We start from the raw sequence: 72,089 nt of genomic DNA on the forward strand, positions 1-72,089 counted from the left end.
TTTTCTGGAATTTTGGAGATCTAAAGAACATTTGGGGGAGAAATTCTGGGCAAGTTAGAACGAGTGAATACTTTGGTTCAAGAGTGTAATGGTCGAGTGATTCAATACTGAAAGCTAAGTAGATTAAGTTATTACTGTTAATCAGAACAGGGCTGAACCACTATAAAATTTCTGTGTGTTTACTTAAGATAATCGTACTCTATTGTTTATTCTCTTTATTTTGTTCAAAAGGTATCATATACTATACATACGACTGTTGGCCAATTTCACAGGTCGACATTTTGGTGCTTTCATTGAGAGTACGAAATCAAGAAACACACTTTCATCATTTATACGATGCCTCCAAAATCCAGTCAGACCAAGAAGATGAATTTAAGGGATTACGACACTCAGGATCCCATTGATCCCATGAACGAACCTCAGGTGGAGGTTGGAGATCAACCTGATGCAAAAGATCCACAGGACACTCACCAAGAGGAGATGGCGCAATTTCTGGCGAGGAAGGAGGCCTTTGCTGCAGAAATTGTCCTTCAGAGAGTGACTATGGAATGACAACGACGGGAGATAGATGAGCAGGTCCAGAGAATGATCTAGAGGGAACATGAAGCTGACCAGAGACACCAAGAGGCTGTTATGGCCTTGGAGGTGACTACTCAGTTAGCCCGAGCTAACGCTGAAGCTGCTACTCAGGCGATGAAAGAGGCTCAGTCCAAAGTAGCAGGAATGCGAGACAACAGTAACAGAGAGTCTCAGGGGAGGAGTAGGACCCCAAGGACACTCTCAGAACCACTTTCCCAGAGTCAGGATGACGAGGCACATTCCAAGGCTGCCTCCTCCATGACTAAGAAGAATAACACTTCATCTCAGAGTAGGAGTATTACCAACCTGAAGGTCCCCTCCCAGGGGGACAGACGAAACAATGCAGGAGATGAAGGTCAAACATCTGAGAGGCGTGACAGAAATGGAAAATGGTGGCTCAAAATCTCAAAGTCATGTAGGAGGAGAGGCTCGAGGGCAGGGTCGTACTGACAGGGGAAAGGCCGACCTACCACCCCTACACCCTCAATCTCGTAAGGGAAAGGAATTGATGGTAACACCAATACTATGTTCGATAGGCTAGGGAAAGATGTGCAACCTCAGGATCTGAGGGAAGTCGTCAACAGGAGGACCAGCGCTCCGGAGGGGGTACTAGGGATGTCTACCCTACCTGGAGCAGTGATCCCACCAGCAGTGCATGCTCAAATAGATCCACTCGTCATGGCTGTCCAGGGTCTGACAAAGAAACCTTCCAATATCGAGCTGGCACATAGAAGTGGGAGTCCCTTCAGTGCTAATATCCAAGCTGCTCAACCACCACCAAAATACAAGACCCTGAAACTCCCAACACACACTGGGAAGGAGGACCCAATACGACACATTGGGAAGTTCGAGGATCAGATGGAGTTACTCGGTGTGGAGCATGATTATAGGTGCAGGGTATTCCCTACCACTCTCTCTGACTCAGCTCACGAATGGTATTGGAAATTCAAACCTGGATCCATCACTTCCTGGGAGCATTCTAGTTAGGAATTCTGCAAGGTCTTTAGTGCCGAGCGGATTCAACCAGTTTATGCCAATCAGTTAGCTGACATCAAGCAAGGGAAAGATGAATCCTTGAAATACTACATTCAAAGATTCATGAGAGAGGCGAACCGAGCGTCCACGGTAGGAGATGAAGGGAAGTTCGTTGCCATCTCGACAGGGATAATTTATCGTAGTCCCTTGTGGGATAGTATACACAAGAACCTTATCAACACCTTGCAAGAGTTCCTGGACCGAGCCGACAAATACATAAAGCTAGATGATGCTATCATGAAGGAAGAAAAAGGCATAAACCATTCGACCACTGTCAAGGCAGATAAAAATTGCGCAAACCCTCAGGGCGGCAGTGGGGGCAACGGTAAGAAGAGGAATACCTCAAGGGCCGAGCAAGGTGGAGAAAAGAAAGCTAAGTCAGCACCCGCCGACAAACAAGCTAAGCATCAACCCTACCAGCCCAGGATCACCAATTATACCATCCTAACCATATCAAGGGCTGAGATTTACTTGGCAACATACCAGGAGGTACCATACCAAAAGCCACCACCCTTGTGTTTGGAGTTGGTTATGGTAAGTTTCTCAGAAACATAGTTAATTCACGTGGAATCGAGGCTAACCCCGAGAAGATCAAAGCATTGATCGACATGAAGTCACCTACCACAATCAAAGAAGTGCAAAGCTTAACTGGGAGAGTAGCTGCCCTCAGTAGGTTCATATCAAAGTCTACGGATAAGTGTGTCCCTTTCTTTAACTTACTGAGGGGCAGTATGAAGATCCAATGGACCGAGGAATGTGAGGAAGCTTTCCAAGCCCTGAAGGAGCACCTCGCCCAACCTCCTGTCCTAGTGAAGCCATTATATGGTGAAGTACTATTCATCTATTTGGCAATCACCGAGCATGCAATCAGTGCTGCTTTGGTAAAGGAAGAGAATAGGGTACAACACCCTATATACTATCAATAAAAGGCTTGTAGGTGCGGAGTCTAGGTATCCCCCTCTTGAAAAGCTAGCCTACTGTTGAGTAATCACCTCTCAAAAGTTGTGTCCAGATTTCCAAGCTCACTCGATCCGAATCCTGACCGATCAACCGCTGAGACAGGTTCTCCAAAAACCGGAGGCCTCGGGATGATTACTCAAGTGGGCAGTGGAACTAGGACAGTTTGATATCACTTATCATTCGAGGACAGTGATAAAAGGACAAGCATTGGTAGACTTCATTGTTGAAGGCACCAACCTTGAAGCCCCTTCCTACTAATCAGAAAATGGAGATACCGAGAAGGAAGGAGATACCCCTGTATGGAAGCTATATGTTGATGGAGCATCCAATGAGCACAACTCAGGTGCAGCAATCATACTGATCACTCCAGAGAATCATTTAATCCATTGCGCTCTCAGATTAGGATTCAACGCTTCAAACAAAGAGGCTAAATACGAGGCATTATTAGCAGGATAACGATTGTCTCAGAATGTACATGCACAGTCCCTGGAGATATTCAACGATTCCCAGCTAGAGGTGTACCAGGTACTGGAATAGAATCAAGCCAATGGACTGAGGATGGTGCAGTACCAAAACAAGGGGAAGGACTTGTTGGCACAGTTCAAGAAATACTCAATTATACAAGTCCCAAGAGAGTAGAATACCAATGTTGATGCCTTAGCCAAGCTTTCTAGTGCCAAAGATGCAGACACCCTAAATGTCATTCTCATCGAATACTTGGTGAAAAGAAGCATAATCGAGAAGGAGGCACTACCTGTTGAGTTAGGAGATACATGGTTAACCCCTATTATTAACTATCTCAACCAAGGAGTAGTGCCCAACGATTGGAACAAAGCAAGGAAGTTGGTGAGACAAGTTTCACGTTATATGATAGTCGAAGGGGTAATATACCGATGAGGGTACTCCCTACCACTGCTAAGGTGCGTTACACCTGACTAGTCAAAGCTGCAAATTATCGAGGTACACAAGGAGTTTTGTGGAGATCACGCTAGGGGGCAGAGCCTATCAAAGAAAATCCTAAGACAAGGATACTTCTGGCCGACGATGAATGAAGACTCAATGGAGTATGTCAGAAGATGCCACAAGTGCTAGATGTTCTCCAAGATACCCCGGGCGGCACCTAACGAATTGACGCAAATGCAAAGCCCTTGGCCCTTTGCTATATGGGGGATTGACCTAATTAGAAAGCTACCTATGGGAAGGGGAGGAGTCAAATTTGTTGTTGTAGTCATGGACTACTTCACCAAAAGGATTGAGGCAGAATCGCTCGCCACCATAACCTCGAAGAAAGTCTTAGACTTTGTGGTGAAGAATATCAAATGTCAATTTGGCCTACCAAGGAAGATAGTCTCGGACAATGGGACTCAATTCGACAGTGATATGTTCACCGACTTTTGTACGATGGAATCACAAAGAGCTTTTCATCACTAGCACACCCCCAAGATAATGGCCAAGTAGAAGCAGTGAACAAGACTATCAAAGATACTCTGAAGAAACGCCTTGAACAAGCCAAATGAGCCTAGCTAGAATTACTTTCGGAGGTCTTATGGTCACATCGAACGACGACACGAATGACGACATGGCATACACCATTCTCTTTGGCATTTGGGTATGAAGCCATGTTTCCAATTGAACTCACTCCCCCATCGCATAGACGAGAGACATACGATCAGGGGATGAACCATCAACTAATAGAAGAATCACAAAATTTGATCGAAGAAAGACGAGAAAAGGCAAGTCTCAGAGTAGCAGCACATCAACAAAAAGTGGCCAGATACTTCAACTCTAGAGTGAAAGATCAAAAATTCCAAGTTGGGGACTTAGTACTCAAGAGGTTGTTCCTAAACATTAAGGAAACTACAGCAGGGGTACTAGGACCTAGCTGGGAAGGGCCATACCTTGTGGAGGAGGTGGTCCCACCAGGGACGTGCAAGATAGCTTGACTAATTGGAGAACTAATAAAAAGCTACTGGAATTGTGAACACCTCCGCTTTTACTATCAGTAAAGTTGTTCAGCAGCGACATAAGTTTCACTACACCAAATACCCATTTCCATAACACATGAATATAATACTAATAAAAAAGTATTATATTGGGAACTTAATGAAAAAAGGGTGGTAATTTATTTAGCCATCCCACCACTTAGCTTTTTTTTTCATTTCCTTCAAGATTTCTTCAACAGAGAACAAAGACCCATTTCCTTCAACATTTCGACACAAAGAAGAGCCCCATTTCTTCGACTTGGTACGATCTCCGAAATCCTCACTCTCTCAAATCTCCTCAAAGAGCCAGAGCAAGTGATGAAGCTGAGGGGAGGATCAGTGCTCGGGAAGAAGACGATTCTGAAGAGCGGCCACTTTCCTGGCTGCCAAAACAAACGATTGTCTCCTTAAATCGATGGCGCTCCCAACTACCATCACGCTGAATCTTTACATGTTCATGGCGTTGCAATTCCTACCATGGATGGGATCCGGAATGTTCTCAACCACATTCATGGAAAGGAGGCTCAAGTTCTTTGGATGAACCTTCGCAAGGAGCCGGTAAATTCCTACACAAATCCATTACTTGTTAGGTTCTTCAGTTTCTATAACCAAATTCGATTTCCTAGGCGATTCCATTTTAGCTGTGTTTTCAAGTTCGCCCAACCTAAATTTTGGACTCACGAGCCTTTTGATGCTTTGACCATGCAAAAAATTCGGACCAGATAGTCCACTAGTGCAAGTGGTTGTTCTCAACCAACAAATTTTCTTTCTTTTCTTCAAATAGGTAGTGTACATTAACGGACGCCCTTTTGTATTGCATGATGTGGAAAGGCCTTTCTCAAACCTGGAATATACGGTATGTTGTTATAAAGTCCAGCCTTTTTTTCACTTGCAATTTGAGTTGTATGCTTTACTCTTATGTTTCTAAACTCCAAACATTATTGCCTTTTTATTCATGAACTCCAACATACGTCTTTACGGCTATACCACTTTCTTCTTTCATGTTAGGCTAAACAACCCCATATATTCTAGTAGAATTCTGCAATTACTTCTATTTTTGATAGGAAGATGAATCTTTTATCTTTAGCTCCATATGAATTTCATCCTTAACTCTGTAGTAATGTCGGTATTATGATTTATAGTACTTCCCACCTCAGAAAAGGTTAAATATTTCTGCTCTAAAGTGTAGTTCAGTTTTGACACTTGTTCCAGAGCCAGGGCACATCACATTTGGTTTAGTTAGGAGTTATTTGATGTTTAGTTTTGTTAAAAAATAGATTCATAAATTTTATAGTATACTGCAAGAATTCGCGTAAATGTGTGCTAATAACATCTACTATTTTAAACTTGCTTATGGCCTTTTATATTGAATAAGGGAATCAATAGGGATAGGGTTGAACAAATGGAGGCTCGACTGAAAGAAGACATCCTCATGGAAGCTGCGAGGTATATTTTTCATTGCTGCATTGTGTTACAACGAGCCTCTCCCAAAGATATGGTGGTTGTTTGTACCATGTATTACCTTTTGTTTGAATGATAGATTTGTTTGCACATCTGACATCCCAGGTATGGAAACAAGATCCTTGTCACCGATGAATTGCCAGATGGCCAGATGGTGGACCAATGGGAACCGGTGTCTCGTGATTTTGTGAAGACACCACTAGAGGTATTTCTACTTGATTTTATTCATACGAAAGGGTCAAGAAAAAAAATTAGTTTGTTTTGATAAATCAACTTATTTTCTTTCCTTTAGGTGTACAAGGAATTACAAGTAGAAAGATACCTTGTTGACTATGAGCGTGTTCCTATAACTGATGAAAAATCACCCAAGGAGTTGATTTTTGATATTTTGGTGAGTTGAAATGGGAAGAATTCTCTTTTTAGCTTGCCTAAGTGTTTTGTAGTAGACAATGGTTACCTACAGGTCATGTAAAAAATGTTCACTACTCTTAGTTTGTACTCAAATAAGAAGAAATAGATTCTTGAGTTGAGTGAGACTTTCATGCTCATGGTATTACTGTTACAGCGGAGGGTTTTTCAAAAGAGAAGGAAGGACAAAAGATCAAGAGGTAATAGTTTCCTGTTTCTTTTTTGAGTTTCAAAACCTTCTTGTTTCATTTTTTAATTAGGTCTTGGTTTTTGTGAACCTAAAAGTTCATCATATTCACACACACACACACACATATATATACATTTAGGCACATATGTGTGTATATATATATATTGTAAAGAGCACACATTGATTACTTATTACATTTGAAAATCATTTTTTTTTTATCTAAGTTCTTGATTTGCTAGTTCAATTAAGTAGGTATTTGGTTATTTGATGCTAAAGAGTTTAAAGATATTTTGTTTGCTGATCTAGTCAGGGATTGGAGTTTTCTGATGTAATTTTCTTTAGTGTGATGTATATTTTTAGACATTTTGTATCTTTCTATCTTTGATACAAGTGTTTAAAATCTTAAAAAATATTCAATTAAAAAGGAACATATTTAAACTTTCTTGATTTATGTGGTTACTATGGGCATTTACCTTCATGTCGCTTAAAGTTTTTGTGATGGTCCAGTCTATAATAGGAAGGAAGCCTTACTCTTTGCTCCCATCTCCCTTTTCTAATATTTGTTATGAGGAAATGGTGTAACATAAACTATGGGGTTGTGTAGTTTGGTTTGTTGTTGTTTTTTTCAAGGAATTTTGTCCTTTACTTTACTCACTTGTCCTATGATTATTTGTACAACAATTTTTATTTTCTTTTTTACTATTGCAAGCAGGTTCTGATATGTAGATTGATTGATAGACCTTTGCGCCCAACAATGCTGAAAGGCTTCTACCATGAAATTCAGATACTTTCTTGGGTGCGTTAGCATTTACTTTTAGTAATTGCAACAAATATAGGCACACAACATGTATTATTACAAGTACTTAGTTTAATACAAAGAAAGAAAAAAGGGAACAGATTACACAAACAAACTAGGTATTAAATCTCTAAGAAAAGCCTCATGGCTGGCTACATCCTGTTGTTCTATGCTTTTTATGTGTTGATAAATGAGTAACACTTTTATTTTCTGAACAAGTCAGTACGTTAGAGCTGCCTTTCTACATTTATGCTTCACACTTCCTAGAAATTTCATGATCTTCCTATGCATGCAGGTTATGAGTTATGATGGTTTGCACTCTCAAGATGCTTTGGCAATCACAGCTGCAGGAATAGCAGTGTAATTTTTTTTTCATCTTTTTTTTTAATTTTTAATTTTTTAATTATCATGTACTCCCACTTCGATATCACATTTAGAATTTGATAGACTAGCATATTTTTTTAGCCTGATTATATAAATTCCACAGCGCTTTATCGGAAGTGCCAAATGCAAAGACTATTGTTGGAGTTCGAATTGGCCTTGTAGGAGATAAGTTTATCGTCAATCCAACAACAAAGGAGATGGAAGACTCCAAGTTGGACTTGTTGCTAGCAAGCACAGATGATGCAATATTAATGATCGAGGTAGACTCGTACTGCAGATTAGCTTGTTCTAACTCATTGCATTTCTTTTTTAGCAGGACACTTATCAACTATTTTAATCTCTTCATAAATTGATTATATTGATTTTATATGTTGTGATGGATTATCATCTAGTAGTAGGATTTTTTTCCTACATAGTAGCTTGTTGGGGATTTGGTTTTTAGAATTTTTTTGATTTGTTCATACTGTAAGTTTTACACTCAAGCTTGCAACACCATGATTAGTATGCTGCTTTAAGGTCATGAATATTAACTTACTACTGTTGAGATCAAAAACAAAAATTGAGGTTAATTTGTGATTAGAATATCATTATCTTTCTTTTCCTTTCATATTTTATGTGCATATTTTGTAGACAATAGATCACTTGAGACATATATGATGGTCTTAGATAAGGGATTTGATGCATGTACCTAAACTTGATTGATACTTATTATGAAGAGAGTGGGTATAATAGTATACTATATAATTGCAGAAAACGCTATAGAAAAGTAGAATATTCTTTTCGAGGCGAACTCAAATTCCACTTGCGAACTTCATCAATCTTATTTCCTTCTCCTGTCTTACCAAGATAAGAAAAGAAAATATTGATACTTTTGTTAGTTAAATGCACCCACATTTGAATCATGATTAGTTTTGGTGGCTGTTCATATGTTTCTGGAGATGATTTATCCTTTCTCCTTATCATCATTATCTATTGTGGTTGCAGGGTTATTGTAATTTTCTTCCTGAGGAAAAGTTGCTGGAAGTTGTACAAGTTCGGCAGGTTGTTAACTTCATTTGAGTATGTAGCTGTATGCTGGCATGTTTATATTTATTTACTTTTAGATGCTTTGGCTATGTGATCCCACACTATGCATGAATATGGAAATGTATGTAGAACAATCTGTCTTTTTTTTTCTTTTTTTTTTGGAATGCACAAATTGGTTTGATTGTAGTTAGTAAAAGAAGTAATTTGGTTATGGTTGATATGCAAATTTGTATATTATGAATAAAAATAGGTACTAAAGTATGAGTCAATTCTTGTATTTAGTGATAGTTGTAGCAATGTCACATGCAAATCAGTCCTGAAATTTCATAAAAATTCTATGTAGATCATTTCCTCTGTTCGTATGGTTGCCATACCAATCTTTGATAGAGTTTGATTTCAATATTATGAAACTAGGCTTCTATGAATGTAGTTTGATTTCAATTTTAATTTTCATTCTTTTCTTGTCTTTTTGGGGTCTGTCTTGTTTTTATTATAGAGTTTGATTTCAATTTTATGAAACTAAGCTTCTATGAATGTAGTTAATTTACTACTTTTTTTTTTTTTTTTGCTAGATCCATTTATGATTGATCTTTGTAATTCTGAGACTTTTTTGGCTGGGTAGTCAGTATTTTATTTCTCATGCACTCAAGGTGTTTGAAAAAATTTCCCAATAGAAAGACAAGAAGAGAAAGAAAATTAAAAACCAATTTATATATGCTATTCTATATATATTATATATGGATGTATATATAAGTAAAGCTACAGAAAGTGAAATTGGAATTGCTGATTTGCATTTTAGTTTTGAGTTTTGGGGAATTCTGTAAGTTAAACATTGGTGTTTCACCACTGACATTTTTTTTCATTGATATGGTGAAAAACAAGAGAAGTTATGCCCAGTAGCATTTAGATTTGGATCAGTCTGATATTAACTTTCATAGTTGTTCCACATGTGGTTTTAAGTATTCTCCTGGGGATGAAAGTGATGAGAAGGCTCATAAGGAATTTCATAAGAACTATACCCATGGAATTCATTTTAAGGTATAAGTCTTTGAAATTTATTTTGAAATGCGCTTGTTGTGGTGATTTGATTATTGCTTATATCAATATTATTGATATTTAATTTTGCAGCGTTGGTCTAGTGAAAGGGTTATTCAGATGCCTACCATTGAAGATTGTCGGATTGTTATGGTGTTGGATAGTGATTCTACTGCCCAAAAGAAGAAGGTCTGGATTGAATATCTATTTTTCATTCAGGTCAAATAAATATTTATGTAATTATAGGGAATAGTGAGTTTAAGGGGTATTTAATTCATTTAATAAAAAGTGACATTTTCTGAATGAAACATTATGGCTTGTAGGTTGTGGAAGCTATGAATATGATGGGGATTGAGCTTGGAAGTGGATTTATTTTCCTTAAGTTTTGTAAGGTGATATCCTCCCACTTTTACTGTCTGTTTAGTATAGTCTTTTTACTTTATTTTTATGTCAAATGCACTTGGATTCTTAGAACATATGCAGCGCTAGAACCACTGCAGTTGCAAGGTTTAAGTGGGTCCATAAATAATATTTATATGAAGATTGCCTACCAACGTTTCCTCTGCTGGGCAACCTTGCCAACCCTTTATTTATTGTTATTTTTTTAAAAGCTAATATTTTAAAATAAATTGTCTACTTTTGGCAACCAATGGTGTTGTTACCATTGGAGATGCACTTTTCATTCCTTATCCATAAATCATAAAGATGTCTAGAAGTTATTTCATGAAGTTCATGATAATGCACTTGGATTCTCTCTGATTTTTTTTTAAAGAAATCTTCAATGTCAGTGATATGTGCAATTAGAGTTGTTTTGTTTAAACATGAAATTAGACTTGTTTTACTGTTCTTGCAGGTCTTACTGTTCATTCTATCCAATAGGATAGCTGGATGCCTAATTGCCGAACCAATAGAGAAGGCATTCAAAGTCATCTCAAATTCAGCAGACAATGATGCTATTAACACAAAAGAACAAAGAACCAAACCAACCATCCTCCAATTTGGGGATATTAGTTTTCAGAGGGAGACAGTGAAAAGATCTCATTCTGCTAGTAAGTAATACTAACCTGTTGGATGGAGACCTTGGTAGCGCAGTTGTTTGCGAGGAGGTAGCAGTGCCGGCTGTCTGTGGCATTAGAGCAATTTTGGTGTCTCCAATCAACAGAAGAAAACGAATAGCCACTCAGTTGCTGGATGAAGTGAGGTAATTCTCTTATGTTTAAGATATTCACTTTGGCAAGTGATGACCAATATATGATTTTTTGTAATTTTTATTTGTACGAGTGCCAAATCTTTGTTTGTGAGAGCGATAGAGAGAGAAACTTTACTTTTGATGTTCTTCAACTTGTGTCATTTTGATGTTCTGAAGTTTGTACTTACATTATCTTGTGTATAGTTTTCCTTGTATTGAATTCCATCTGCTAGAGCAACCTAATGAGCAGCAGTTTCTAAATGCTAATACAGTACTTGTCTAAGAGTTTTTAGCTGTTGAAATGCAGCTATCACCCAATACCAGTTGTGTTCTCTCAGGCAAAGGGATCATGTATATGGGATCCTAAAGGAAAACGGTATCTAGACTTTCTCTCTGCTTATTCTGCAGTTAATCAGGTAGAAAATGTTGGGAAATTGTGTTGTCATGTATATATTTGTTACTTGATGAATGAATTTGTTTCTATCTGAGCCACTGCTGCAGCTTTTTATCTATTCATATTTCAATGTTCTTTATTTTTTTCTTTTCAATGATTTTCCATTTTCCAACTTGCTTATTACTGTGACAATTGCCCTTTTTTCTCTATCTCAAGGAAATGCAAATTCATAGAAGATGTAAGGCAGGAAATTTACTGATATTCAATTCAATCGAATTTATATGAATGACCAGTGCCCGTTTGTGTTTTTCATATGAGCTTTTATGGGTTTTGATTTCATAACTTCTTGCTGTAGGGACATTGTCATCCAAAAATCATGAAAGCATTACAAGAACAAGTAGAAAGGCTCCTCCTTAGCTCTCGAGCATTCCATAATGATAAATTTCCAATATTTATGAGTGTCTAACAGAAATGCTCGGATATGACATGGTGCTACCTATGAACACTGGTGCTGAAGGTGTAGAAACAGCTCTGAAGTTGGCCAGGAAATGGGGTTACGAGAAGAAGAAAATTCTGAAAGATAAGGTAAAGTTCAGGGAGATTATATTTAACACATACAAGGTCATCTCTCTATGTCTTAGTTATTTTAATTGTTTCTTAAACTGAAGAGATTTACAAATTGAGGCACTAAGTTCAACTCAAAATATTTTCTGGCCTTTGCAAGCAATGATTGGGTTAAGCTATTGTTTCAATGCCCTTAATAATGTATTTTTCAAGGATAAGAAGAATGCTTTGTAACTGCTGCTCATCTTAGCTGTTGTGTGGAGCATAGTTTTCACTTTGCATTGTTCTTTTCTTAAACTCGTTTAGTTAAACAATCGACATTCAAACTTGAATATGCTAATTGAAGAATATTGAAGAAAAACTATCTGTTGCTGATCTTAAGAACCTTCTAGTTTTTGTTTGGATATTATCTTACAGATCCTTATCATGTTAGCATTCAGATATTGTGTTCTCCTCCTATCTGCATTTATGTAACTGATAAGAATTTTATATGGTTATGCCTAAAACTATCCTTCTAGTTTGCTTACGCAACATTCTGGGGACAAACTAAAATTTTGTTTCTGTTTCATGTTTCATACATCTTTATTTGCTTTGATTTGATTCTTAGACAATCATAAATTGAATAAATGTAGCATTGAAGCAGCTTGTGCCGCACACCCTACTGTTGATGTCTTTATCAACTTTGCTTCATTTAGAAGGTGGGTACTTGTTATGCCCATTAAAAATTGGTATTTTGAACTCCTACACAAGTACTTTTTAATGAACGTGCATTATTTATTTCTCATTTTCAGTGTTGTTGCCTCTTCAATGTATGCACTAAAGCAGCCAACTGTTCGAGTTCAGGCTATCATTGCTAAAGGTGTACCCGAGTCAAATGCTAAGCAATTGATTGTGGCTATCATTGCTAAGCAATATAAGTGAACCTTGCATCATTATTTATGTACACAAATTTAGAGAGCACTAAGAGAAGAAGAAGAGAGAAAGAGAGAGTTCAATGAGTTGTAGAGGTTGGAGTTAAAGAGAGAGCATTATTTATGTACACTGTTGTGTTGAATGTTTTAAACTAATTTGTGGATTGTTAATACAATGTTGAATGTTCTTACTTTTTGTTATTTGAAAATCAAGTTTATTTGATGATGCTAGTATATATTAGACAGCTAATTTTAATTATATAAACAAAATTAAAATATAATAGAATAAATTAGTGTTATATAAATAAAATATATAATGAGAATTTAAACATATCTAAATATAACAATAATATGAAAATTGTGTTATAATATCTATTACAATAACACTTTTTATGCAAAGAATTGTGTTATGCAAACTTCATTATATAACACAAATAATGTGTTATGCTAAAGTGTAGTATAACACAAAAAAATGTGTTATACTAAAGTGTAGTATAACACAAAAAAAAGTGTTATACTAAAGTGTAGTATAACACAAATTTATAAGTATTGAAATGTGTTATATAATCGACTATAAATAACATAATTAAACACTTATCTATATATTAAAATAACACAGAAAGTGTGTTATCGTTGACAGTATAATAACACATCTGTATAACAATGATAAGTGTTATGTAAAGTACCCTGACCTACGATAACATAGTCGATCTTAACACATCAAAAAGTGTTATGGTATGTTTTGATAACACATTTTCGGTGTTATTAAAAGCATTTTTTCTTGTAGTGTTATAATTCACAAATGTAATATTTATCAAATTATCTATGTAATAGCCATTGTGCTTCAATGAATGAATGTAATTTCTTAAGCTTCTCTCAGTTCTTTAAATTTCTTTCAATGAAGGACTTTTCCTTTAGACTTGTTAACCCCATCAGATCATGTTCGATCTTGGTTCTTGAGGAGCCTATCGACCCATAAGATCCAAATGAGAGAGTGGTCCAAGGACCTTGTCGCCAAACTATTTGATCATGTTCGATCCTGGTTCTTGAGGAACCTATCGACCCACACGATCAACAAGAGAGACAGGTCCTAGGACCTTGTCGCCAAACTATTTAATACACCTAACACATGCATATCTAGTCATATTATACTATAACTCACATAATCATATAATGATACACATATATATATCACATAAACGCATATTTCATAATTCAATCACATATATTCAAATAATTCTCCATAATTTTTCATCATGACCCCATAAGCAAGGCCCTAAGCCTTATTAGGTAATTTGGGGCGTTACATGATGTGACTATAACAAGCCTTGGAAACCAAAAAAAAAATATGTCGTCTGCTTTATCAAGAAGTATTATCATTGCTTGGAAATAGTGGTACTTTAATTTTCAATGTATCATAATTTGAAAAGGTACCAGCCTGGTCAAAGCATGTAAGTTTGTCTAGTGCTGGTCGTACTAAGATAAACTTGGAGGGAAAATGTTTAACCCAAAGATAGACATGATGATGTGGCATATGAAAATAACACATGACAGCATTAAGTATTAAGTTTGTCTATACTGGTCATTTGTACTCGACCTGTGTAGAGGAAGCTACACTTATCAGATAAAGAAATTAAAGATTGTTATGCGAATACAATTGTTCGAAGATTGCTGGTTGATAGTATGGACACGAACGAGTACATTCAGATCATATAAGCTGCTCAAGAGAAGACCTGGTCGAAGGGTAGCTCACTCGACCAGGATGACCCAAATCTTATGGGATAATTATGTAATTGTTTTTTATTGTATTTTTTATACTCTTTCATTATGTATTCAGTTGTAACAAGCCCACACTATACGTGTAGGGCTCATTCTATGTTTGTACAACCCACTAAGGGACTCTATAAATAGAGGTCTCTCGCAATCATTATGCCTCCTGCCTACTTTACATACAAAATCTTTGTCGAATTGTATTCTCTCTTAGGCTTAGGAAACTCAGTTGAATCTTGTTATTATGATCTTGAGTCTTAGATCTTTTTATTAATAATGGTGCAAGTGGACGTAAGTCATTACCAACTCTTGGGGCCGAACCACTATAAATTCTTTTGTGTCATTTACTTGAATTCAACTTTTTTATATTCTCAATCGTTGTTCAAATTGACTTAGTGTCATTGACCAAAACGCGGGTCAACACCTTAATTAGATGACTTTAAAACTAAAAATGTTAGAAAACAATAAAAAAAAAGTGTTAAATCAAATAGAAAACAACAATTTTCATTAAACTCACATTTATAATATATATATAGACTAGGTAAAAGCAACGTGCAATACACGTTTGCTTAATTTTATTTAGAAAATGTATTAATTTATTTTTATTATATTTTTTAATTATCATTTAAATTTTAACTAAATAAACAATGTTATATTATAAAAGAATGACATAAACATATTTAAAAAAATTAAGCCAAAACATTGTCTGTAGTTAAAAAAATGATAATTTTTATTTATATTTTTATTTTTATTTAAAAAAACCATCAAACCAAGAACATGTTAGATACATACTTTTTACATATAAAAATATGGTGCATTTTAGTTTTAAAGTAAATTATTTGATGTTGTTTATTAGTTTAATATTTAGTATTCATAATAATTTAAATTTTGGTATTTTTTATATTTTGATTTATATATTATATATGTTGATTCTAGTTTTAAAATTAAATATATTTTTTGCTAATTTTTTTTAGAAAAAATTATTCAATATAATAAAATATTCAAAAATTCTAAATTAAAACTAAGAATTTAAAAAGTTTATTTGATCAAATTTTAATTATTTAATTTAAAAAAATCTAAAGTCAACAAAAAGTTATATATAAAAATGTATATTTAATTAATGCCTGGATCAATTAAAAAAAAATAAACGACAAAAGAAAAAATATGTATATTTATGTCTTATGTCACTATTATATATATATTTGGATAAACAAATAACATTATATGAGAAAATAAATAATTAATAAAAGAAAAAAAATTTAAGTACCTAAATATTTTTCGATTATAGTTTTGAAAACATAATTGATAGAGTAATTTAAATTCTTTAAATGAAATTTTCAATATGTGTTACATTATTAGAAAATAATAAAAAAAATTAAATCTAATGAAAACCAATAATTTTCATTAAACTTACAGTTATAATGTATAAAGATATTTAAGAAATTATATTGTAAATTTGTAAATATGTTACTAATATTCTATTTGAAGCTAAACTAATTTTTCTTTTCTAAAATTAATTTATATGGAATTTTACTATATTTTTTCAATAGTGATATTAAAAAAAGAGTAAATAGCTACTATATTTTCAACAAAACAATATACCATTGTTGACCACGATTTTGGCCAATGACGAGTAGACGTAAAAACTACAATAAACCTTCAAGAGAAAATACGGCACTGATAATTTTATAGTGGTTCAGCCTCGATATATTGGTAATAGCCTAATCCACTTAGAGTTTGATATATAGATCTGCACTCAAGATCAGATGAACCTGTATCAACTGAGTTTCTTAAGTGTAAATGCAAGAAAATACAAGATTTCTCTCAGAATACAAATGCTCTCTCAGAAAAATCAGAATTCGAATCCCTTCAATGATGCCATGAGCTCTTTATTTATAGGCTCAGGATCGTACAAATCGAAATCCCTCATAATTGGGATATTTCAGTTGCTCTCACCAATATTTAATTAATAATAAAATTTAAAATATAACAATATGCGATTTCTTTGGGATAATCTGAGAGATTCCCGCTGTGGGTACGACTAATTCTAACTGAAGTCGTTACTGAAATTTCGCTACATAATGATGATCTGTCTGGTCGGCCAACTTCACTCCTCGAAGTGAAACTGGTAGACCAAAGCACCCTTCCGGTTAGGCAAAACTTTTGACTGACCGGATACACTTGACTCCAAGATGATTGGTCGGCCAAAACAGATGACTGGTCAGCCAAAACGACTGACTGGTCAGTCAAAAATCTTTACCGGTCAGACAGAAATTCTACCAGGTCAATCAGATCACTTCCAAACCAGATAAACAATTTTCATGTCAGTCATATCACAAGATTAATCTCAAACCTTTGACCCAGCCATTTATTGCCACGTCATCTTTTTCAAATTTTGGGGATAACATTTGCCCCCCAAGTTTATTATATGATATACTCACATAATAAACTTTTTTTTCCAACTGCTGACGGCATAAAAAGAGAAAAATGACTTTACACATTCTCCCGCCTTTGCAAACAAACCACGACGTCTTACCAGACCACGATCATTGTAGTTAACTGCTCCCAATCGTGGGGAAGAGAATAGCCAAAAGAATTTCAAGAGTCTAAGGGTAAGTGAAAATTTCCACTCTCTTCCCTTTAAATAGACCCATAGGTGCTCACAATTCATAAGAAAAACAAAACAAAAGGCTCACAAACCTCCCATTTGTCTCTTGGATGAAACCTTCAAGGCTTCTTCTCCTCTTGGCCGAAATCCTCCAAGAACTCCAAGAAGAGCTCCAATCTTCTTCAAGCAAATCCAAGGATTCTTCAAGATATTTGGGTAAGTTCTTCTTCCCCATCTCTATTTGTAAGCTTTTTTTTTAAAAAAAAAAAAAACTCTAAAAATCACACAAAAGCTTTGTTAAACCCTTGTATGTGCCGAAACCCCTTTTAGAATACACTTTTGGATTTGTGAATGAATCTTTGATGAATGATGCAATTTGTGGCTGTTTTGATGTAGTTTAGGCTATGGGTAAATCAATTTTGTCTCCAATTTCTTGAAGATTTGAAGAAAAAATGACTTTTCACCCCAAATTGCATTTTTGGGTTTATGGGTATTTGATGAGCAAATGAAATACCTAGAACCTCATGAACTTTTCAAATCCCACCTTTTGATCTTGTTGTAGTGTCCTATAAATGGAAGAACATGTTTGTGCTTCAAGCCTTTGAGATTTATGGTCTTTTCGAACCCCATTACTCTTTTTGGCCTTTAAATTTTTACATGATTAGTAGTAAAATCTAGCCCCTCGGAACTAGATTATTAGGGATGCATGCGACATGGCCGATCGACCATTCTCTATGAACTGCTCGGATCATCACCCAACCGATCGGGTGCACTCATATCCGCTCAGGCATCTCGCAATCTACTCGGACGCACCACACCCTTCACTCGGACACCACAACAACCACTCGGGGTAGCCTAGCATCCGTTCGGACCATCACCAGCCGATTGGATGCACTTCCACTCGGAGCAGCATGGCAGACTGCTCGGGCACAGATCTAGCTACTCAGATGACACGCTCCAGCCGATCGGCCACCATGCCCATGCTTAGACACACCATGCCATCTGCTTGACACCACGCGGATCACTCGGAGGACACGCCCCAGCCGATCGGTCATTGCTCGCATCTGCTCGGACATGCTACGCCTCCGCTTGGACACCACGCTCAGTCCGATCAGATGCTCCCCCTTCCACTCGGACATCTCGCACCAACGGCTCGGCCACCACGCCATCCGCTCGGCCCATGATTGCTCCCAAGCCTTCGGGCTTGCAAAAAATAACTCATGCATTTTAGGCACCAAAACGAATTTTTTTTATTATGATTGCTGCCCTTCATACATGTTTATTCTGGGGAGTAAAAATATTTTTACTACCCAGCAAAATATTTTCTGAGTAGTAAATAAATATTCTTCCTTTGCATTGATTGTTTTATGTTTGTTTGGTTAACTCACCTCCCCATACTTTTTTTTTTGTAGATGAATCGCTTCAACTACAGGGGAGGTGACAACCATACAAACTCTGACTCTTCAATTCCCAAGTCAAGCGACACTCCTCAAATTAGCGACTCTTCATCCAAATCTCCTAGCAATCGTACTCCCGAAGATCGCCTTAAAAAGATCCTTCCCCAATCGGTCTTATACTTCCTTCACGAAGAACAGTTTCTCAATCAACAGCTTCAACATCCACCAATGAGGGTGAAAAAATCCAATCGACTTCCTCAAGACCAAGATCCTCAAGTGGCTCGTAGAGCGGCACAGAAGGTAGTGGAACGTGGTGAAGCCCAAAATGCAGCTTCTTCAAGACCGCCGTGCCAGATACAAAAAATTAGCAAACCCCGGAGAAAGATTATCCAAAAATTTACAACTGAGATTCAACAATCAGCTGTTCAAAAACCAAGAAAAGATGAAGACGAAACACCCTCTTGGTTCATAGCCAAACCCTCAAAACTTAACTTCAGCATGTTCGATAAACACATTCAAGCTTCGGGCCTGGAAGGGGTAAACAATATATGCCCGCGACCTCATCAGAGAGCCAACAAGCATGGTGGACCTTATGGTGCCTGGTCTAGATACCATGTATTTGCAGGAGCCACTATCCCACTGCACCCTTTTTTTTGGTCAGTAGCGGATTACTTCAATGTCTCCCCTTTCCAGATAGCTCCCAATGTAATTCAGGCATTATCAGCTTTATACATTCTCTACTTCTTTCAAGGTTGGGATCCACCCACTCCTCATGAAGTGCACTACCTCTTCGACTTTAGAACCAATCCAAGCCACAAGAATACAGGTTTTTTCCACCTCTTCCATAGGCATAAAGGGATTAAATACCTCCATGGTATCGCACATAAATCAAATCCTGGAAAATACTATATATAGTATTTTCTTACTTCAGACATTAAGGCCAACAACTTGGCCTTCATCCATGCGGGTCCTTTCCATCAACCTCTGCCAACCAAGGAAATGTACTCCCGAGCAGAAGAACTGGCTAACATGTCTACCGAAGAGAAAAATGTAAAAGGGTTGGTCAACGTGGACAATCTTCAGATGGTGAGGTTGTTACCAAGCAATCAAAACATCATAGGAGACAACACTACTGTAGAAGCGAACGCAACTGACCAGTCAAACGCTGACATTAAAGTAGTGACCGATCAGTTCTCTCCTGAACCATCTCCCTACTCTCATAGACCAGGCAACCTTATTATTAGGGAACCATTTCCAGAGGACCATCATAGACGTGATATTCCTACAAAGCCTGGGAAAGGAAAGACCATTGAACCCCATAGAGATGTCAGCTCATCATCTAAAGAAGAGGATGACTTTCTTGATCAAATTCTAAACTCAGGTTCAGTAACCATAGTTTGATGTTTTGTTATAAGTAACTTCCCTCGAGAATGATTGTATGAAATCTGTAGAGTTGTGTGGTAGTAGTAAAATTTTCATTTATTTACATATTGTCTCCCATTTTTGCTAACAAGTCTTGTGCTTCACTCTTTTTTGCTGATCTAGATATGTTCAAGCAATTCAACACTTCCTCTGCCCAAAAGAGGAAACCTGGGGAGGGTAGTAGCTCAAACCTTCCAAGCAAAGTCGCGAAGACAATACCGACCAGTCAGGGGAGGTTACCTGACCAGCCTATCACCATCCCGCAGCTGACTCCTTCATCGATTCCTCCTTCTGCTAGTTTAACACCTACCCGCTCAGCTGGCTTAAGTGAGCCCCTTCGCATTGCTGGTGATATCAGGAAGGAATTGCTTGAATAGAATCTACACCATGCTTCAACAACTCAAACCTTTGAGTCTTTGCCTCAGCTCAGTGTTGAAGTTGTCCTGCAAAGGGGTCTTGCCCAACTGATGAGTGTAAGTAGTATTTTATCATCAAGACATCCCATTTTGTTATTAATTGTTTTTACTTTAAGTAACTCTCTGTTATCCATTTCATTCACTTATCACTATTAGTCATGCTTAGCACCGAGCAGTAGACTATAAGGAGTTGATTAAAGTCTTAAATGATCAGTTGGTGGAAGCCTAAGAGAGTTGGTTGATGAAAACAGGAAATACATTCAAACCAACAAGATGTTGACTGATCAGCTGGAGAAAATGACTTGCGAGAATGAGGAGCAAAAGCGAGAAAAGGAAGCCGATCTTGCTCGCTATGAAGAGAATTTTTTTCAACTGCTTCTACCAGGTATGGAAGTTGAACAAGCCCCTCAACCTCGACTTTCTCTCAGAGGAGGCCAGGGCAGAAGAACTTGCCAAATGCGAGGCAAAGGCCGCTGAGGAGGCAGCCAATCCTGCTGGTGTTATGCCTTTTTCTCCTGCTTTATCATTCTGACCAGAGGAAGTCACCGATGTTGAGGATGGTGTTGATCAACCTGTTAACAATTTACCAGACCAGTGATCATACTTTAGCCAACCAGAGAGTCCCTTATCCGACTAGTAGGACTTTAGCTGACCAGAGAGTCCCTTATCCGACTAGTAGACACTTATCTCAACTATCTTGTTACTATACTTTGCTTGTACGGTCGAGCTATTGGCATGTATACTTTACTTTTTAGACTTAAATCATTTACAAGTTTTTTATGGAATAGTAGAATCATTTTGATATATGCCTTATATTTTCACATGAGTACTTAGTTTTCTAACTTAGAAATTCTAAACATTTCATAAGTCATTACTAAGTATACTTTCTCACATCTTATTGCTCTAACATTTTATGAGCATAGTGTTTCGTTTACACACGAATAGTAACTCTTAACTTAAAATTTTGAAAAAATTCCAAGTTACTTAAGCTTTGTCAAACAAGTTAGCTTAATGGTCTTTTTTGACTTCAAAAATTTACAAGTCAGCCTAAAAACAAATATCTTTGCTCGTGTTCTTATTGCCTGTGCTGAATTACATACCAGTATACCCTATGTGCTCCCCAAGTGATTGAGGGTTGAAAAATCCTTGGTCAATTGCTACTTGACCGAATATATTCGAGCAGTTATTACTCGTGAAACACATCGAATATAAAGATAATATTTGAGCAGTTAAATGCTAGTAATTTATCTGATGGATACTGACCAGTTGAACACTGCCCTGTATTTCCTTCTTGGAATTTTTTTTTTAAATGCTCTAACAGTTGAACACTGCCAAAGAAAAAATAATCAATATGCAAAATTTGTAGCAAGATTCGACCGCGCTGCGCGTGATCTCTTTTATTACTCGTAAAAAATAAGGACAAAGCGTGTCTAATCACGAGTCTCAAACAAAATAAAATTGTTTCAAAGATAAAATGACTGGTCAGCAAATTACTAGCTCACAAACAAACTTAAATAACAAGTTAAACACTTGAAACTAAGCTACCGCTCAATATTTATTGATAATACTTCCTCAAGTGCTTGCCATTCCAATAATTCCTGATCAGCTCTCCATTTAGTCGAGAAAGTTTGTAAGTGTCGGGTGGCAGGACTTGCTCAATCTAATATGGTCCCTCCAAATTTGGTCTTAGTACTCCAGCTGCTGGGTCTTTGACGAACACTTTTCTAAGGACCAAATCTCCGACCTGAAACTTCCGATCTCTAACTCTGGAATTAAAATAGCGGGCCACCTTTTGTTGATGGGCAGCAACCCTCAAGCTTGCTTTTTCTCGTTTTTCTTCAACAAAGTCCAAAGATTCAGCTAACAACTGGTGATTCTCCTCTTGGTCATACGTGGTTCTCCGATGGGATGGCGGGTCGACCTCGACAAGCAACATGGCTTCATATCCATAGGCCAAGGAAAAAGGAGTATGACTAGTTGTTGTCTAGGCAGTAGTTCTGTACGACCAAAGAACCTCTGGCAATTCTTTTGCCCAAGCTCCCTTTGCTTATTCTAGACGCTTTTTTAGAGTCTTCAAAGTCTTATTCACGGCTTCAACTTGCCCATTGTCTTTTGGATGAGCTACCGAGGAGAAACTTTTTATAACGCCATGTCTAGTGTAAAAATCAGTAAACAAGTCATTATCGAACTGAGTGTCGTTGTTAGAGACTATCTTCTTGGGCAGACCATAGTGACATATTATAATCTTAACCACAAAATCTAACACTTTCTTCGTGGTGATTGTTGCTAGTGGTTCAGCTTCGGTCCACTTAGTGAAATAATCCACAGCACCTACCGCAAACTGCACCCTGTTGGGGTTTTATGCCCTAATTAAAACCCAAATTCTTTGTAATCTCATTTTATTATCAATAAAAGAATAGAAATCATTTTTTGACTTGGTCAATCACTTTGCTCACATGTTTTATTTTCATGATTATTTGTTTAATATAAACTTCTATTAAATCCCGAGCATATAGCTAATCTTATTTATAGTGACGTAATCACAGTGGAATATAAATATGATTATATGTTCAAAAATAAGTTAGCCCTAAGATTAGTCAGTGCACCGGATTTACACTGACTTGCCAATCTACGATATGATCTACTTACACATTACAGTGTTATGTTCTTTCTAGAACATTAGCAAAGTAGATAAGATCGGATGTATTTGTTACATCGGACAGGACCGATATTGACAGTTGATAAGATAAGTAAACATGCCGTTATTATCTATTCTAGTCATATCATATAGTTGACCATAGGTCAATTCAATCTCAATTCTGAGTGGTTAGTATTCTAACTGATTGTATTATTTGAGTTCTTTGACTTGTTCGTTACCAGCTTACCCTACGGACTAGCCCATACTTACATCTTGGGAACTCGGTAGTATAATTGAGTGGGAGTGTTAATCATAGATATGAACATCTATAGCTTCTGATGAAGAAGTGAAATGATGGTTTCCTTTTAGTTTGGTTCAAGGTGTTAAATGATAGAGATCTCATTTCAGTAATTAAATTAGTTTACTGAAATATCATTTACAAGGAACTAAGTGTTTTAAGGATAAAATACAATGAGGGGTAAAACGGTATTTTAGTCCTATCTCATTGTAGACCGTCTATAGAGGATTGAGTAACAATTATGGTTGTAACAATGGATAATTAATAGCGTATCTATATTTGTTATAGAGCGTTCTATGAATTCAAGAGTGCAATTCCAAGTCTATAGTAGAGTCACGAGGAATTAATAAGTTAGTAAATTTATTTGTTAGATTTATGATAACTTATTGAAGCTTGATTTCATAGGCCCATGGTCCCCATTGTACATTGGATAAAATCATCTAGATAGTCTCAATTAATTGATTTAATTATCAATTAGAATTATCAAAGTTGACCAGGTCAATTTTGGATAGTTTCACAGAGTTGTGTAATTTTGAGAAGAAAAGAGAAATTATGGCAGATTTATTAATTAAGATAAATTGGTATCTAAATTAATAAATAAATTTAAATCAAGGTTCAAATTATAAATAATTAATTTGATAAAGGATTTAAATAATTATTTAATTAATTAAATCAATAGAAAATAATACAGGCCTTGATTTTAAGTCCAATGGGCTTATAATCAAATGGGAAATTTCACGGGCCTATAGCCCATGATAATTTCGACCTAGGGCTTCAAAATGGCTGTTATCTTATTGATTTTTTAATTAAATTAAATGGCCTAATTGAGTCTATAAAAGGAGTGCTTAGAGAGAAGATTTTAGAGACGACAGATAAGTCACAAGTCAGATTTTCTGATAGTTTTATATTCTCTCTAAACACAAGTCCTTTTCTAAGCCACTTTGTTATTCTCTCTTCTTCTCTCTATATCTATCTCATGTGTTGAGAATTTCCCACACTAGTCTAGGTGGTTCTAAGGATACATTGGAAGATCGTGAAGAAAATAGAAGATCGGTTCAGTTTCTTGATAATACTCTGTGACAGAGAGGATACAAGAGTTAGAGAAACTGAAGGAAGGACTCTTAATTCCGCTGCGTATACTGTAAGTATTCTATTCTTTGTTTCTCTTGAATTCAATTTTAGAAACATGTTTTAGGCTATCTCGTATTAATTTGTTTAATATTAGATATACATGAAAATAAATAAAGATCCTGTATAAGCTTTTTCCAACAGACCCCTCCTTTTCCTTTGGGTAGTCTTCCGATCAGATCAATTCCCCACACTGCAAAAGGCCATGGGCTCTGCATCTGCTTCAAGACATTCGGAGGCGCCCTGGGTATTTTAGAAAATCTCTGGCATTTATCACACTTCTTCACATACTCCATGGAATCTTCATTCATTGTAGGCCAGAAAAACTCTTGCTGCAAAATCTTTTTGGAGAGACTTTGCCCCCCCCCCCCCCCCCCCCCAGCATGATCTCTGCAGAATCCCTCGTGCACCTTGGTCAATAAGTTTTTTGACTGGTTGGGTGTTATGCATCTAAGCAGTGGCATAGAGTACCCTCTTCTATACAATACCCCATCCATCATAATATACCTAGCAGCTTGCCTCATAATCTTCTTGGCTTCATTGTGATTATAAGGTAGGACTTCTTGCTCAAGGTAAGTAATGATGGGTGTCATCCAAGTGTTAGCTAATGTGATGGGCATGGCTTCCCGCTCCTTAATGCTCGACTCTGCTAAGTATTCTACTGGTACTATGTTCAAAGTTTCAGCATCTTTTGCACTAGCCAATTTTCCTAAAGCGTGTGCATTGGAATTCTGCTCACGCGGTACCAGTTTAATAGTATACTCCTCGAATTGTGCTAGCAGGTCCTTGGTTTTATTCAAGTATGCCACCATGCACAAACCTCTTTCCTGATATTCCCCTAAAACTTGGTTGACCACCAACTGGGAATCGCTGTTTACTTCGACCGATCGGGCACGAACATCTCTAGCCAGGCCCAATCCTACTAGGAGGGCTACATACTCTGCCTCATTATTAGAAGCATTAAATCCGAACCTCAACGCGCAATGAATTCGATGCTGCTCTGGTGTGATCACTATAATTCCTACTCCTGAATGATGTTCATTTGACGACCCATCAACAAAAAGTTGCTAGGTAGGAAGATCATGAATCCCAGGAATTCGATGCTGTTCAGTCGCATTCTCTTGCCGATCGGAAAGATTAGGAATCCCAGTGCATTCAACAATAAAATCTGCCAAAGCCTGTCCTTTAATGTCGGACCTTGGTTGATATTTGATTTCAAATTGGCCCAATTTGACCACCCATTTGAGCAAACGACCAGAGGATTCCGGATTCTGTAAGACTTGGCGTAAGGGCTGATCGGTAAGTACTTTAATGGGATGTGCCTGGAAGTACGGCCGTAATTTGTGAGATGCAAGTAATAAACAATAGGCCAACTTTTCGATCACGGGATACCTTGACTCCGCTCCTATCAACTGCTTGCTAACATAATACCCTAGATGCTGCACCTTATTTTCTTCTCGCACCAGAGCAGCACTGACAGCATGCTCTGTGACTGCCAAATAAATAAAAAGGTCTTCTACATCTACTGGTTTTGAAAGAACAGGAGGTTGAGCCAAATGTTTCTTTATGGCTTGAAAAGCTTGCTCACAATCTTCCGTCCATTCGAATTTTTTGCTTCCTCTAAGTAAGTTAAAAAATGGGACACATTTGTCCGTTGATTTTGAAATGAACCTACTTAGAGCAGCAATCCACCCAATCAAACTTTGCACATCCTTAATCCTAGCTGGAGACTTCATTTTCGCGAGTGCTTTTATCTTCTCAGGATTCGCTTCTATTCTTCTCGATTTAACAATAAACCCAAGGAATTTTCCAGAACTTACCTTGAATGAACATTTAAGGGGATTCAACATCATGCTGTACTTTCTCAGTACCGTAAAGCATTCCTCCAAATCCCGTACATATCCTTCAGCTTCCTTCAACTTTACCAGCATATCGTCTACATATACCTCCATGTTTTTGTCGATTAAGTCACGGAACATGCCATTCACTAGACGCTGGTAGGTGGCTCCTGCGTTCTTCAAGTCGAATGCCATAACCTTATAATAATACAACCCTATGTCTGTTCGGAAGCTATTATGCTCCTCGTCGGGAGGGTGCATACTAATCTGATTATACCCCGAGTAAGCATCCATGAAAGACAAAGTTTCATGACTAGAAGTTGCATCAACCAACTGGTCTATCCTTGGCAAAGGAAAACAGTCTTTAGGACATGATTTATTTAGATCGGTAAAATCCATGCAAGTCCTCCACATCCCATTGAACTTGGGCACTAACAATGGGTTTGAAACCCAGGCGGGGTAATAAGCCTCTCTTATGAACCTGTTTTCATTAAGTCGTTCGACCTCCTCTTTGAGAGCCTTCGCTCTCTCCTTGTCAAGCAATCTTCTCTTCTGCTGCACTATTGGGTAGCTTTCATCCACGTTGAGCACGTGGCTGATCACAGTTGGTGAGATACCCACCATGTCCTTGTGAGACCAGGCGAAGACATCTTGATTCCTTCACAAAAATTCTACCAGCTGTGCTCTCACTTCCAACTTTAATTTTTTCCCAATTTTGACCCCTTTGGTCGGGTCACTTACATCTATTAAGACCTCATCTAATTCTTCCATGGGTCCTACTTCACTATCCAAATCCCCAAAGCGAGGATCAAAGTCCATTCCCTCGCTTTGGGAAACGTCCTATTTGGTGACTTCATCGCCGGATGGGGCTTGTTGCTTACTGAAACCAAGAGTACTTTCTTGGTTGATAACTGCTAACACTTTCTCCTGGTCGACATCCATCTCCTCTACTTCTTCTCTATCTATACACACAATCACATTATTCTCCTTAGCTCCATTCCGTGCTTTAACTACCGAAGCATTATAACACTCTCTAGCTTCTCTTTGGTCTCCTCGGACACAACCTATTCCTGCACTGGTGGGGAATTTCATAGAAAGATGCCATATAGAGACCGCATGCAAGGCCGTGAGTAGTGGTCGACCAATCACCACATTATAAGCTGACGAACAATCGACTATCAAAAACTTCGTCATAACTGTCTCGTGCCTAGGAGCATCTCCTGTTGTGACCGGTAACTTGATTGTTTCGGCCAGTGACAACCCTTTTCCAGTAAATCCGTAAATAACTTGAGAGCATGGCTTTAAGTCATTAATGGATAATTTCATCCTTTCAAAAGATGACTTGTAAATAATATTCACAGAACTTCCCGTGTCGACCAGACATCTCTTCACCTTCATGTTTTCTATTTGGACTGTAATGACGAGGGGGTCACTATGAGGATATCTCACATGCCGAGCATCATCTTCAATAAAAGTTAGAGACTCACTTTCATACCGTGGGTTCTTTGGAGGTCGCTCCTCTACAGCCATGACCTCAGATGTTGATGCTGCATCCAACTCATGTCGAAGTGTTCGAGCATATCTCTCTCTTGCCTTATTGCTATCCCCAGCCATATTTGGACCTCCACATATAGTGTCTAAAGAGAAGTCCACAAGCTCGGGTTGCAAGGGTGGAGACCGCAATCACTTAAACCCAAGATTGTTGTTACTTCCTTCTCCTTGGGTATTTTCTGCTCGATACTTTTTTAACTTTCCCGACTGGAGGAGAAACTCTATCTCGTCTTTGAGATGATTGCATTCATTTGTGTCGTGACCATAATCTCCATGGAAACGACAGAACTTATTCAAGTCTCTCTTACTCATCTCCTTCCTGATGGGTGGGGGTTTCTGGTAGGGAACCTCTTGATGACTCGCAAGGTATATTTCTGCTCGGCTGGCTGAAAGAGTGGTGTAATTGGTGAACCGAGGTTCATACTTAGTTGGCTTGTCGTTTGGTCCCGACTTAGCCTTATTTTCCTCATGGCGGTCAGATCCGTTATTTCCACATTTCTTCCCACCATTTTGTCCATTTCCACCATTCTTAGGAGGATCAATTGATCCACCCGGATTGTTTAGGCCTTTCTCTCATTTCTTAATCGCATCATCCAATTTCATATATTTGTTTGCCCGGCCAAGAAATTGTTGTAGTGTTGAAATTGGATTGCGATGTATACTGTCCCACAAAGGACTCCGATAGATTATACCCGAAGATATGGCAACCATCTTCCCCTCATCTCCAATAGCAGTTGCTCGGTTGGCTTCTCTCATGAACCTCTGTATGTAGTTCTTGAGAGATTCATCTTTCCCTTGTTTGATATCTGCCAAGTGATTGGCATAAAATGGAGTAGTTCGAGTAGCGCTGAACTGTCTACAAAATTCTTTCCTGAAACTCTCCCAAGAGGTAATGAAATTTGGCTTGAATTTCCAATACCACTCTTGGGCAGTATCGGACAACGTAGTGGGGAAAACTCTACAGTGATAGTCATCACTCACCCCGGGTAGCTCCATTTGGTCTTCAAACTTCCCAACATGCCTTATTGGGTCTGCCTTTCCTGTATAAACAAGCAGTACTGGTGCTTTATACTTTCCTGGCGGCTGGGTCGCTCTAATTCGAGCACAAAACAGGCTGCCACTCCTGTGGTCTACAGGATCGATTGCAGAAGGTCACTTCGACAAACCTTGAACTGCGGCCGTTAGCGCATCAAGCTGGGCCTGGATGCTTGGGACGACCATTGGGGGCTCAAGGTCTTGACCGCCTGGTCGGGCATTCCTATCTGACGCACTGTCATCAAGTATTTCTACTTGACTGACAGGTCGGGTTAGATCTCGCCCTTCGACCGAGACGGTTCTTCTCTTGTCAGTGATGACATCTCTCAAATCCTTCTGAGAAGTGCGTCTTCCCAACCGATCAAAAACTATGCTCCGAGCTTTTTCAGAAGGCTTATCGCGCGAGACGTGCTCTCTCCCACTGCGGTGTTGGTCGGGATGTAGTGGTGGCCTTCCTGTTTGTGTCGGACAATCCTTTCCTCCTTGCTAGTCGTTGCCATCTTTTTCCTTCAATCGGTCGGTGTGAAGACTATCAGCCTCATCACGACCATGTCCATCTTTGAACTGTAAAGTTCCTTTGCCTCGAGGAGTCTTGGTTTGATCCTGCCTGGGTGGAGTCTTTTTAATCCCCAATCGGTGACACCCTGATCTAGAAGTTTATGATCGGTGGCTCCTAGAGGGGGTTCTAGAGTTCCCCCTTTGAGTCGAGGTAGTGCCAGATCGGACCCCATCATCTTCCCGACCAGGAGGGTTACTCCTGCTTCTATCTGGTCCTCGAGAATTGGCTCTGTCAGTAGTTTTTCGACCATCATCTGTATTCCTTGCTCCCTGGGTAGCTGCTCCTCATGCTGTAGTTTGGGCATTGGCCTGGGTCAACTGCGTAGCCGCCTCCAGAGCAAGTGCAGCCTCGCGGTGTCGCCTATCAGCCTCCTCTTGCCATCACCTGATCTCCTCGCTCTTGGCATCCATCTCCCGTCTTTGCTGTTCAAACGTAGCTTTCTGTCTAGCCATCTCTTCTGCAAATGACTCTTGTCGGGCGTTGAATTGCGCCATCTCCTCTTGGAAGGCCCCCATGGCTTCCTGGAGTTGTTCAACCTCTGGAGTCATTTCTTCGAGGAAGACCCTGGGTTCAGTCTCATGGTCTTGAGGGCCAGGACCTTCTGATCTAGTAGGCTCTTTGAATGTGCCTGGCTTCTTGGAAGCCACATTGGTATTCTTAGGAGCCATAATAATGCGATGATAGTGTGTTTCTTCTCTTCAGGCTCTCAATGAAAGCACCAAAATGTTGACCATGATTTTGGCCAACGACGAGTAGACGTCAAAACTACAATAAACCTTCAAGAGAAAATACGACACTGATAATTTTATAGTGGTTCAGCCCCAATATGTTGGTAATAGCCTAATCCACTTAGAGTTTGATATATAGATCTGCACTCAAGATCATATGAACCTATGTCAACTGAGTTTCTTAAGTGTAAATGCAAGAAAATACAAGATTTCTCTCAGAATACAAATGCTCTCTCAGAAAAATCAGAATTAGAATCCCTTCAATGATGCCATGAGCTCTTTATTTATAGGCTCAGGATCGTACAAATCGAAATCCCTCATAATCGGGATATTTCAGTTGCTCTCACCAATATTTAATTAATAATAAAATTTAAAATACAACAATATGTGATTTCTTTGGGATAATATGAGAGATTCCCGATGTGGGTACGACTAATTCTAACTGAAGTCGTTACTGAAATTTCGCTGCATAATGATGATCTGTCTGGTCGGCCAACTTCACTCCTCGAAGTGAAACTGGTCGGCCAAAGCACCCTTCCGGTTAGGCAAAACTTTTGACTGACCAGATACACTTGACTCCAAGATGACTGGTCGGCCAAAAGGAATGACTGATCGGCCAAAACAGATGATTGGTCGGCCAAAACGACTTACTGGTCGGCCAAAATAGATGACTGGTTGGCCAAAACGACTGACTAGTCAGTCAAAAATCTTTACCGGTCGGACAGAAATTCTACCAGGTCGGTCAGACCACTTCCAAACCAGATAAACAATTTTCATGTCACTCATATCACAAATTTAATCTCAAACCTTTGACCTAGCCATTTATTGCCACTTGTCACTTTTATTGCCACGTCATCGTTTTCAAATTTTGGGGATAACAACCATTTTAGTATGAAGTTATTTTTCTCATTTTGAAATAAGATGGACTTTGTACATAGTAAATCAATTTATAAGTACATATTTTTTTCACTAGTTTTAGTTTTTTTTTTATAAAAATTATATATTTAAAATTGTTTTATTTTTAGATTTGAAATATTTTTATAAAATTTTAACAAATAAAATATTTGTTAAAATTGAAATAATGTATCTGTTGACCGCGTTTTTGGCCAACGACATGTGAACATCAAAAACGATAAAACCTTCAAGAGAAAATAAACGTCACAGACGATTTTATAGTGGTTCAGCCCCAATGTGATGGTAATAGCCTAATCCACTTAGAGTTGTGATTATAGATCTACACTTAAGTCAGATGAACCTGAGTCAACTGAGTTTCTTCAGTGTAGATTACAAGAATACAAGAATTCTCTCAAATACAAGTACTCTCTCTCTCTCTAGAAAATTCAGATCAAAAGTTCAAAGTTCCAAAAGTCCCCTTTATGATGCCAAAAGCCTTGTATTTATAGGCTTAGGATCGTACAGATGATATCCCCATAATCGGGATATTTGGTTATTCTCATTATATTTAATTTACAATAATATTCAAAATATAACAATACACTAAATTTGTGGGATAAATTGAGAGATTCCTGCGTATGCCAAGACCGATTCTTGTTGAAGCCGTTTCTGGGAATCTTGACGTAGTCCTGCTCTATCTAGTCGATCCATATCACATTCAGTCTGGTCGACCACACCTTCACTGGGCAGACACGCACTCGACTGGGCAGACAAGCACTTGGCTGGGCAGACATGCACTTGACTGGGCAGACATGCACTTGACTGGGTAGACAGGTCATGACTGGTCGGACATGGTCATGACTGGGCAGACAAGGTCATGCCTGGGCAGACAATCATATGACTGGTCGGACAAGGCCATGCCTGGTCGGTCATGACACTTGACTGGCTAGTCAAAACTCTTCATTGGTCTGCCGGGTCACTCCTAAGCCAGATCACTTCACCACAACTCTCAGGAGCCAATATATTTATTGACTATTAACGTGTCGTTTACAGATCATGCACTACCACTTGTCACCTCTATTGCCACGTCATCGATCTCCAATTTTTGGGGATAGCAGTATCAAAATGATATTAAATAAATGAATTTTATTCATTTGGTACTATGTCTTTTAGCAAAGTATTGTTTTAGTAAACTATTTTTTTAATAATGCTCATATGATATCTTCTATTTTAAAATCATACATAGATTGAGATTTGAAAAATAAAATTTTATCAGTATAAATAAACTGTCATAAGTTATATATAATTAAATAATTATATTTGAATTTAGAATTCATGTAGTAGAGAGTTATTTGATTAAATTGATAAAATTTTATTAATTAAATTTGAATTTATGGTATTAAATATATATGATTTCAAAATATCCAATATTAAATATATGTAACTATATGTAACAAATAAGTATGATTGTAAATACCTTGCATAAAAAAATACTTTACAAAAATAACTAGTAAAAAAATGATTACCTACCCTACCCTTGTTTATTTAGAGAACAAATAATTTGTATAAAAATCGTATAATTATAAAAAAAGAAAAAAGAAAAAAAAAGAGATTGTTCAATTGTGTAAGCGAAATTCCTAACCTACCCTTGAATATCCCCTCCTTGCACTTCACCCCCGAAAAGTTCCCAGACAGCGCAAAACGAAACCTCCACCACACACAGACTAAGCTCAAATACTGCTTGGCGTGGCCATTAGTGAGGTTCGATTCGAACAAGGCCCAAATGTTCATTCTTCAAAGAATGGTGAGCACTCACTCCCTATTCGCTGTCTCAGCTTTCGTCTCAGCCCCCATCTTAAACAAGTCTTCTTTACACTCCAATCTAAATCGCTTTGCATGGCCGAAGTTCGAGTTCAGTGCTTTGGCTCTTTACAAGAGTAGAAATAAACTCTCCACCTCTACGGCCGTCGCCACCGATTCTGCGTCCCAGACCTTGGTTTCTGGCCAGAACGAGTCACTGGAAAATGGCTCTGCTGACAAACTTGTCGTTCTTCCCACCAACGAGTCGTCTGAGAAGCTTCTCATGATTCGCCACACGGTCTGAAAATTTATCACTTTTAGCTTTCTTTCGTCTAACTCAGATGAGTTTTTGTTGGGAGCATTTGGTCTAAGTGTGATTTTTATATTGGGTGTAATTGAAAATTATGTACTTATGCAGTGTGCTCATGTAATGGCCATGGCGGTCCAGAAGCTTTTCCCAGATGCAAAAGTTACGATTGGGCCATGGATAGATAATGGGTTTTATTATGATTTTGATATGGAGCCATTAACTGACAAAGACTTGAAAAAGATTAAGAAGGAGATGGTTAGACGAGTTCACCTGTATTTAATCTTCTTTTGCTTTAACGTTCTTAGTCTATGTTTTCTGTATATAGAGTTAATTTATTGACAATTATCTGTAGGATCGCATTATTGCTAGAAATTTGCCACTTGTCAGAGAAGAAGTTTCAAGGGATGAGGCACATAGCAGAATAAAGGCTCTCAATGAACCATATAAATTGGAAATTTTAGACAGTATTAAAGAAGAACCAATTACGATCTACCACATTGGTAAGGACTATTAATCATGCTACTCGCTATTCAAAGTTCTTCTTTACTACTATTTATCAGTGCTACAATCTGCAACCAAGGACAGTTTTTCAATCTATTTATTTGGGTATATTATGTTCTAATACTTTACTATCAAATTAAGGATAGAGCTTGATAGTAATGTTGATAAAAAAAATGACTTGTGATGAAGTTATGCCTTCCCTGGTTCTTCCATGGTAATTTCATGGGTTTTTTGTATGTGTTCCTGGCATCACTTTCCTATTTTATTATTTCCTTTCTGTATAATTTCACTTGCTTGTGTGAGATTTCAACATGTCTAACGCCATCTTCTTTCCTGTACTAAATATTTTTAGGTGGTGAGTGGTGGGACCTTTGTGCTGGACCTCACGTCCCATCAACTGGGATAATTAACAGAAGAGCTGTTGAACTTGAATCGGTTGCTGGTGCTTACTGGCGAGGAGATGAAAATAAACCGATGCTTCAAAGGATCTATGGCACGGCATGGGAAAATGAAGAGCAATTGAAGGCTTATCTTCACTTCAAAGAGGAGGCTAAACGTAGGGATCACAGACGTCTTGGTCAAGAACTTGATCTCTTCTCTATACAGGTATTCTATTTGAGGTCTGTTAGATTTCTTCTGTATGATCAAATCAAGTGCATTGTATTTTCAGCATTTCTGTCAAAATAGAATTTTGTGTTGAATTTTTTTAGCTTATAGGCTGAACTTTGCAGAATGACGCAGGAGGGGGCTTAGTGTTTTGGCATCCCAAAGGTGCTATTGTAAGGAACACTATTGAAGATTTGTGGAGAAAAATACACATAGAACGTGGTTATGATCTACTCTATACTCCACATGTAGCAAAAGCAGATCTTTGGCAGATTAGTGGCCATATAGACTTTTATAGAGAGAATATGTATGATCAGATGAACATCGAAGATGAACTTTATCAACTTCGACCAATGAACTGCCCTTACCATATCTTGATATACAAAAGAAAGCAACACTCTTATCAGGATTTTCCTATTCGAGTTGCAGAGTTGGGAACAGTATACAGATATGAATTATCTGGTAGTTTGCATGGCCTTTTTCGTGTAAGAGGGTTCACTCAGGTATATATATACATATATATACCTATGATATTTTTGGAACTTCCTATGATATTTTTATTCCGGTGACTAAAGTCAATTAACGAGGTAGGGGCAATTTGAACTGGATATTACTAAAATATTTTGCTGGTTTTGGTTTTATCATATTATTACCGTGATTTAATGGTTAACTGAATGCATAGAAAAACCTAACAGCTTGTTAGTTTAACCCCGAGATTAATATTTCAGGATGATGCACATATATTCTGTTTAAGTGACCAAATCAAAGATGAGATCAGGGGTGTCCTGGATCTTACGGAGGAAATGCTACTGCAATTTGGATTTAGTAAGTATGAGGTGAATCTTTCCACAAGGCCAGAGAAGTCCGTAGGAGATGATAATATATGGGATAAGGCAACTTCTGCCCTAAAAGATGCTTTAGATGACAAGGGTTGGAGCTATGAAATCGATGAAGGTGGTGGTGCCTTTTATGGACCTAAGATTGATCTTAAGATTGAGGATGCTCTGGGAAGGAGGTGGCAGTGCTCAACCATTCAGGTAATTCTTCAACTTACTATTCTAATCAATTTTTTGTTCTGGTGGGATAATAGAGAAATTTAATCAGCATAACTAGAAGCTAAGCTCCATAGTTTTTATATCATCTTGGTTTTGTTCCTTTATGCCTATAATGTCCTTTCGATTAATAGATGCATAATTGTTCTTTTGGGGAAAAATGGTGGATAATTCTTGTGTTCAATCGACTGAATTTTATTTTCTTCAATTTTCCAGGTTGATTTTAACCTACCACAACGATTTGACATCACATATGTTGACTCCAACTCAGAAAAGAAGCGGCCTATCATGATCCACAGAGCTGTGCTCGGTTCCTTGGAACGATTTTTCGGAGTCCTCATAGAGCATTATGCTGGGGATTTTCCACTGTGGCTTTCTCCAATCCAGGCTCGAATTTTGCCAGTTACTGATAAACAGGCAAGTACTTGAGAGTAATTGGCAAGAGTTCGTAATATGTACACTATATGGTTTTTCTGAAAGTTTTCACGTTAAAATGTTTTGCTTTTAACGTGAAAAAAAATCTGATCCATAATAAGTAGTGATTATCTGTACAATAATGCTATTCTTAAAGGTATATTGTGAATTTGGCACAACATCTGGGAGTCGTTTGATTATTCCATTTAATTAACTAGCAGACTTTAGATTAGTTTTTATCTTATGGAGAGTTTTGTCTATAACTTCCTATAATGAATGCCTTTTTGCAGCTTGAATACTGCAACGAAGTAGTCAAGAAACTGAAAGCAAACGGAATTCGAGCTGAAGTTTGCCACGGTGAGCGGCTGGCTAAGCTCATAAGAAATGCTGAAACTCAGAAGATTCCCCTAATGGCAGTTGTGGGAGCCAAGGAACTTGATACAGGTACCCTTACAATAAGAACAAGGTTTGTCGGAGATATTGGCACCGTGACAGTTGAAGATTTTATCAGCAAAACGAAGTCTGCCATCGAAAACAGAACAACCTTTTGAGGTTCTTGCTCAACCTGAATGTATTGGAAAAAGTAAAGAGCAATTTTATTGCATTGATTTTATAGTTGAGCTAGAAAATTACTTTTTAATTTATACAGGTTCACTCGTCCTTAGAAAGAATTGTCACATAAAGGATATTGTTTTATGTACAGTTGAAAAAGAGAAAACATGTATATTCGGAATTGGATTAGCAGCTTTATTTTTATTCATTATAAAATATTGTAATAGCTGATTAAAAATGAAACTGAGATTTGTTCCATTAAAAAAAGCGTATTTATAGTTTGTCAAAATGGATTAGAGTCTTGTAAGTTAAAGGTTGACCAGTTATGAATTTATTTATTTATCGATTTTTTAAATGGACTGCGAGATTTTTTTTATATTACGTTTACGGGTAGTTTAATAGCTAATGCAAACTTTATTATAATTTTTACATTTAACAGGGATTATTTATAGTTTTATTTTGACGGTGACGATTAATGACACTAAGACTTTGTTTGGACCATGAATTTCAGTGAGTTGTTTTTTAATATTTTTTTTATTGTATGTATTTATAATTGTTGTAAATTTTAAAAATTTATACTATATTTATGTTTTAATTTTTCTAGAATTTTTTTTTTAATTTATTGACTCAATCCAAATCCGAAAAAATAAAATTATTTATTTCCCTCTTAAAATCCAATATCCAAACAATGCATAAATAATTCTTATTAATAAAAACACCATATTAAACACTGATTTGTCTTTATACTTTTTTGGACTGCTTGATTTGAAAAATATTTTTTTTCAATTTCGTATTTTGTAAATTTGATTAAAATAATTTTTAAATTTGATTTCAGTCAAAATATATGATGGTTATCTTGATTTTAACCATTAGAATATTATTCAAGGGTTATGATTAATTTGACAGTTAACCAAAAACTAAAAAAATTTAGTAAGCATAAAATTAGTGATAGGTGACCTTGGTAAAATATAATTTATTTAATATATTTATTTCTTTTAAAAAGATTCTTAATCAAGATTGGATCTTGTTTAAAAAAAATATTTTTTTTATTTCAAAATTTAATTTTCATAATAATTATTATGTAGTTTCTAAAAAAATGAAGTTAGAAATATTCTTAGTTATTTTATTTTTTATATTTAAGTTTTTAATCATAAAAACTAGTATTTATATAATTATTTCTAACAAAAATAACTATCTTCATCGATTAATCTTTATTTATTATTTTTAAATCATGTAACTTTGTTTAACACCCAAACGTGACTTCGACTAGTGGTGGTTGCAGTATAGATCGTGTGGTTGATTCCACAAGGAGGCAAAAAAATAAAGTTAACAATAAATATAGTTAAGAGATAAATATATTATTAAAAAAAAGATAAATAATATGAGAAAATTAGAACAAGTGATATTTTTATTGTTTTTTAGATTTAAAGATTACAAATAAAGATAATACAAATATGTGATGTAACAAAATGTAACAAGTAGGAAGAACAAGACTCACATGTATGTAATACTTATTTATTTGGATTTTTGATTCACAAAAATTACACAAAATGAAAAGTTCACATCCCAACTTTTCATTTGGAATATTTAACATTGAAGAACAAATATATTTCACAAAAATGTATTTAAGTGATTAATATTCTCTACCATGGAAGGAGGATACAAGTCTTATGAGAAATCAAAAAATGACACTATACCATTGTGGATGCCAAAAATTCATTGTGTGCTCGAGATGACCTCCAAAAAGTGAGACTCTCGCCTCCTTCAACTCTGGGTACTTTTTCACGAAGTCCCAGACGCAGAGAGGTGCCTCGCGAGACCTGCGCCTCGAGCCAAAGTAGGCGCCTCGCGGGACAACTACTGCGCACCAAGTAGGTGCCTTGTGCCCAGGAGGGGATTGCGCCTCGCGAGACCTGCATCTCCCGCCTGGGGTGATGCCTTGCACCCAAATGGAGCCTTATGCCAAGAGCGCGCCTCATGCCCAGGAAGGCACCTCACTCCAGTAGGGAATCTTGCGCCCAGGTGATGCCTGGCTCCAAGGGGGCACCTCGCGCCCAGATGGCGCCTTGCACCGGAAGCACACCTCGCGCCTAGAGTAGCGTGACGTGAGGAGCAGGCGCCTTGGACCTAGGTAGTTGCAACCCAACCACACCAAGTTCCATGCACCTTGTACCTTGCACCCCCAAACTAACTTGCAAGGTGCCACAAGCAAGGTGCGCTACAAGCATTGTAATACTTAGCAAAACATAAAGAGGCTTGAGGCGCATGCACATCGTTGAAAAGTGAAAACATCCACTAGGTACGTGGTACACGTATAGGCACAGAATGTATGTATCAACCAAAAGTAGACAAATCACGGATATAGTGTCCATGCCAGACAAGTAGTGGTAGTACAAAGCAGTACATGGTGTAGCCTCCACTATCACGCACCTGACATTCGTACCAGACAAGTAGTGATGGTACAAAATAGTACAAAGCTTGGATCATTCTTGCAGGTCTCCGATATGTACCAGAACCGACCACCACTTCTTCAACACCACTACTACTCGCACCACGATCACCTGCAGTCTGTGGATGTAAGATTTTGTCCCTCTGGGACCACTGTGTTGTAAGAACCAGTAGTGCTCGCCTATAAAAGGATCCTCCCTTCTCCAAGGAGGGGGGTTGGAAAATTCTTGTTGCACCAGACTTTTCTAAGAGAAATATACAAGCTTTCTCCATTTTTTCTCTGCAATTCTACATCAAGTTTTCTTTCTAAGTTTATTTTCTAATCAATCTTTGAGTTTTTTGATGTAACTTTGTTGATGAGTTCTCACCGTCAACAGTTTGGTGCCGTATGTGGGAAGAACAAATGCCAATTAGTTCTTCTTCCTTCTGTTCCATCAAAGAGTTATGCCAAGGCATCCAAAACACCTCTAAGATGTAGAGGTTTGTCTTGACGGAACCTGACTGAAAGCATCTATGAGAAATCCTCCGCCACTAGAAAATGGAGGTGCATCAGAAGTGCAACTATTTCATGGTGAGGAAGAAGAAGTATCTTCTCTCGTAGTAACCATCCTCTGTGGCTCCTCTGGCACCACCAACTGCTCCTGGAAGGAACTTAGAGACATTCTCTCTGCCTAGGTCGTATACGGTTTCCCGCTTGGGCTGATGTGGTCTTGACCCCTCAACTTGCTGATCATAGAGAAACACAAACCATGTGTACTCAACGAGCTCAAGATCTAGAACTCGAACCTATGAAAGAGAGATAGATGAGCTACGCATAAAGAACCAAAAGTTAGAAGAAACGGTTGAAAAATGCTGGAGGTAATCAGATGCATAACACAAGCGAAGTCTGATGAACCTTCCACCATGTGTGCAGGGGAGGAGCAGAGAAGGAAGGAAACCACCTTTCATGTTGATGGTGGGAGGACCCAACTTTCAAGGAGCAATCCTCCACATTCAGAGTGTTGGGAATACATTTTACAGGATCATAAATTTTTTCATGGATGTTTCATATATTAAACAAATTAACATATAAAACAACCTAGAACACATGCTTATAATGAATTTCATAAAGTAAATCAAATAACAGAGTTTAAGAATCTTACTTTTACGCCGGATATTGAGACTCCTTCCTTCACTCTCTTTAACCCTTGTTCCTTTTTATCGCAGAGTAATAACGAGAGAGTGAACTGGATCTTCAAACTACACAACTTCCACAATTACCTTTGATCACCTAGATTAGGGTGGGCAACCACAATAGGTCTTTTGAGTCTAGGTTTTTTCTTTTTCAAAACATAAGATCTCAAAACCCTAGACTTAAGTACATATTTATAGCATCATTTTAGGGTTAATTTAATTTAATTAAATAATAAAATAATAGCTTAAAAATACCCTATATAGCTAAATACTATAGTATTTGCCAAGGCTTGAGATTTTTCCATTTTTAAATTCAAAGCATAAAGCCTACAGATTCAAATACTATTATTTTTTGTAATTATATAATAAAACAAAACCCTTATTAATTAATTAAATAAATATAATATAATATATATATTATAAACAGATTTCGTTATAAACAAAATGTTATAAAGTTTTATTAAAACTTAAATACATATATAATTATAATTGTATTAAACAATTAAATAATTTATTCAAATGAACTTATTATAATTTGAACCTTGATCTAATACTATTTATCAATTTGACACAAATTTGTCATAATTAATAAATTTTTCAAAATTTCTCTTTTCTTCTCTAAATTTCATTTTTTTTTTGTAAAATTGTCCAAAATTGATTCAAAACAATTATTTGACAATCCTAATTGATAATTAAATCAATTAATATAGACTATTTAGATAATTTAATCAAAGACATTGTGGGGACCATGGACCCATGAATTCAAGCTCCAATAAGTTATTGTATAATTATTATTGAATAATTTCACTACCTTACTAATTCCCCGTGACTCCACTAAAGACTCGGAATTGCACTATTGAACTCATAGAATACTTTACACTTAAAGTAAATATGTTATATATTGTTACAGCCATAATTTGTCATTCAGTCCTCTATAGATGATCTACAACTGAGTCGGGTACAAATTACCGTTTTACTCCACATTGTATTTTTTCCTTAAATACCACTAAGTTCCTTGTAAATGATATTTCCGTGATTCTTATTCACAGAAATGAGTACTCAATCATTTAACGCGTTGAACCAAGGTATAAGGTGATCATCATTTCACTTCTTGCTAGAAGTTATAGATGTTCATATCTATGATTAACACCCACTCAATTATGCTACTAAGTCCTAAGTATGGGCTAGTCTGTAGGGTAAGCTGGTAACGAACAAATCAAAAGACTTAAATAATACAATCAGTTAGAATACTAACCACTCAGAATTGAGATTGAATTGATCTATGGTCAACTTTATGATATGACAATATTAGATAATAACGGTACATTTACAGATCTATCTAAAGTCAATATCGGTCCAGTCCGATGTAGTAAATACATCTGATCTTATCTACTTTGCAAATATTTTGGAAAGAACATAACACTATAATGTATAAGTAGATCATATTGTAGATTGGCAAGTTAGTGTAAATCTTTTGCGCTGACTAATCTTAGGTCTAACTTATTTTTGAACATATAATCATATTTATATTCCACTGTGATTACGTCACTATATATATGATTAGCTATATGCTTGAGATTTAATAGAAGTTTATATTAGACAAATAATCATGAAAATAAAACATGTGAGCAAAGTGATTGATTGAGTCAAAAATGATTTATATTAATTTATTGATAATAAAATGAGATTACAAATAAATTGAGTTTTAATTAGGGCATAAAACCTCAACAAACTCTCACTTGCACTAATTGAAACTAATGCCTTAATTATACTAATCCCATTTCCTTGATATGATTATCAAATTTAGCTTCTAGAAGTGTCTTTGTAAACGGATCCGCAAGATTGTCTTTAGATGAAATCTTCATAACTTTGACATCTCCCATACCCACATATTCTTGAATTATATGATACTTCCTTTCTATTTTCTTACTCCTCTTGTGACTTCGAGGTTCTTTTGAGTCGGATATCGCTCCTATGTTGTCACAAACAACACGAGCAATTTATCCATATCTGAAAAAACACCAAGGTCTGAATATAACTTCTTTAGCCAGAATATTACCTTAGCTACTTCAGATGCAGCTATGTACTAAACCTCTATGGTAGAATTTGAGATTGTAGACTGCTTTACGCTTCTCCATATCATAGCTCCACCCCAAAGAGTAAACACCATTCCAGAAGTAAACTTCCTGTCATCGACATCAGTCTAGAAATATGAATCAGTGTAGCCTACAAGGTTCAAAACACCACCCTTGTAGACTTACATATAATCCCTAGTCCGTCTTAAATACTTAAGGATATGCTTAACTACTATGCAATGTTCTGGTCTTGGGTTTGACAGATACATGCTCACTACTCCCACTGCATAACATATATTTTGTCTAGTACACAACGTACCATACATCACACTTCAAACTGCAGATGTGTAAGAAAATTTTCTCATTGCATCTTCATCTTCAGGAGTCTAGGGAGACTGCTTCTTTGAAAGATGAGTTCTATGGCGGGATGGTAGACGACCTTTCTTGGAATTTTTCATTGAGAAACGTTCAAGCACTTTATCAATGTAAGCTACTTGAGATAGAGCTAAGAGTTTGTTCTTTCTTTCCCTAATGATTTGGATACCTAGAACATAACTCGCTTCACCCAAATCCTTCATCTGAAATTGAGTGCTCAGCCAATTCTTCACATATGATAATCTTTTAACAGTGTTTCCAATGAGTAAGATATCATCTACATAAAGAACCAGGAATACCATTATTTGATTTCACCCTTATTTGGTAAACACAAGGCTCATCAATATTTTGTTCAAAGCCATAGGTTTTGATTATCTCATCAAACATAAGATTCCAGGAACGAGAAACTTGCTTGAGTCCATAAATGGACCTATTCAACTTGTAAACTTTTCCTTCTTGTCCAACTACTTTAAATCCTCTGGTTGATCCATATAAATGACTTCGTCAAGCTTCCCGTTAAGAAAAGCTATCTTAACACCCATTTTCCAGATCTCATAGTCGAGAGTGGCTGCTATGGATAGGAGGATGCGAATGGACTTGAGCATGGCTACCAAACTAAAAGTTTCCTCATAGTCCACGACTTATCTTTTGGTATAACCCTTTGCCACTAATTGAGCTTTATAAGTTTCGATCTTTCCATCAACACCTCGTTTCTTCTTGTAGATCCACTTGCACCCAATGGCCCTAAAGTCACTAGGTGCTTCCCCAAGATCCCAGATGAAATTTGAGCACATGGACTCCATTTCCTGTTTCATGGCTTAGAGCCATAGTTCCTTTTTAGGGCTAGCCATTGCCTATTTGAAAGACAATGGATCATCGTCACTAGTGTCACCAACAACTATATTGGTTTCTCCATCCAAACCATAGTGAATTGGGTTCCTAGAAACCCTCCCACTACGACGAGGCTCCGTGACGGTTTGCTCAGAAACAATGGTACTTTCTTCATTTAAATCGACTTTCATGATGACGATGGAACATTGGTTGGTGTCAATTCTTCAACCATCTCCTCTAAAACTACTTTGCTGCGCGGTTTGAAGTTTTGGACATAGTCATTTTCGAGAAAAATAACATTCATGGAAGTAAACACTTTCTTTTCTGAATGACTATAGAAAATTCCACCCCGAGTTTCATTAGGATAGCCAACAAACATGCAAAATTCAATTCATAGTTCAAACTTTTCTTCCTTTTTCCTCAGGATGTGGGTGGGACACCCCCAGATTCTATAATGGCGTAAACTAGGTTCACGACCATTCCAGCATTCTAAAGGTGTTTTAGGGATTGATTTGGATGACACAACATTTAGAATGTTGTTCGTAGTTTCAATTGCATGCCCTCTGAATGAAGTTGGCAGAGTTGAGTAACTAAGCATGCATCTAACTATTTCCAATAAAGTTCAGTTCCGGAGTTTTGCTATACCATTTTGTTGCAGAGTGCACAGAGCAGTAAGTTGAGATAAAATACTAAGTTCAGTTAAATGATCTTGAAACTGCATATCCAAAGATTCTCCACCCCTACCACATCGGAAGATCTTTAGCGTCTTACCTATTCTGAGCCATCGCTAGGAATTCCTGAAACTTTGAAAATGTTTCTGATTTCCTATGCATTAGGTAAAGACATGAGTATCTACAGTAGTCGTCAATGAAAATGACAAAATATTCAAAACCACCCCTGGCTTTCACATTTAGAGGTCCACAAACATCTGAATGTACTATTCCAAGTGGTTCTTTGGCCCTATCACCCTTTGCAGAGAATGGTCGCTTGGTCAATTTGCTTTCAAGACATGATTCACAGACATGTAATTCACCTAAGGTGAGTTCCCTCAAAGACCCGTCCTTTGTAAGTCTTTGAATCCTGTCATAGCTAATGTGACCTAGTCTCAAATGCCATAAATACGTCATGTTATCATTATCGGCCTATTGATGTTTATCGGTCCTAGGTTTAACTACTTTGAATAGTTCATTATTAAACACGAGGGATTCATCAGGTCGCAGAATACAAAGCCTGTTTTCCAACCATGCAATACACAATTGTGATCCATTGAAAGAAATAAATATATTCGTACTTGTAAAAGTCATAACAAATTGTTTTGATTGCTATATGGAAATTGAAATTAAATTTCTACTAAAATCCAGAATAAAAAATACATCATTTCAAATAAAATATTTAATTCTGAACTTCAGGCGAGCTCTTCCTCTAGCTTGGAGCGCAAAAAATGCTATGTTCCTAACTCTAAGCTTTAAGGTCCCTTCCTCCACCTCCTCCGACAATTCAAGAAGCTGTAAAGAATTGCAAACATGGTTAGGAAATCCATAATTGATAATCCAATAGATTTATCATTCTCTAAAACACATGTGTTATAAGATAATTGAACTATAATCGTTACCTTTGTTTTTCGCTGCTAGAAACTTGGGGCAATCTTGTTTCCAATGCCCATTCTCATTGTAGTGAAAGCATTTACCTTTACCTTTCTTATTATTCTTTTTCTTCCCCTTAGGCGTCTGTGCATCTGGTTGTGCACTCGTCTTTGCAACCTTCAGGCTTGGGGTTGGTGTTATGTCCATCCTTATTCTTATTTCCAACTTTCAAAGATGAAGCTAGGTTAGCTTTAGCCTTAGCTGGATTAGAAGCAGCACACGTAGTCTTCTTTTCTCCTCCCTTACTCAGTTCACCCATGATAGACTCGAAAGTTTGAAGCTCGTTCATGAGATGCGTTAGACCATAATCAAGTTTATTCAACACATAGTTGGCTGTGAATGGTAGGAACGTTGGAGAGAGATTATTGAGGGTTAAGCTGACTTGAGTCTCCTCATCTATTGTAGCTTCATGAAAGTAGTTCGTCATATTGATCAGGCGATCACAAATGTGTTGAGACGGTGCCATTCGAGCATTGACATACTTCTTGGTGGTCTCAAAATGAGTCTGAATAGATTTTGCCCCGAACATGTCTTGGAGCTGATCCATGATTTCGTAGGCCGTCTTGACATTCTCCATCTTTGTCTTGAGAGTGTCGACCATACTAGTCAACATGTAATACCGTGCCTTGTTGTTAGCCGCCTGCCAACACTCGTATTTTTCTCTAACATACTTGGTAGCTCCTTTCGCTGGAACTTTCAGGGATTCCTCAGTCATGACAAACTTGGAGTTGTCACCAATCAACACAATGTTGATATTTTGCTTCCACTTAAGGAAGTTTTCTCTAGTGAGTTTCTCCATCGATAATTGAGAAAGGATGGGAGTAGACACAACCACAATTAAAACTACAAATTATCAATAAAATATAAATCAATCACTATTGCTCAATAAAACTTCTATTCACACAAAATTTAGAAATAGCACAACATATACAAAATATATGTAAGATATGAGCAAAAAAATACAAAAAACAACCATATCTCTATTTCTTTAGGTTTTTAACCAATATATGATATCCTTGTCCTGGTTGGCGAGAGTCAAAATATACCACTAGTTAAATAGAGTTGTAAAATCATTTAAAATGGACACCATTATTAACAACCTACTATTTGATCAAATAAGAATTTTTTTTTTTCTTATTTTATGAGCTAGACCTAGGGTTTTGATAATCATAGATTTAGTTCTAGCAATCACCGTTGGGATGAGTCTATTAGAATTTGACCTATAATTATCTATCTTTCAAAATCTAACATTGTCAAAATAACTAATGAACACCTTCCGTAGGAGGATGAATCAAAACGTTGCAAGACCCCATTAAGCTATCGACCTTGTTAAACTAACGGTGGAGATCAAATATAATACTTAAAACAAGTTCAATATATAATTAATTTAAGTATTTTTATTATCATTTTTTCAAAAATTAAGGACTAAGGTTCTTCAAAAAATAATTTGTAAAATAAATTTTAAAACCAAAGTGCTATAATTTTCTATTAATTCTAAAGTGTCACATTGACACAAATTCAATTAAATTAGAATTAATTTGTTGCTAATCAAATGTTAGGTTCAACTATTAGAAAAAAATAAACTTAAGAAAATTAAGTCCAACTCAAGTAAATGAGCCTTAACAATTGAGTTTCCATGGAGGAGGGCTGAGTTCAGTAGTCGTACCCACTACTAAGGCCCCCCTAATTTCCACACAAGGCCCAAAAGATAGGAATTTAAATCTTCATTTTATTAATTGCTATTAATTGATTATGCCTATTATAATTATACAAAGCAAATCAGCCTTCACAAGTGGACTCATCCACAAGAGAACAATTTAAACTTTACATTTTTTAATGGGTCCAAATAAAACCTATTACATTATGAATATTTTATTTGGCAACCAAAACACTACAACAATATAAGGGTTTTATGACTTTTATTGGGAGACATTAAAAGTCTACAATGTCTCCTACGAGGGGAGAAATCGTAGGTTGAGATATTGTAAGTGCACATCTCACGTCTCTTAATGGGAGAGGTGAGAGACATCTCACATCTCCAAATGGGAGAGGTTAAAAAGTGTCCAAAAATGTGGACTTTCAACCTCTCCCACTGGGAGATGTGGGATCACAACAAGAAAAAAGGGCTTTTACTTCGGTTTTTAAGCTGGATTTACTTCGGTTTTCGCTAAAATTCGCAACCGCAGTAGTTCGGAGCGAAGTAAAAAGTAGTTAAAAACCGAAGTGAAAAATAGGCTTTCTACTTCGGTTATTATGTAAAAACCGAAGTAGAAAGTGGGGATTCTACTTCGGTTTTTACATAATAACCGAAGTAGAAAGTGGGGTATGCTTCCTTGTTGGGCACTTTCTACTTCGGTTATTATGTAAAAAGCGAAGTAGAAAGTGGGGTTTCTACTTCGGTTTTTACATAATAACCGAAGTAGAAACCCCCCCACCCCATTTTTTTTAATAATTATTTCTAATTATTTTTAAATGACCCAATTCTATTTTTTTTCTTTTTTTTTTGCCCTAATTATTTTAAATAGTCTAATTATATGAATTTATAGTTATATATATTTTTACAATTGGAATTGGTTTATTTTCATTTAATTTATAACAGAAATAAAAATCACAAAATTTATACACTTAGAATTAAAATTCTTATAAAATTAAATATTTATACATTCACATAATTTTTAAGTAGAATAACCTAATCATTCATATATACATTCACATAATTGTAATTAATTAAAATAATATAAACATTTATATATACATTCACATAAAACTAAAGGTATGTATAAACAAAATAGTCTTACTAATAAATTTAAGTCATCAATCGGCTTAACTATTCTTGTTGGATTGGCAAGATGTCCTCCCGATCCTTGGCGACAATATGACTACTAGTAACTTTGTCATTTAGTTCATTCTACGAAACAAACCAATGATAGATTAAATTAGTAACTTGTAAAAACACTTAAAAAAATTTCTTACTTTGCTTTAAAACACTTACATCTCTTTCTTCAATTTTTTTGTCTAAATTATCTTCGACAAGAGTCTTCTTCGTTTCTCGCGCTCTTGTCCAAATTTCATATCCATCTACATCTTCCACTCCTAGTTCTTTTTTCTAGAACATCAAACATAATTGTAGTTTAATTATTAAATTTTCCTAAGTCTAACAAAATTTCGGCAGCATAACAACTTCATTTTAACATCTCCAAATTTTTTAAAATCTGTAAATAACACACAAAATATATCGACATAGTGTGCAAATTGAAAAAGAAAAACAATTAATAAAATCTATAAAAAATTGGCAGAGTTTCCTTTGTTTTTGTAGCATATCCCAATTTTATAATTATATATAAATTCAACACAAACAAACACAAAATCAACATACATAATTCCATCCTTATATCACCACCAACAACAAATTTCCCAGAACCTACTTCACTAAAGTAAAGCATGCAAGATTTAACTCTAATTTTATAAATAAATATTGCAATAGTAATAAATAAAATTTAAAGATTACTCACCTCCAATATTACTCTTGAAGTCACCCAAAATCAATACCGAATTGGCAACTAAATCAACAACCCTACTAAAAAGCTTAATAAAAAATAAATAAAAATCAATTACATAATTAATTAAACTAGCTACATAATCATCAAACAACATATCAAGCTAGCTAGTTATAGAAAACAAAAAACAAATGTCACTAATAATCCAAACATTTCAAGTTCTAACATTGGCAACAACATTACTTATTGAAGCTATGTTTAGAAATTTAAATAGCAAGTCACAACAATTTTTAAATTTTACTAATATATATATATTTATATAATTAATAACATTATATAAAATAACAAAATAAAAAAATATATAACACAAATATACTAAAAAACAAGTATTAAATTCGGAATAATATAAAAAAATTAACACAAACAAAGTTTTAAGGTAACAAACCTTCTTTGATGCTCAAAATAACCTCTAAATCAATATTAGCAACTCTAAAACCTATATATAATAAACACATTATATCTATAAGAAAAAAATCTGAAAATATTATAGAAAATTAAAAAAAAATCATACAAACAAAGATTTAGTGATTCATACCTTTTTTGAAGCTCAAGAACTTATTTTAATGTAAGAAAACCAGCCAAAGTCCAATAACAATACCCATTTTCGAACCCTAAAAATACCCACACTCAAAGTCTTTATTTTCTTCCTCAAAAATAAAAATGGAACTAATATTTCTGTTCTTAAGTAAGAAAAATGGTTTCAAATGGTAAAAAAAACATAAAAAATGGTATATTTTGTGAAACCCTCGTGGGAGTACGACAACAATGGAGGTTTTCTGGGTTTGGCGTTTGGGATTTTTGCTTCAGAGAGACGAATGAGTCGTGGGAGCTATATATTAAGGGTATTAAAACTCTTTTACTTCGGTTCTTATACAAAAACCGAAGTAGAAAGGGTACTTTCTACTTCGGTTTTTGTATAAGAACCGAAGTAGAAAGTACCCTTTCTACTTCGGTTCTTATATAAGAACCGAAGTAAAAGCCTTCAGGGCCGCGTTTGGTTGCTCCACTTTTCACTTCGGTTTTTTCATAAAAACCGAAGTAAAAAGCCCCGATTTAGTGTGCAAACCAAACATGACCCTTGTCTATTTTCTATTTTAACTTCGTTTTTTTAAGAAACCGAAGTAATAGCCTTTTTTTTATGTTCTACCATTCCCAAAAGCGAAGTAAAAACCCATTGAAAGGCTTTTACTTCAGTTTTTTTATATTCTTTGTGTAAAAAACGAAGTAAAAGCCTATATTTCTAGTAGTGGATGTCTCTGACCTCTCCCAGTGGGAGACATTGAAAGTCCATGGAAGACTTTCAATATCTCCCACTAGGAGACGTGAGAGACATCCCACGGCTCCCAGTGGGAGACATTGAAAAGTCTCATTTTAAAAAAAAAAATTTATAATTAATATTATTTTAATTTGATTTAATAATTAATTAAAATAAAATTTATTTTATAATTAATATAAATTTAAATTGATTGAATATTTAATTAAAATGAAATTGATATAATTAATAAATTTAAATTGATATAGTTAATAAAATGAAATTGCAAATCTTCATTAATGAAAATTTATAGATTGTTTTACAAGATAAGAAATATTTGTTAGACATATGCAAAATTAGCAAATATTGCACTGTATATGAAGAAATTGGTAAAAAGTAAGAAAACCTAACAACGAGGTTGATAACTTTGGATTATCGGTAACACATATGTTGCCCATTCTTGTTGCAACTCATCAATTTGTGCCTCTGTATATGAGATACTTGTTAGCTGCAAAAAATATAAAGTAAAATATATTATTTAATTATTTGATTACATTTATATATATGGTTTCAAAAATAATTTATAAATTTTTATTAATAATATCGTTCTCAAGTAATGTCCTGGACTCGCATGTTCAATCAAATCCTTCAACATCCTCATTATGTAGTATTCACATGCCACATTGTCCGGTAGGTGTGGACACTAATTAATTAAAAGTATAAGTAATTCATTATTAAATTGACACTTGGTAAAAAAATAAATACATATTATTCTACTTAATAATTATAAAAGTTCAAAAATTTAAGTTGCAATTACTTACCTGAGCTTGCTGAATGCGTATAGTATCAGATATATTTCACAAATAAAGAATTTCCTAATCATCTATAATGAAAACCACACACACACACACACACACACACATATATATATATATATGTATATATCCAAACATATGAGCCATTATATGCATCTAAGCCCAATTGTAAAAAATTCACACATAGTTCACAAATATGTCACATAATTGAATATTCTAACCATGTTACTAAATGAAAAATATCTATGTTTTATGCAAAAATATCACAATTTATCAAATTTGCAAAAATACCATAATTAATTAATCTAGAATTTATCTACACAAAATTCATAATTAATTACAATTTCGCAAAAAATAATTAAGTCAATTTAAATAAAATCCATCAACAATTAATGAAGTTAATTTGGATTTTATTTATCAACAATTAACTTAATTATGTTGTTTTAAGAAATATATTAAATTAATAAAATTAAATTTAATATCTATGAGATTTTGATTTTATAGAATAATTGCACAAAAAATCTAATAGATATTAATAAAACTAATTTATATTTTTATGCAAAAATAATTAATTTTATTATTATGATAACAAAAATATCATAAAAATATTTATTTTCAAATTCAACCAAAATATCTAGATATTATCATAACTTTAAAAATCAATATCTAATTTTAGAATGAAAATAATCAATTTTATCAACATGGTTATAAAAGAAGATATTTTGACAATTTGAATTAATTTAACAAAATAAATGAATAAAAAGATAATAATTAAAATTAAGATATTTTTGGAAAGTTTTTTTGGGTGAAAAAAGCCCGCCACAGGTCCCACACAGGGCCACCGTATGACCCCGGGGTCCTCGACGACTTCTTACTGTGTATCCGGCATAGAAACTGCCCAATCAGTCCCAATTTTTTTTTTAAAATTCTGTGGAGTTTTTCAATCCTAAAACCAACAAAAAAATTGCAACAAATACACATAAACACAATATGTTTCATACCAAAACAAAATCTAATCAATTATGCTAAACATATCTCAAAATTCATTAACCATATTCATGCATGAAAATATTGATTACCAAGGCTCTGAGGCCAATTGTTAGGAATATATTTTGCAGGATCATAAATATTTTCATGTACGTTTCATATATTAAACAAATTAACATATAAAACAACCTAGAAACATGTTTCTAATGAATTTCATAAAGTAAATCAAATAACAAAGTTTAATAATCTTTCTTTTACGTAGTGGATATTGAGACTCCTTCGTTCACTCTCTCTAACTCACGTTCCTTTCTATCGATGAGTAATAACGAGAGAGTGAACTGGATCTTCAAACTACACAGTCTTTCACAATTTCCTATGATCACCTGGATTAGGGTGGGCAATTCTCAACGCATGAGATGGGAAAATTATGGAGAAGAAGAGAGTAGTGATGGACGACCACAATGGTCTCTTTTGAGTCTAGGTTTTTTCTTTTGCATACTTCCTCGACAACCCTAGACTTAAGTCCCTATTTATGGCAATATTTTATGGTTAATTTAATTAAATAATTAAAATAATAGCTTAAAAATCCTCATATGGCTAAATATTAGATATTTTGCCAAGCATTGTGATTTTCCACTTTTAAATTCAAAGTATAAAATCCTTTTAAATTCCAATACTATTATTTTCTATAATTATATAATAAAACAAAATTCTTATTAATTAATTAAATAGATATAATATATTATATATATATATTATAAACAGTTTTCGTTATATACAAAATCCGTTTTATTAAAATTGTATATATATAATTATAATTATATTTAAACAATAAATAATTAATTAACTAAATCATTTATTCAAATTAACTAATTATAATTTTAACTTTGATTTAATACAATTTATCAATTTGACACTATTTTTTCATAATTAATAAATTTTCCCAAATTTCTCTTTTCTTCTCTAAATTTCACTAGTAAAATTGTCCAAAATTGACACAAAACAATTTTTGACAATCCTAATTGATAATTAAATCAATTAATCGAGATTATCTAGATGATTTAGTCAAAGACATTGTGGGGACTATGGACCCATGAATTCAAGCTCCAATAAGTTACCATAAAATTATCATCGAATAATTTCACTACCTTATTAATTTCTCGTGACTCCACTAAAGACTCAGAATCACACTCTTGAACTCATAGAACGCTTTACACTTAAAGTAAATACGTCATCCATTGTTACAACCATAATTTTTCATTCAATCCTCTATAGATTAATAAAAGACATTGTGGGGACTATGGACCCATGAATTCAAGCTCCAATAAGTTACCATAAAATTATCATCGAATAATTTCACTACCTTATTAATTCCTTGCGACTCCACTATAGACTCGGAATCGTACGCTTGAACTCATAGAACGCTTTACACCTAAAGTAAATACGTCATCCATTGTTACAACCATAATTTTTCATTCAATCCTCTATAGATGATCTATAACTGAATCAGGTATAAATTACCGTTTTACCCCTCATTGTATTTTATCCTTAAATAACACTAAGTTCCTTGTAAATAATATTTCTGTGAATCTTATTCACAAAAATGAGTACTCAATCATTTAACGCATTGAACCAAGCTACAAGGTGATCACCATTTCATATCTATGATTAACTCCCCCCCCCCAATTATACTACTAAGTCCTAAGTATGGGCTAGTCCGTAGGGTAAGCTGGTAATGAACAAATCTAAGGAATTGAATAATACAATCAGTTAGAATACTAACCACTCAAAATTGACATTAAATTGACCTATGGTCAGCTTTATGATATGACTATATTAGATAATAACGATACATTTATTGATCTATCTAAAGTAAATATCGGTCCACTCTGATATAACTAATACATCCGATCTTATCTACTTTGCTAATGTTTTGGAAAGAACATAACATTATAATGTATAAGTAGATCATATCGTAGATTGGCAAGTTGGTGTAAATCCTGTGCACTGACTAATCTTAGGAATAACTTATTTTTGAACATATAATCATATTTATATTCCATTGTGATTACGTCATTATAAATATGATTATCTATGCTCGGGATTTAATATAAGTTTATATTAAACAAATAATCTTGAAAACAAAATATGTGAACAAAGTGATTGATCGAGTAAAAAATGATTTATATTCTTTTATTGATAATAAAATGAGAATACAAAGAAATTGAGTTTCATTTAGGGCATAAAACCCCAACACGGAGCTCCATGGAGGTTTCATGCCAACGGTGCGGTCAAGAAGATTGGAGCAACCACATGGTGCAAACACCTTCGCCTCGAAGAAGACATCGATGGACGAGAGAGTCACATCCCAACAAAGAGAAGGTGGAGTAAAGGGAGAGAAGGTTCCTAAAACTTCTTTCATGAAGAAGAATAAAACACAAGCTCCTCCCTCCAATGACCTTCTGAACTCATTAAACAGTAGGAGGAAGGAGCTAGACACGAAAAATGAAGGATCTTAGATGCAAAATAGTAGTCGCACCAGGGGGAAAACTAGGTGATGATGAATTTAATGAGAAATCTCTATTTTCAAGCTCATGACACCTTACGAAGGACTAACAGACCCAAAATGTCACTTGGATGCCTTTAATGACTTGATGAAATTGAAAGGAGTCTCCGCGAAGGATAGATGCCAATGTTTTGCAATCACATTAAGAGGAGCCGCCTACAGGTGGTTCAAAGAGCTAGGTCCACAGATAATTTCCTCATGGAGACAACTCGTAGCATAATTCCTTCGACAAAATCGTGCCTTCCAGGTTTAAACGGCACCCACCACGAGCCTCGCCCATGTAAAGCAGGGTGAAAATGAAAGTCTGAGAAAGTACATTCAACGCTTCAATGCAGAAGTAGTTAAAGTGGGAAAGTTTCCTAAGGATGAGCTAAAGATGGCCATCACAGTAGGGGTACATCCGAAGAGCAGACTGTGGAATAGCATGACCAAGAGAGAAATAGAGGACCTAGGCGTCTTATATGAAAGAGCTATAAAGTACATCCGAGTGGAAGATGGCCATGACCATTTGAGGATTGGAAGACCGGAGCTTCACTTTAACCCACCTTTCATAAACACCCGCGAACACTCTAGGAATCTAAAGAACGCCACAACACCCCTCTGCGAAGATGCACCAAGCTCTGAAAGCTCATGATATCAATGGTTGTGAAGGGGAAGATACCTATGATGTAACCCAAGTAATTCCCACCAACATACACACCTGGATTGGAATATCTAGGAAGGTTTTATATTTGATATAATGAATCAAAGAGGTTACCCTAGTTATCCTCTTGATGTAGTAGTAAAGCATCCCTTTCTAGCTTAGTATGTGCTAAGCCAAAGAGTTCATCTTAGTTGAACTCATGATGAAATAGGTGCATGGTCTCCGTACATGTCCATGCACTTTACTCATCATAAATGTAATATTAAGCATCTATCTTATTAGTTATGTCCTATGTATTCAAATCATTTAATTCACTCATACGTAGTCATTGTCGATTAAAATTGTCAAAATGCACATGAGAGCAGAATAATGGAAGTGTTTGACGAGATGAATTCCACCAACCTTCTTGGGGGCATAACGCCAGTAAAAAAGAGAGCCCATGGAGTCTATAAGGAGTAGTTACCCTCATAGGCGTCATAAGGGTATAAAAAAAGGGGAAGCTTCAAAAGTGGCACATCCGTACAAGGGTAGTCACCCTAAAGGATGACCACCCTACACGATGCCCCAGCCTCATGACCCTTGGCTCCATGAGACACGCGACGACCTTATAGCTCTTAGCTCCGTGAGATATGCCTCGGTCCCATAGGCCTCATAGAACTTGGCTCTTAAAAAAAAGGGGAACCCCAAGAAGGGTCCTTAATATAAGTCTAGATTGACTTGAGTCGACTAGCCAAACAAGGTCTAAAGAAAGACGCTTGCAAATATAGTACTATGCCCAACAATGAGGACGCTTCTCGAAAAAGAATGAAACACGCGAACAAAAATTATAAAAGGATGCCAAAGACACAAAGGGTTAACATGTCCTTATAAAAATAGTTAGAGTGCACCAATAAGACTATAGGCACTATGTACAAGGGACTTCCAGAAGTTCCTCACAAAAAAAGGGCTTCTCAAAGTCCCATACCAAAGAAACAAGGCTTCTCAAAGTCCTAGACCAAAGAAAACAGGGCTTCTGAAGGTCCCATACTAAAGGAAAAAGGTGGGATTCTCAAAGTCCCATACTAAAGAAAAAAAGTAGGCTTTTCAAAGTCTCATACCAATGAGAGAAAGGGAAAGAGTTTTAATTTCCCTTATACTTGGTTTACAAGAAAGCCCATCACAATAAGTCTTCAAGAACACTTAAAAGTCTCTTTCTAGACTGGGGGGACAAGCAAGTAACACACACATAAAAAAAAGAATCTCACAAAGAATAACTACACTCCTCGCGCGAGGGTCACCTCCTCCATGCAAGATCGCACCTCAGGAAAAAGAATCCCTCTATGCAACACCATTTTTTGCAGCACCCTTGTACAAGGCCATGTCTCGCAACACTTCTTGAGTCTACCATCCAAGGCTCCTACACGAGATCCTATTTCGATTGGTCTTGACTGGTGATCACATCACAAGACTCACATGCTTCGAGACCCATGTCGCAAGAGATACCCTATGTAAGAGGTACATTGGAAGAAACATCTATGTGAGAGATACACTATACAAAACCTCTATATGAGGGGCTTATGTTAAGGGTCTACATGAGAACATACAAGGCCTCTTCTCTAGAAGTGGTAGCTCGGTGTTACCTTGGTAAGCTTCTAAAGGTCATTGTGCGAGGCCATACCTTGAGAGCACACCTTGCGAGAGAGTTAGGCGAGAAAAACTTCAAGAAGCTACCTAGGAAGAGCATGATAAGAGAGTCCACATCGAAATGATTCTTATACAGGTGTTGTCTCAAGGACGTCTCATCACCCCAACACGCGAGACCCTTATGTGAGGAACCCATGCCTAACTTTCACACACATATACACATAATTGTTCAGCAGATAAGACCACAATGTCCAGTATATACAAAGCTTACTCTTCATAAGAAGAAAGTCCACTACTTCACCACACTCCGAGTCCCATGTTGGAAAGCTTGCTGTCAAATATATGTTCTGGAGAAAAAGGGTAGCATCTAGTAATGAGGTACATTAACATGCCTCTCACATAACTAGAAGGGTGTGACCCTGTGTTAGTTCATCCTGAGGTCCAGAGATAAATTCCTCCATTTATTCCACAGTGGAAGGAACACCTCAAAGAAGTATTGCTTCCAGCCATGCCAAAGAAATGGGAAGAGTTGTAACTCCAGTTGACCATATCCAAACATGCCTTACGTGCAACACTTGTGAAAGGGTAAAAGAAGCACCAATAACCAGATTATTAAGTCAGTAAGCTCCTCATAGACGCTGGGACCCGCTACCGCAAAAATGGAGAAGTTATCCATTACACCTATAACAACTTCTCAAAAATTGAGACCATTCTTTCACGCCACTCATTTGATGAACTCACCAGTTACCCCTATGACAAGTCCTCCGTGGGCCCTAAACTATAGGAAGATTGTTAAAATTTCCCATGGATTTGAGACGATTCGAAATCAATTATACTTCAAGGGTATCAATCAATGAGAAAATACTGGTAGACTTCACGGTCGAGTCGATCTGTTGCTCTGAAAGTAAAAAAAATGCGAACAAGAAAGCATTATTAAAACACTCTTCACTCTGAAATTTAATAAACGCTGGATGCATGCAAGTCACACAAGGCAACATCTTAGGAGCACCACACAAGGGATCACCTAGGCTAGAGGCTATTTCTTGGGCCCCTCTAGGTAGTGTGCCTCAAGCTTCTTTGTGCGACCCATGTTGTGTACACCAATGATACTCGCGGGATCTGTACCAAGGAATGATTGACTTTAATTAAACTTTAAAGGAGTCCTGAGGATCACCACTTATGGAGAATGCTTTTCCTTATCTCAAAACAAAGAAGCACACTTGTACCGTACATGTCATAAAGATGTCACAAGAAGAGTCTACAAGAACGCCTAAAGGACTCCTTATAGACTGGGGGGCAAGTGTGGTTGCCAAAAATTTGACATGTGTTCAAGACGACCTCCTTGTCACAGATACCCCACAAGGTCAAAAAGTGAGACTCTCGCCTCCTTCAACTTTGGGTACTTTGTCATGAAGTCTGATAAGTAAATTTTAGATTCACTTATTAGTGTCATTTTATATCTAATTTGTAGGTGTTTAGGGTGTTTTTGTTTGGTTTTATGCTTTTGTTGTGTTTGTGTAGGGTCCAAGGAAAAGTGGCGAGAAATTTGTACAAAACGGAAGTGAAACGAAGAAAAATGAAAAATTCGTGAATTAGGGCTACAGCCCCATATTCAGGGGCTGCATCGCTATTTCTGGGCTGAATTAGGGCTGCAGCGCCATCCTTAAGGGCTGCAGAGCCTGACTGAAACAGAGACTCGTTTTTGGCACATTTGTGGCGCAGCAGCGCCTGTTTAAGGGGCTGCAGCGCCGGGAGCCGTACGGAAATCGTAAATTGAGATTTTTGAAGGGCAAAAGAGGGATATTTGCAAGGGATATATAAGGAAAAGTTTAATTAGGGTCTAAGGACGTTTTTAGAGGAGATTAGATCAGAGATTAGAGGCTTGGAGAAGAAGAAGAGGCTAAACATCATCAAGATCATCACCATTATATCTAGTTTATTTCTTCTTCGTTTCATTTTTAGTTTTTTAATTATGAACAAATACATTGCTATTATGTTTATGTTTGTAATGGAGAATTGAACTCTTTTTGTGCTAGAGTATTAGATGAATCTATTTTGATTATTGAATTGTGGTTTTTATTATTATTTCTATGAAGTTCTTCTCGTTTGTTCATATCTTCTTGATTTAATTTTTTCATATTAATGTTTGGCCATCATTATTGTGAATTGAAATCTAGGGTTTATGCTTGAGAAAGATAAACGTAGATTGGACATAAGAAGATTTGACATAGAGTGATTGTGAGATTGAGAGATTCCTTGAACTCTATGAATTTGGCTTAGAATAATTATTGCTTAATGACGTCTTGATTAATTAATAGCGAATAGAGATATCATATTGATTAATTGAGATTAATTGCATATATGCTTGAGAGAGATAAATGCATTATATTATAATTCTAGAAGTTACAAATGAGGAGAATTAATTAGAATAATAAAGAAACCATGTTCATAATTGAATAGTGAAATCATTACTCTAGTACATTGATCTTCTATTTAATCACTTTTCAAGAGCATAAGATTTGGTTATCTTGTTATTTCATATTCTTTATTTTATTATTTGATTTATTTATTGACTTTTCTAATTAAAATTATAGACTTAACAGTAATAGTAATTAGTGAATTTAATATTTAATCCTTGTGGGTTCGACATCTTTTAATTTAAAACTATATTGCAATACACCATACACTTGCGGTAGAAAAATTCTGTATCAAGTTTTTGGCGCCGTTGCCGGGGATTAAAATTAATTTTACTAATATTGAAACTTTAAGTCTTGATTTTAAATTAGATTTTTATTTATTTTGTTACTAACGTTATAGATTGATCTTGTGTTCTCAGTATATGCGAAGGACTAGGAGTTCTACACCTGTTGAGCCTCTGAATCCTGAAATTGAGCACACACTCCGTCAGTTGAGATCTAAGAAAAGGACTGAAGAGCTTAATATGGACAACAACGGAGTGAACAACAATGGTGGCAATGGCAATAATAACAATCAACCAGCAGCCGCTGGGGTTCCTCTTAATCCAGCGCAGTGGGAAGTGCGTGATTTTTGCATGCCTGTTGTGAATGAGAATCTCACTGGAATAGCAAATCCAGCCATTGCTACCAACAACTTCGAACTGAAACCTGCACTAATTAACATGGTGCAGCAAAATCAGTTTGGGGGTCTAGCTACTGAAGAACCTAACATTCACTTGGTCATATTTCTGGAGATATGTGCCACAATGAAGATGAATGGCGTTACTGATGATGCCATCAGATTGCGTCTCTTCCCTTTCTCCTTGAGGGAAAGAGCCAGGAGTTGGTTGCAATCTTTTCAGCCTGGAATAATTACAACATGGGATGAGATGGCAAGAAAGTTCCTGATTAAGTTTTTCCCTCCTTCAAAGTCAGCCCAATTACGCAGCGATATTGGACAATTTCAACAGTTAGATCAAGAGCCATTCTATGAGGCTTGGGAGAGGTTTAAGGAATTATTACGATGTTGCCCACAACATGGTTATCAAAATTGGATGCAAGTTCAGATTTTTTATCAAGGGTTGAATGCTCCAACACGAACAATAGTTGATGCTACTGCAGGGGGTGCTCTATTAGCCAAGACAGCTGATGAAGCCTTCACTTTGATGGAGGAAATGGCCACCAATAGTTATCAGTGGCCTAATGAAAGGTCAGGCCCAAGGAAAGTTGCTGGGTTGTATGAAGTTGATCAGATGACAGCCCTGAATGCCCAAATGGCTGCTCTACAAACCCAAATGGCTGCTTTATCAGCGCAAAATAATCCAACGGTTATGGAGAGTGTAGCAGCGGCTGCTGCAATGCAGTGGCAAGAATTGAGTCCAGAACAAGCCCAGTTTATGGCAAATCGTTCCTTCCCCAATAATTATAGAAGCAACAACATGCCTAATTATTATCATCCAGGATTGCGCAACCATGAAAATTTCTCTTATGCTAATAATAAAAATGTGTTGCAACCACCTCTGGGATTCAATTCTCAACAGCAACAAGAGAAAAAGAAATCGTTGGAAGACATTTTGGGCACTTTTATTATGGAGTCTAACAAGAGGTTTGGAAAAAATGAAGCAAGACTCGACAATATAGAAACCCATATGACTAACATGGGTGCTTCAATGAAGAAGATTGAGACTCAAGTGGGCCAATTAGCTAATGCGGTGAATTCTAATCAGAAGGGAAGTTTTCCTAGTGACACTGTGGTAAATCCAAAGGAATCATGCCAAGCAGTTTCTTTGAGAAGTGGTAAGATGCTTGATGAGGGTAATGTTCAAGCTAGTTCAAAGGAGAAAGTTGAGCCAGTGGTACGTGAGGTAGACAAAGAAGAGAAAGCCAAGAAGCAGAGTGGAAGTGACAAGAATGACATGGAGAAAGATAGCCTTCCAATGTATCAACCTCCCATTCCATACCCTCAAAGATTTCAGAAGAAGAAATTAGATGAACAGTTTGCAAAGTTTCTAGAAATCTTCAAACGAATTCACATAAACATTCCATTTGCAGATGCTCTTGAGCAAATGCCTATTTATGTGAAATTCATGAAAGAAGTTATGTCAAAGAAAATAAGATTAGAAGACTTTGAAACTGTGAAGTTAACAGAAGAATGCAGCGCCATCTTACAGAAGAAGTTGCCTCAAAAAGTGAAAGATCCGGGTAGCTTTACTATACCATGCACTATTGGAGTGTCGTCCTTTGATAAGGCTTTGTGTGATCTTGGAGCGAGTATAAATCTGATGCCACTTTCAGTTTTCAAGAAATTGGGGGTAGGAGAGGTGAAGCCCACAACCATTACTCTTCAATTGGCAGATCGGTCACTTACTTATCCTAGGGGAGTGATTGAAGACATGTTGGTTAAGGTGGACAAATTTATTTTTCCTGCTGATTTTGTGGTTTTGGATATGGAGGAGGACCATGAAATCCCCATTATTCTTGGTCGTCCATTCTTGGCTACTGGAAGAGCTCTTATTGATGTACAAGGAGGTCATTTGACACTGAGGGTTAACAATGAAGAGGTTAAATTCAACATATATCAAGCACTCCAGCAGCATGACAACACGAGCACATGTCACCGTGTGGATTCTATTGAGGTAGTAGTAGAAGAGACGATGAGAAAAGAATTATGTGCTGATCCTTTACAACATTGCCTTAATTCTAGTATTACTCAGGCTGATTTGAAAAAGGTGAATGGTGAGTTTGTGGGTGACGAAGTGGCTGAATGTGTGATGGCTATCAGTGCTATTCCTTGTGCTAGTAGTATTAAAATGGAAGAAACTCTTTGTCAAGCCAAGGAAGGAGAAGTCGAGAAGGAAGTGGTGGAAAAGCAAGATTTGAAACAACTCCCAGAGCATTTGCGTTATGAGTATCTAGGAGAGAATTTCACTTGCCCAGTGATCATTTCATCAAAACTATCAGAATGTGAAACTGAAAAATTGCTAAGAGTTTTGAGGAAATATAAATCTGCCATAGGATGGGAAATTTCAGATCTGAAGGGAATAAGCCCAAATGTTTGTATGCACAAGATTCTTTTTGAAGAAAATTATAAGCCTTCTATTGAGCATCAAAGGCGATTGAACCCAGCCATGAAAGAAATAGTGAGGGCAGAAGTATTGAAGCTATTGAATGCTGGGATCATTTATGCTATTTCGGATAGTAGTTGGGTTAGTCCTGTGCAAGTTGTACCAAAGAAAGGGGGAATGACAATGATCAAGAATGAAGCCAATGAATTGATTCCGACAAGAACAGTGACGGGGTGGAGAGTTTGTATTGATTACCAGAAGTTGAACAAGGCGACTAGAAAGGATCATTTTCCACTTCCATTTATCAATCAGATACTCGATTGTTTGGCTGGCTATACACATTACTGCTTCTTAGACGGCTATTCAGGCTATAATCAAATAGCAATCGCTCCTGAAGATCAGGAAAAGACAACTTTCACATGTCCTTACGACACTTTTGCTTACAGGAGGATGCCTTTCGGACTTTGTAATGCACCTGCCACTTTTCAGCGGTGTATGATGGCCATCTTCTCAGATATGGTAGAAGAGATCATGGACGACTTTTCTATTTTTGGGTCGTCATTCGACCAGTGCTTGCACAACTTGGCATTGGTCCTTTGTAGATGTGAAGAGAAGAACCTTGTGCTGAATTGGGAGAAATGTCACTTCATGGTTCAAGAGGGGATTGTCTTGGGGCATCGAGTTTCTAAGGAAGGTCTTGAAGTAGATCGAGCCAAGATAGCCATCATTGAGAAGCTTCCTCCACCGGTGAATGTCAAGGGGATAAGAAGTTTTTTGGGGCATGCAGGTTTTTACAGGAGGTTTATCAAAGACTTCTCGAAAATCAGCAAGCCACTATGCAATCTCCTAGAAAAAGATACTAATTTTGTGTTTGATGAAGAGTGTAGGAAGGCATTTGAGTTGATAAAAGAGAAGTTGGTGTCAGCCCCTATTATGAGTGTCCCAAATTGGAGTCAAGCATTCGAGATTATGTGCGATGCTAGTTATTATGCGGTAGGGGCTGTCTTGGGCCAGCGAAGAGAGAAGATTTTTCGAGCAATTTACTATGCGAGCAAGACTCTTGATGATGCTCAACGAAATTACTCAACCATTGAAAAAGAACTATTAGCGGTGGTGTTTGCATGCGATAAATTCAGACCATATCTCTTGTGTTCCAAAGTTATTATATACACAGACCATGCATCACTGCGTTATTTGTTTGCAAAGAAGGAGGCCAAGCCAAGATTGATACGTTGGGTATTGTTACTTCAAGAGTTCGACATTGAGATTGTGGATAAGAAGGGGAAAGAGAACTTTGTGGCAGATCATTTATCACGATTGGAGAATAAAGATGCTGAATGTAAAGATTCGATCAAAGAATTATTTCCGGATGAGTTACTGCTGGCTGTATCAACAGAACTTCCATGGTATGCCGACATCGTGAATTATCTGGTTAGTGGCAAGCTACCTCCTGATTTTAATGCACATCAAAAGAGGAAATTGATTCATGATTCTAAATACTACTTCTTTGATGATCCATACCTGTTCAAAATGAGTACGGATCGAATAATTCGTCGTTGTGTACCAATGGAAGAGACTCAATCAATAGTAGAGCAGTGCCATTCAGCGCCTTACGGTGGGCATTTCGGGCCATCGCGTACATCAGCAAAAGTTTTGCAATCGGGTTTTTATTGGCCTTCAATTTTTAAAGATTGTTACACTTTTGTCAAGACTTGTGATAGATGTCAACGAGTTGGAAATATCTCGAAAAGAAATGAGATGCCTATGAATGTGATTTTAGAGGTGGAATTGTTCGATGTGTGGGGCATTGACTTCATGGGGCCCTTTCCACCATCTTTCGGGAACTTGTTTATCTTACTCGCTGTTGATTACGTTTCAAAGTGGGTTGAAGCCATAGCCACTACTACAAATGATTCCAAGGTGGTTTCTTCTTTTCTGCAGAAGTTTATATTTAATCGTTTTGGAACTCCAAGAGCGATAATAAGCGATGAAGGAACACATTTCTGCAACAAAGTTATTAAACCACTCTTGATGAAATATGGAGTTCGACATAAGGTGGCTTTGGCTTATCACCCCCAGTCTAATGGTCAAGCTGAGGTATCAAACCGAGAGATCAAGTATATCTTGGAGAAAACAGTGAATTTAAATAGAAAAGATTGGTCTCAAAAGCTTGATGACTCTTAATGGGCCTACAGGACAGCGTACAAGACTCCTCTCGGTATGTCTCCTTATCGACTAGTATTTGGCAAAGCTTGTCACTTACCAGTAGAATTGGAGCACAAGGCTTATTGGGCGATCAAGAAGCTTAATTTTGATTACCAAGCAGCGGGTGAGAAGAGATTATTGCAGTTGAATGAAATGGAGGAGTTTCGGAATGATGCATATGAATGTAATGACCCACTAATCTAGACTAATTGGACCATTATCGAAACTATACATAAAAACTTACATTTTACGAAACTACCATAATTTATTGAGTAACTTGAAAATAAGAGTTATTTACAAAGAAACAGAATACTAAGAAGGATTTTGGGATCCCATTGTCTTTAAAACAAAATAAGATTTAAAATAAAAGACATTACATAATAATGCGGAAAATACATGTAAAACCATAAAAAAAAACATAAAAGGAGACTACATCCTCGAATCGATAACGCTCGGCCCCTTGACTCCATTCATCATCGATACACATCCTCCCAAGCATCACGAATCTTACCGCCTCTAAGCTTATTTTCCTGCACATAAACAGAAAGGAGTGAGCCTAATGCCCAGCAAGGAAAAACCTAACACATAGTCATATACACAATTTCATAAGAAAACATAAAGACTTAACATAATACATATAACATACACTTATTATAATGGCCATTATTACTTGGGGTCCCATAGACTAAACAAGCATATGCCCATGGGGTTAATGGGGTCCTACTAGCTAAGTAGGTCATATGCCCATAACCCATTTGGGGTCTTGTTAGTCATATGGGTCATATGCCCAAGCCTACATACACATATACATATCATAACACTTTTAATAACATAAACATATAGATAACATAAGCACATAACATATTAATTCTAGCCTATTTTCCTTACCAAAGTTACCGGGATAAAATGGACTGAGTTAGGACTTTTGGAACACTCCTAAAACCACAATGAACAAGGGTGAGTCTAAAGAAAGGAGATGAAATGAAAGAGAATAGGAAGACTAAACCATTAAACGAAAATATGCTTACCACCACTTAAGTGCTTAAGAACTTGGATTCCCTAACCAAAAATAAGAATAAGGTTAGGGGACTGAGTAGAAGGTTTTGAGAAAAGAAATAACATAGAATACAGAAAGGACTAGAGTTTTGGGTTTACCTCAAAGATTGCAAGATCAATCTAACATCCACCGAAATACTATAGCACTCACTTACTTCCCAAGTGTTTGATAAGCTTATGATGTTTAAGCTTATAGTTTTTCCCCAAACCAAGTGTTTACACTCTCTCACTCACTTAACACTAGCAGCCTCTGAACTTAGAGCAAATGGTGAATAATGGCTGGGTACTAGGTCCTATTTATAGAGTTTGGGAATGAAAATATCTTGATTTTACTTGAATAAAAATAATGGCTTTTTAGGTGAAAATCATTTGAATAATCGTTCAGCAGAGGCTGAAGACTCGTTCAGAAGATGCTGGACTGTTGAAGGAGTTTGAATGGCTGAAGGGAAAAGAATTCAAATGTATTTGAATTCATGCTGGTGGAGGCGATATATCGCCCCCTATAGGCGATATATCGCCTGGACCTTTGTTCCCGAGGCGACCGTGCATCGATTCGTGTTTTCCGTATCTACGTGCTGCGACATATCGCCCCCTATAGCTGCGATATATCGGCATACGCTGAATATTTAAACATGAATTTACACATTTTTAGCTGAGTTTGAATGGAGTAAACAGCCTTGACTAAGCCCTCAACGTGCTCAAAGCTGCTGACTGACCCTATACATTCAAACTTTTACCCTTATTTAATTTAATCCTCAAAAATACTAAATCCTTAATTACCATTCAAAACATGTGCTTAAAATCCTATTGGTTGATGTCTAAACCTTATAATATAATAATATATTCCTTAATATCAGACACATTAATCAAACCTTAGGTTATACTTAATATTCTTAAACTATAGGTTAAACTTAGAAAATCTATAAGTACTACTATGAGTGTCCAAATAACTCCCGGTCTGAACCAAAAATCCAAAGTAACAATGATAACACTAAACATACTATAATACTACTAAACAATTAGCTAAGTAAAGTTCTTGGACTCTACAATTCTCCCCTACTAAAAAGAATTTCGTCCTCGAAATTTACTTACCAAATAACTCCGGATACCGGCTCTGCATGTCCTCTTCCAACTCCCACGTTGCCTCGCGTTCAGAACTATTGCTCCATAGGACTTTAACTATAGGAAAGCTCTTGGACCGTAACTGCTTCATCCCCCTATCTAGGATGCTAACCGGTCGTTCCTCGTAACTTAAGTCTTTCTGGAGTGCTATGGTATCGTACTTGAGGACGTGAGATGGGTCTGACACATACTTGCGTAACATCGAGATGTGGAAGACGTTGTGACTATCGGCTAGTGCTGGCGGTAGGGCTAGTCTATACGCAACTGGTCCCACTTTGTCCAATATCTCAAAAGGACCTAAGAATCGGGGACTGAGCTTGCCTTTCTTCCCGAACCGCTTGACACCCTTCATAGGAGATATCTTCAGGAAGACTTGATCTCCAACTTGGAACTCCACATCACGTCTCTTGGTATCTGCATAGCTTTTCTGTCGGCTTTGAGCAGCAAGCATACGCTGTCTAATAAGCGTTACTGCTTCTTGAGCTTGCCTAACAGCTTCGGGCCCTAGAAGCTGCCTTTCTCCTACCTCGTCCCAGTGCAACGGTGATCGGCACCTTCTTCCATATAGCAACTCATAAGGTGCCATCTCGATCGTCGACTGGTAGCTATTGTTGTACGAGAACTCGATCAGCGGTAAGTACTTGTTCCACGATCCTCCGAAGTCAAGTACACATGCGCGTAGCATATCCTCTAAAATCTGAATCGTACGCTCTGACTGCCCGTCTGTCTGAGGATGGAAAGCTGTACTAAGACTTAACTTAGTACCCATGGCTTGCTGTAAGCTTCTCCAAAATCTTGACGTAAACACTGATCCTCTATCTGATACTATCGTCTTGGGGATTCCATGCAATCGTACAATCTCTTGGATGTAGATGTCTGCATATTGGTCTGCCGTATAAGAAGTCTTAACAGGCAGAAAATGAGCCGACTTGGTTAGTCTATCTATGATTATCCAAGCAGAATCATGCTGCTTATTTGTCTTTGGCAGACCCGTCACGAAGTCCATGGCTATATCGTCCCACTTCCACTCCGGTATGCTAAGCGGTTGCAATAATCCTGCAGGCCGCTGATGCTCCGCCTTCACTTGCTGGCATACCAGACACTTAGATACATATTCCGCTATGTCCTTCTTCATCCCTGGCCACCAATAGACTGCCTTGATGTCATGAGTCATCTTGGTAGACCCTGGATGAACCGAGTATGGGGTGTTGTGCGCTTCTTCTAGGATCGTCTTCTTAATACTTTGATCGTCTGGCACGCATACCCGATCCTTATATCTCAATAAACCTTGACTGGATATTGAGAAATCTGTAGTCTTGCCTTCTCTGACTGCATCCATGTGCGTTGCTAGTGAATCATCATGTCTCTGACCATTCCGTATGTCTTCTAGCATATTCGATTGGATAGACAAGTTAGCCAACTTGCCTACAACCACTTCTATTCCGGCACTGATAAGCTCCTGCTGTAGTGGCTTTTCTATTCCGGATAAGGCTGCTAAGTTCCCATAACTTTTTCGGCTAAGTGCATCGGCAACTACGTTTGCCTTCCCCGGGTGGTATAGGATTTCGCAGTCGTAATCCTTTACTAATTCCAACCACCGGCGCTGCCTCATGTTAAGCTCCTTCTGAGTAAAGAAGTATTTTAAACTTTTGTGGTCCGTATAAATCTCGCACCGTTCTCCGTACAGATAATGGCGCCAGATTTTTAACGCAAAGACCACCGCTGCCAACTCCATATCGTGAGTTGGATAGCGTTGTTCATACTCCTTTAACTGACGTGACGCGTAGGCTATCACCTTGTCATTTTGCATCAGTACGCATCCCAATCCTAACTTTGACGCATCACAGTAGACAACGAACTTGTCGTTGGGTGTTGGGACACTAAGTACTGGTGTTGAGCAAAGCTTATCCTTAAGCAACTGGAAGCTTTCCTCACACTTATCATTCCAGTTAAACTTTTGTTGCTTCCGGGTCAGGTTGGTGAGTGGAGTGGCTATTTTAGAAAAGCCCTCTACAAACTTTCTATAGTAACTTGCTAGCCCTAAGAAGCTTCTTACTTCCGACGCGTTCTTTGGTCTAGGCCAATCTTTCACGGCCTCTACCTTCGATGGATCTACTGCAACTCCGTCTTTCGATATGATGTGCCCGAGGAACGCCACTTGTGAGAGCCAAAACTCGCATTTCTTGAACTTCGCGTAGAGTTGGTGCTCCTTCAATCGCGTCAAAATTATCCTCAAGTGTTCCTCGTGCTCCACTTCATCCTTGGAGTAAATTAAAATGTCGTCGATGAACACAACGACGGATTTATCCAAGTAGTCCTTGAAGACCCTATTCATTAAGTCCATAAACGCGGCTGGCGCGTTAGTAAGACCAAAAGACATAACCAAGAACTCGTAATGTCCATAACGAGTCCTAAAGGCTGTCTTAGGAATATCTTCCCCCTTTACCTTGAGCTGATGATACCCGGACCGTAAATCGATCTTAGAGAATACAGTCGCGCCTCGGAGTTGATCAAACAAATCATCAATCCGAGGTAGCGGGTATTTGTTCTTAATTGTTACTTTATTCAGCTCACGGTAGTCTATGCACATGCGCATACTTCCGTCCTTCTTCTTCACGAATAGTACCGGAGCTCCCCATGGTGAATGGCTTGGCCTAATGAAACCCAAGTCTAGGAGTTCTTGTAGCTGCGTCTTTAACTCCTTGAGTTCCGTAGGTGCCATCCGGTATGGTGCCTTAGAGATAGGCTCGGTGCCCGGTACTAATTCTATCGTGAAGTCTATTTCTCTAGTTGGTGGCAATCCTGGCAAGTCATCGGGAAATACTTCTGGAAATTCTTGTATGACTCGAACATCTCCAACTTTGAGTGATGTCTCCTTCTCCACATTCGTGATGTTGGCTAAGAATGCTTGACATCCTTTCTCCATCATTCTCTGAGCTTTGAGAGATGATACTAACGGTGTGCGTAGTCCTGAAGCTTGTCCCATGAAGCACAGTTTCTGGCCGTCAGGAGTATCGAATGTCACCTTCTTGCGTCTGCAGTCGATCGTTGCGCCATGCCGTGCTAGCCAATCCATGCCTAGTATGACGTCGAAGTCTTTGATCACCAGCTCTATCAGGTCTCCTTCTAGTTCCTTGTCCTCAATCTTGATTGGTACGCCTCGTACAATTCGTGATGATAGAACTACTTTGCCCGAAGGCAACTCGGTTGCAAACCTAGTTCTAAATCTTTCACTAGGTTTGTCTAGTTTATCTATCATTCCTAACGAAATATACGAATGGGTGGCTCCCGAATCAAATAATACATGACATAATTTATTGAGGATGGAAACCTGACCTGTGACCACCTTGTTGCTAGCATCCGCCTCTCCTTGGGTTAAGGAAAAAACCCGAGCAGGAACCATCTTTTCGTCCTTCTTTCCTTCTGGCTTTTGCTGAGGACAGTCTCTTTTACGATGCCCTTCTTGACCACAGTTGAAACACTCCTTGGTGTTGGCACGGCATTCTCCGGGGTGCTTCTTCTGACATTTGGCACATGGCGGGTATTCCACATAGCCCGACCTATTTCCCCCATTATTTGGTCGTGCCCTTTTATTGTTGTCGGCTTGCTTGTTGTCAGGATGCCTTCTCTTCTGTCCGTTACCGTTGTTGTTGGACTGACTGTTGCTGGACTGATTGTTGTTCCGACTGGCCTGAGGTTGGCTCTGCTGCCTAGGTTCCGGCTTGCTGGCTTCTTCTTTGCTCACGTTGGCTTGCAACCTTTCTACTTCAATTGCCGTCTCAAGAACGTCGGCATATGAAGTGTTTCCCGGGTTTGCTAGTTTAACCCCCATCTCGATCTTCGGGCGAAGTCCTCTAACAAACTTGTTCACCCTTAGATAGTCGGTTGGAACCAACTCTGCTGCGAACTTCGCTAAGCGATCGAACTGACGAGCATATTCCGCCACTGTTAAATTCCCTTGCTTCAGATTGGTGAACTCCTCAACTCTCGTAGCAAGCACTGCTGAATTGTAGTACTTCTTGTGGAAGAGCTCCACAAATCGGGTCCACGTCATGGTGGCAGCATCGTGGGATTGCTGGACCAAGTCCCACCATATCCTGGCATCTTTCTTGAGCAAAGATGAGACGCAGGATATGCGGTCTGCATTACTAAGGTTCATGTGGGCTAGGATCGGCTCCACATTCCTTAGCCATTCTTCTGCTTCAAAGGGGTCCGTAGTCCCTTCGAAGTTCGGAGTGTGCTGCTTGCGGAACCTCTCGTACACTGGCTCCATGTGCTGAACAGGATAAGGAGCGTAGTTTGTCATAGGCCATCCCCCATACGGACCAACTTGTTGGGGTGCTGGGGCCATTGGCTGTGGCTGCGGCTGCGGCTGTGGCGGAGGCTGAGGCTGAGATTGAGCCTGTTGGCGTTGTTGCTGCAGAAGTTCCTCGACTTGCTGTCGTAGTCTGGCAATCTCTGCAGTGTTGTCAGCTGGCTGTGCCGGTGCGTTGCGGCGAGCAGTAACACGTACTCTCCTTCGGCGAACGGTAGGGACCGCATTGGTCGCTGGAACATCGTTGGAAGCGTTCCCGTTGGTGCGAGCAGATCTTCGGAGAGACATCGTAGCAGAGTTCTAACAGTTAAAAGAAACATGTTAGAACTTTTTCCTAATAGGCTCTAAGGCAAAAACTTATTCTAAAACAAACATATCTCGGACCTATTTATTATGACTTTTTATGAAAAATTATATAGGTCTTTATTTATTATTAGAGTGGGTTTCTATACTTAGAAAAACAAGTCATATTTATTTTCTAAGTGTGTTTCTAATCATCCTATATGACTTAATTCTCAGGCTCGAAACTTATCTTTGTTCCAAAGTTAACCATATTGAGGGAGGGCTGGGATCAGTAAAATCGTTCCCACTACTAAGGCCCCCTAACTCTCAACAAGGAAACCAGGTTCATTGATTCGTATCCACCCTCACCGAACTCAGTCATTATTCATTTTATTTAGTATTTATTATGATTGTGAAAAAAAAATTTCAAACTCACACATGATATTCAAATAGCATGTTTATTCATTTGGAAAACAATTTCACTTATTACAATCATAACATAAAAGTAAATAAAACAAATAAAAACTACTAATCTAAAAATCGGGATCTTCTACATCCGATCCGTCATCTAACATATCATCATCTATAGCCTCATAGTCATCATTATCATGAGCATCAAAATGCCCTCTAGGAAGGTTTGTGAGAATCCTATTCTTTTGCTCCTTGGTGAATTGAAATTCAAATTTTGCGGTGAACCTAACTAAGAGGAAATAGTATCTCATTGCTAATGGTGATTCATCCTCATCATTCATTTCTTCCCATATTTCTTCTAAGGCTGCTATTACAGGATGGAAATCTTTAAACAACCTAATCACTAATACATATTGTTCTGTTGATCTTAGCATTATTTGTTTAGCCTCTTGAAGGCCACCTATTGCTTGGTGAAACAAAAGCAACCTTCGTGTAATCCTTTCTAAGGCTCCTACGGTGTTTCTTGGCTCCCTTATTCTTTTTAAGGCCTTAATGGCTCGGATATCTTGGTAGGTTAAAGCTCCATTCATTTTTAACTGAAACATAAACACTAAAGTTGTTAGCTATACACATAGACAAAGTAACTTGTAACTTGTAACTTAAACACTTACTTGGCGGTCCGATTCGGAGCTTTGAGCATGTGTATCGAGGAGAACTTCATGCGAAGGAACCGTTTTCTCTGATACCAACTGTAATGA

General features: G+C 37.1%; 1 protein-coding gene, 1 non-coding gene and 1 pseudogene across 2 annotated transcripts; 2 read left to right on the forward strand and 1 right to left on the reverse strand.

Moving 5' to 3' along the window:
- Positions 1 to 5,033: 5,033 nt before the first annotated feature.
- Positions 5,034 to 11,136, forward strand: LOC133814634 (uncharacterized; annotated as a pseudogene).
- Positions 11,137 to 32,886: 21,750 nt separating this feature from the next.
- LOC133818398 (threonine--tRNA ligase, chloroplastic/mitochondrial 2) lies at positions 32,887 to 36,612 on the forward strand. Its single transcript, XM_062251259.1, has 8 exons — positions 32,887 to 33,294; positions 33,415 to 33,561; positions 33,659 to 33,806; positions 34,160 to 34,413; positions 34,539 to 34,916; positions 35,142 to 35,450; positions 35,682 to 35,882; positions 36,170 to 36,612. Exons 1-8 carry the CDS (start codon positions 32,980 to 32,982, stop codon positions 36,428 to 36,430), a joined length of 2,013 nt encoding a protein of 670 aa, XP_062107243.1. The 5' UTR covers positions 32,887 to 32,979; the 3' UTR covers positions 36,431 to 36,612.
- Positions 36,613 to 59,816: 23,204 nt separating this feature from the next.
- Positions 59,817 to 59,920, reverse strand: LOC133820320 (small nucleolar RNA R71). Its single transcript, XR_009886738.1, has one exon. It is a non-coding gene; the product is annotated as a small nucleolar RNA R71 (small nucleolar RNA).
- Between the last annotated feature and the right edge of the window lie 12,169 nt (positions 59,921 to 72,089).

This window comes from Humulus lupulus, chromosome 2 (genome assembly GCF_963169125.1).
Source record: "Humulus lupulus chromosome 2, drHumLupu1.1, whole genome shotgun sequence".
Classification (NCBI taxonomy): Eukaryota; Viridiplantae; Streptophyta; class Magnoliopsida; order Rosales; family Cannabaceae; genus Humulus; species Humulus lupulus.

Bases quoted from the DNA above. Each gene is read 5' to 3' on its own strand.
- LOC133818398 (XM_062251259.1), top strand. From the start codon at position 32,980: ATGTTCATTCTTCAAAGAATGGTGAGCACTCACTCCCTATTCGCTGTC. The intron at 33,562-33,658 runs GTTAGACGAGTT...AATTATCTGTAG, and splicing joins AAAAGATTAAGAAGGAGATG to GATCGCATTATTGCTAGAAA. The intron at 35,883-36,169 runs GCAAGTACTTGA...GCCTTTTTGCAG, and splicing joins TGCCAGTTACTGATAAACAG to CTTGAATACTGCAACGAAGT.